The 72,089-nt window shown below is 44.5% G+C and overlaps 1 protein-coding gene and 1 long non-coding RNA gene across 3 annotated transcripts in view; both read right to left on the minus strand.

Annotated features, from left to right (window-relative positions):
- Nucleotides 1–9,719, minus strand: part of MCM3 (minichromosome maintenance complex component 3) — a 19,778-nt gene extending 10,059 nt beyond the window's left edge. The window contains exons 1-9 of the mRNA XM_001924813.6: nt 9,515–9,719; nt 8,166–8,278; nt 7,275–7,483; nt 6,415–6,545; nt 3,726–3,964; nt 3,150–3,258; nt 1,858–2,011; nt 1,097–1,228; nt 289–497 (exon numbers count right to left, since the gene is read on the minus strand). Of these exons, the coding sequence (XP_001924848.1) occupies nt 289–497; nt 1,097–1,228; nt 1,858–2,011; nt 3,150–3,258; nt 3,726–3,964; nt 6,415–6,545; nt 7,275–7,483; nt 8,166–8,278; nt 9,515–9,592 (1,374 nt within the window). The 5' untranslated portion in view covers nt 9,593–9,719. The remainder of the gene's footprint in view (nt 1–288; nt 498–1,096; nt 1,229–1,857; nt 2,012–3,149; nt 3,259–3,725; nt 3,965–6,414; nt 6,546–7,274; nt 7,484–8,165; nt 8,279–9,514) is intronic.
- LOC106504432 lies at nt 43,806–58,982 on the minus strand. Of its 2 annotated transcripts, none has more exons than XR_002345758.1 (5): nt 58,633–58,982; nt 52,775–52,919; nt 49,640–49,773; nt 47,285–47,439; nt 43,806–44,034 (listed from the first exon to the last, which is right to left on the minus strand). It is a non-coding gene; the product is annotated as an uncharacterized LOC106504432 (long non-coding RNA). The 2 variants fall into 2 exon arrangements; XR_001297884.2 differs by having other exon boundaries at nt 49,640–49,778.

The raw sequence follows: 72,089 nt of genomic DNA on the forward strand, positions 1-72,089 counted from the left end.
CCAATTGGACCCCTAGCCTGGAAACCTCCATTATGCCATGGGTGTGGCCCTGAAAAGATAAAAAGACCAAAAAAAAAAAAAAAAAGTAAACAGCTTTCCAGAGGATTGTGATGTGGATGAATGGGTGAAGAACCATGGCCCTACAGCAGGGACGGGAACAAGATGAGGAGCTTGCTCTCGTCTTTGGCCGGTCACTCCCCTGGGGCACCTGGAATGTACTTCACAGGCCAGTGACTCGGCAAAACCACATAAAGGGGAGGACAACGGCCAAGTGGCAATCCCACTCACCCTGCCGTAGACGGGGTTGGCAGCTGCCAGAACACTGCAGCGGGCGTTGAGCCGGGCGTGGATGCCGGCCTTGGCGATGGTGACGCGGCCCTGCTCCATCACCTCGTGGATGGCCGTGCGGTCCATGTCGGACATCTTGTCGAACTCGTCGATGCACACCACGCCCCGGTCGGCCAGGACCATGGCCCCCGCCTCCAGACGGCGCTCCCCTGGGAGGTGGGGAGGGACAAACACACGCTGCCGTCCGGGTTGTTGGGGACGGAGGGGAGAGGTGCCGGGCTCCTTCCTGAGCACCTCCACCGTCACACGTGAGGACGAGTACACAGCGACGAGGCGTCAGCTTCTAGGTCCCGCGGAAACCCTGGGGTTGCCTTTGCAAGCTCCCATCAGGACACACACCTCGGCCCACGCTGACAGCTAAGCGGCTGGCCTGCAACACACTTCCTTTGTAGACGTTCTCTCTTTATCCTCATCTTCAAGCGATTTCCCAGCGGGACCTCGCTTCTCTTTTCACTGGCCTTCAAATCCCTTCCTCTAATGTATAAAGTGGTCTTCATTTTTATTTCCTGACCAATTTGAGAAGCTTTCTCCTTCAAAACTCTTTCCAACCACCTTCTAGGCGATGGGGTCATGAGGGGACCACCCAAAGATTTAAATAATTCATCACTGCTGCCACTCAATCCTCTAGAACCTGGCCTACGCCAACCTCTCCAGTTTATCTTCCCAACATAAGCTGGTGCCCAGAGGCAGCTCAGACTCTGTGCTCACCTCTCTGCTGGGCCTCCACCAGGAAGCCTTCCATCCTTACCTGTCTCCTGGTCTGTGGTGACGGCGGCCGTGAGACCCACTCCAGAGGAGCCCCGGCCCGTGGTAGGGATGGCCCTCGGTGCGGTGCACAGCACATACCGCAGAAGCTGGGACTTGGCGACGGACGGGTCTCCTGTAATTGGATGGGGGCAGTGGTGACTCTAGGGAACTCCCCCACTCCCCAGCAAGGGCTGCTCTTCTAGCACAGACACAATAGAAATAGAGAGTAACTGGTTGTTAATATTGTTTCTTTCCCTTTATCATTCCTGGAAGATTATATTTTAGACATTATAAGTCAGGAAACTCAGAAATCATAGTTTTTTAAAAATCACTTAAGGGAGTCTCCACTGTGGAGCAACAGGATCAGGGACCTCTCTGCAGGGCCAGAGTGAAAGTTCCATCCCCGGCCTGGTACAGTGGGTTAAAGGATCTAGCATTGCCACAACTGCGGTATATGTCGCAATGGTGGCCCAGATCTGATCCCTGGCCTGGGAACTCCATATGCCACAGGGAGGCCAATAAAGAAAAAATAGATGGAAATACTATAAAACTGGATTGTGATGATCACTGTACAACTATAAATGTAGTAAATTCACTGAGTAATAAAAAGAAAGAGAAATTTAAAAAATTCCACTTCAGACTTTTGCCCTTTTAATGAGACTGAAATACAGCCAGATACAAACACATAATCTGACAGCTGATTCCTGCAGCCACAGCCCACAAGAAAGACCAAGAGGCTACAGCAAGTCCCCGACACCATACCTATCAGAAGGATATTGATGTCCCCACGGATGTGGCTGCCATTCTCAAGGTCTCGTTCCACCCCTCCCAAGAGCAAGCAGAGGATGGCCTTCTTGACGTAGTCGTGGCCATGGATGCTGGGGGCCAGCGACCTGGCCAGCTGGTCAAAGATATCCTACAGGACAGACAACCACAGAGAGAAAAGCCTAAGGAGACCCAATGGAGCTTGAGGAACTCACTTCCTACTTCATCCCACAAAAGAGGTGTGAAGAAACACACTGTATTTAATGGTAAAAGCTTCTTCTCTTAGGACTTCTCGAAGAACTTCCACACTCCTCACACCATTACCAGAAGAGGTGCAAAGGAAGCCTGGATTCCAAAATCCGCTAGAGCTTCTTCAAGAAAAAAAGAGTTTCCAGGCTCAAAACATTTGAGGTTTAATAAGAATGTCTATTGTGCTTCAGCAGGAACCTTTGTCACACATGTACTTATCTTGCTCAATTCTAAATATGGACAGTCTCTCCTTAAAAAAAAAAAACAAAAAAAACAACTTTTTGGAGTTCTCATCGTGGCGAGGCGGAAACGGATCCAACTAGGAAGCATGAGGTTGCGGGTTCGATCCCTGGCCTTACTCGGTGGGTTAAGGATCCGGCGTTGCTGTGAGCTGTGGTGCAGGTGGCAAATGCGGCTCAGATCTGGCGTTGCTGTGGCTCTGTCGTAGGCTGGCAGCTACAGCTCTGATTTGACCCCTAGCCTGGGAACCTCCATATGCTGTGGGTGTGGCCTAAAAAGCAAAAAAAACCAAAAAACAAAAAAATAAAAATAAATAAATAAAATTTTTTTAAAAAATTTTTAAAGAAAAATAAATGGCGTGGGTGGCTTGAGGAGGTGCAGGTTCAATCTCAGTCCTGGTGCAGCAGGCCAAAGGATCCAGCGTTGCTACAGCTGCTGCTTGGATTCAGTCCCTGACCTGGGAACTTCCATATGCTGTGGGTGCAGCCATTAAAGAAAAAAAAAAATAGTATTTAATTAACAATGTGTCATTAATGTATTCAGTTATAGACCCATTGGCGTACTGACATTCCAACTCCTACTCTAATATTTGTATTAGGTTCATTTAGCAGGTAGCACAACAGAAACATTAAAGAAAAACAACAGAAACACTCTTTTGCTCACTGACTCAAAACCAGAAGCTAGGACCAATACTTCAGAGAAAAAACCATGACTTTCCTCCTGACCAGGAGGTGGCCAAGCCCAAATACAACCCAAAACAAAGTTGTCCCCTGCCTCAAAGCCCCAAGGGAAGCCCAGACCTTAGAACGGGTTTTACTGAACTTCTTGATCTTGGCTATATCCTCAGCAGAGAAGGAAGGCTGAGCATCCTTGCTCATCTGCTTCACGTTACAGGCAATCAGGACAGTCCTGGGACAGAGAGAAGAAGCGGCTATTTTCAATTCCTAACCCCAACCCAAAGCCACCTTAGACTACTAATCTAGAAATGGCAATTAGAAAAAAAAAAAGAAAAACAGAAAAGAAAAGCTGGTCTGAATTAAACCACTGATTCTCTCCATCTACAACACATACGTTGGTGGTGCCTCACCTGGGAAACCTCCCTCCCACTGACCCACAGAGCTTGGGACAGTGTGCAGGAGGGAGGGAGGGATACGGGAGAAATTTCGAGGTAAGCCAGGAGGCTGGGACCCCATGACCAGCAGTTCCCACTTGCAGCATAAGCCAGTATCACGCCTTTTCCCTGACAGAAAGGAGGGCTCACATCTCCCAGGCAGGGGAGGGCTCCCCCGTCCAGTGTCACTCTCAGGAAGAAGGCGCACTGGGCACAGACTGCACCCAGCTGGCAGCATTCCAACACCTCAGGACTGGTCCTCTACCTGAAGGTCCCTGAGGTGTAGCCTCCCTTCTTTCCAGGAAGGCAGCGGTAGGTGCCCACCACCTGGACTCGGTCACCGGGCTTCACTTTGTCCACCAAGTCATCATCCAGGATGACGTCCACGGAGCGGGGCAGCTGGCCAGCGGGGGCCTTCTCTGGCATCTCCTGGATGGTGATGATCTGGTGGTCCTTGTAGACAGAAAGGCCATATTCTGTCTCAAGGGGATTGTTTTCCTCATCCTGGAAAAGGCACACAGAAAAGCAGTCAGCTCAGCCCTGCCTTAGAAATGCCAACCTCAGAGTTCCCCTTTGTGGCTCAGCAGAAATGAATCTGACTAGTATCCATGAGGATGCAGGTTCAGTCCCTGGCCTCATTCAGTGGGTCAGGGAATCTGGCATTGTCGTGAGCTGTGGTGTGGGTCGCAGTCGCAGCTGGGATCTGGCGTAGCTGTGGTGCAGGCCAGCGGCTGTAGCTCTGATTCAACCCCTAACCTAGGAACTTCCATACGCTGCAGGTGCAGCCCACAAGGACAAAAAAAAAAAAAAAAAAAAAAAAAAAAAGAAATGCCAACCTCATCTGTTGTCGGATGAAACAAATAGAACTTGGAGATAACCTCATGAGGTTGGTATCCACAAACAAAAGACTCCAAGTATCTTCTCGGGTTTTTTTCTCCATTCCTGTCTGTTCTAGTAATAAACCATCTCATGGAAGGGGTGACCTACGGTCTGGAGGGACCACGGCTATATTAAGATCTAAATTGAGATCCTACATCCCCTACACTAGGAGGCTGTATTTTCACTCCTAGGTTATTATCCAAGAGAAACGTTTACCCCAAGCCATGTACCACAATGTTCACAGCAACACTATTCCTAAGAGCCAAAAACTAGAAAATCTCCAAACGCCTTCAACAGAATGGTGAGATAAACGTGCTATATTTACACAAGTGAATACCACACAGGAATGAAAATGTATGGAGTACACCTATAACACAGACGAATCTCAAAAACATGGTGAACAAGAGAAGAGCATTTAGGCAAAATACAAAAACAGGGAAAAGTTCTCAAAGCTGCCAGATGCCAGGATCGCGGGGGGTACTTTTGAGTGCTAGTAAGGTGCTGTTTTCTGGTCTGGATGCTGATTTTATAAGTATATTCAGCTGGGAAAATTCCACTGAGCTATATACTTATGTAAGCTTTTCTGTATATTCAATTTCAATAAAAACATTTTAAAGTTTTACTTCCTGGCCATTTGAGTTTTCTACAAACACAGCAGCTACCACTTATGGAGTGCCTACTGTGTGCAGGGCATTGTGTAGTAATTTCATAAAATGATCTCATGTAATCATCACAATATCTCAGTCCAAAAAGCAGGTATTTTTCACATTTTACAAATAAGGAAACTGAGGCTGACATAGGTTAAATAAGTTTCCGATGGTCGCACAGTAAACACCAAAGCCCGTGCTCTTAAGAACCACACTTGGAGTTCCTGCTATGGAGCACTGGGATGCAGGTTCTATCCCTAGTCCAGCATAGTGGGTTAAGGATCCGGCATTGCTGCAGCTCCAGCTTAGGTTGCCACTGTGGCTTGGATCTGATCCTTAGCCTAGAACTCCATATGCCACAGGGTGGCCAAAAATGACAAGACAAAAAAAAAAAAAAAAAGAACCACAGTCTTGATGGCCCCCAGCGGACCTGATCTGGTATATTTTAGCTGTATGGCAAAGCAGAAGAGTAACCCCTCAGCAGTTCCCAGGGAAAAATTTCTAGAAAGTAGGGATCGTTATAAAGAGAACAGGGTGACTTAGAAAATACAACTGGCCTGAGGAAAAGACAGGGTCCTAATTCTTAGGCCATCACCAACTAGAACATAAGCCATTCAACACCGTCAAGCCTCAGAGTTCATCTGGAGATAGTCTTGTTTACATGTTAAGAGTCCTCCACTGGTTGATAAAACTGAAGACAAGGACTGGGTCTTCTTTATATCTATACCCCACTTGGTGCCCAACAGTCCTTTGGAGACCATTGCTCTCAAAGTCTAACAACAGGGACAGAATGAATTCAGACATCGAGTAATCACTATTAATCATCTTTTGTTTCATTAGGAAGGCCTCATAATACAGATCAGTCTGAACACCGAGACTAAAGCCATGCTCCATACCAACCTTTTCTCAAACCCAAATTAAATATCTGCAAACTTCACAGTAATATTACAGCATAAGTACTTTTCCATATTACTCAAAGTAGATTCTAAGATTATATATGATATTACAATTTTGCTAAAAGATCAATGTGGACTAGGTGGCTTTTTTCCTTCTTTCAACTCTTCCACAATTTCCCAATTTTTCTAAAATGAATATTCTTTTTTTAAAAATAGGAATTGTGGGAGTTCCTTTGTGGTACAGCAGGTTGAGGATCTGGTGTTGTCACTACAGTGGCTCCAGTCACTGCTGTGGCATGGGTTCAATCCCTGGTCCAGAAACTCACATGCCTCAGGGCATGGCCAAAAATAAATATGAACTGTGGACTTTCCATACTAAACTCTAGCTAGCAACCAATCTTTCCTTTAAATGAATCCTTACTTTTCATCCCATTTACATCTAGAAGACTTCAAATATTACCCAATTACTTGCATTAAATAGCTATGTCTGAGCCTAACCTCTAAAGAAGCCCCACCAATTTATTTCTCTTACCTTGGTGGGATAGACAGAGCTGGATGGAAAGGCCTCCAGAGTGGTGAGGTCAGTATAACGTCGCTCTATGGTCTTCTTGGTAGCAGGACAGTAGTGGACACTGCGGACAACTTTGGGGCGAACTAGAGAGCCTAGGAATGGAAAATCACCCCACTGGACAGTGAGAAGGGGATCTAAAGCGAAGCACATGATGACTCCAGAAACTGTTCTTCCAACTAGTTGAACTGTTTCAATACTGTCATTCATTCACTTTTATGTTTATACACAAAACACCCTATCCATGTACACATTTTTTTTTTTTTTTTTTGTCTTTTTGCCTTTTTCTAGGGCCACTCCCTCAGCACATGGAGGTTCCCAGGCTAGGGGTCTAATCGGAGCTGTAGCCACTGGCCTACGCCAGAGCCACAGCAACACGGGATCCGAGTTGCGTCTGCAACCTACACCACAGCTCATGGCAATGCTGGATCCTTAACCCACTGAGTGAGGCCAGGGATCGAACCCACAACCTCATGGTTCCTAGTCAGATTTGTTAACCACTGCGCCATGACAGGAACTCCGATGTACACTTTTAAGCACAGTTCATCCAGAGGGAGAAGTAGCAAAAGTTCAGGGTCAGAATGAGGAGACTGCCAAGAGCGAAGAATCCTCTGCTCTCAGCAGACTTCCTCCTTCTGCTGGCACAGGTCCTCCATCACTGTGCACGGCTGGGCTCCTCCAAGCTTCACCCTGAAATTTCAGTGCTTCACCCTTCTGAAGCCATAAGCTCCCCAACCCTACTGCACCTTTCCTGCCTTCCAGCCTGCCCCACCCCACGTCTATCCCACCTCCATTCAATTAGCCCTCCACTCCAGCCCACTCACATTTAGTGACAATGCCCTCGACACACACGACACAGCTAAGGAAGCAGGAGGTGAGAGTCCGGGGAGAGACGTGCTTGGAGCCAAAGCTGCCCTCCAAACCTATGTAGAACTCCTCATACTGCTTGGCATATGTAGCATCAATGGAGGCCACAAAATCCTTTAAGGCCCGCTGGAAGGCAACCAGCTCCTCAAAAGCATTGTTCAGGAGGCTGCGGATAGGCAAGAAGAAGAATCATTAGGCAGAGAGGGCAGAACTTGACAAACTCAACCTACTGGAGTTCCCGTCATGGCTCAGCAGTGAGCGAACCTGACTAGCATCCTTGAGGATGCGGGTTTGATCCCTGGCCTTGCTCAGTGGGTTAAGGATCTGGTGTTGCTGTGAACTGTGGTGTAGCTCACAGACTTGGCTCGGATCCAGTGTTGCTGTGGCGTAGGACAGCGGCTACAGCTCCAATTGGATCCCTAGCCTGGGAACCTCCATAGGTCACAGATGCGGCACTTAAAAAAAAAAAAAACTCAACCTACAAAACAGCAGTAGACATTTTTAGATAATCAAAGCTTAGGAGTGAAAATCTGGCTTCTACTTTCTCCTGCCATCCTACAAGACCCAGTAAAATACACCAGAACTGAGGGCCAACCTTAATTCAACTTATCAAAGACAGAGACATGATATATAATTAAACACGGTAGGAAGGGCTCTTGAGAGGAAAATGCCTACCACCTACTTTGGAAAGAAGTAAAAAACATAAGAGCAGGTGAGGTACTAAGGGCTTCTAGGTCAGAAACATTTCATCCAGATCCTCTGCTGGGAAGTCTACTCCAATCCAATGAAGAGAAGGGAGCCATTCTGACTCAGGGCCAGGATGTGGCGGTGGACACCTAGCCACTCACCGGTTAGCCCTCTTCTCATTCTTCCTGCGAAGGTCATTCACATTGACAATCAAGCGGTACTGGTTGTCACTGATCAGCTCCCGAACTTTGCTCTGATAAATTCCCTGATCTTCCTGCAAAAGAACCACCACATGTCACAACGGCCACAAATTCAAATATATGATGCTTTTAAACAGAGGCAGCTCTCACAGCAAGATAAATATATCAATCTCTGCAGCAGAGGTGAATCCCAGTTCCTCCCACATTTTCACTCACTAGTCTCACATTCCAAAGACACCTAAGAGACCAGTGTATGAATTATGACTTCCTCAAGACCCATGCTGTAATTCCTATTATCACCAATAGCTCTTCTGTGTGCAGTCATTTCACAACCTTTACTGGGGAATTAAGGACAAGTTAAGGGGAAGGAATAAAGTAGGTGTCTGGGATTAACAGATACATACTAATATATCTAAAATAAACAAGGACCTACTGTATAGCCCAGGAACCATACTCAATCTTATAATAATGTCTAATGAAGAGGAATCTGAGAAAGAATATATATATATGTGTATATATACACACACACACTCATATATAAAACAGAATCACTTTGCTATACACCTGAAACACAACACTAAGTCAACTAGCCTTCAATGTAAAAAATATTTAAAAACTAAAAAAAAAATTTAAAAAGAACAAGTAAAATCCTTGTTAAAATGCAAATTAAACAGACTTTTAATACTCAAAGTGACTTTTCGTTGCAGAATTTTGTCTGGAATTACTTTATTTCCCCAATCATCTGCATAATATAGAGTTCCCATATCCGGACATTCGCAAACAGAGCACTATCAACCCTTCAAGACGCTTTAAACAACATTCTGTGGCTGTCAATCTTAAACTGCATACAAACCCCCCTTATTTGCACGCCAACACTATTTCTCTCCGTCCCAAAAGGTAGGGAAAAAGGAACGCGGCCAAATAAGGGAGTCGTTTCCTCCGGCAGGAAAGTCAGCCACTAAAACCTGGGGACCCTATAAGTCTGCAGGTCACTACCATCACCGTTCTCCAGCGGTCCTTCCCCGACCCTCCCTCCAAATTAAGAGAGCAGGGAGTGAAAAAAGTCAGCGTGGCCTTTGCACTTGGTTTGCGCTTGGAGGAAACCTGCGCCTTTCGCGAGACCCGGCCATCATTTGTACTCTGCAAAGCCACAGGATTGCTCTCAACCACAGACTCCGCTGCCAGAAAGGCTACAAGATCAGGGCGGAAGGTCCCTAACCTCCGTCCCGCCGCCGCAGCCTGGAGCTCCGCGGTCTCCCTCGGCCTCAGTGCGGCCCCCGGGGCTCCTGGACCACCCAGCCCTCCCTTACCTCGTCGTCCAGGAAATCCAGGTAGTCTCTCTGCGCCTCTCGCAGCTCCACATCTTCCAACACCACGGTCCCGGCCATGCTCGCTGCTAAGGAACTCCTGCCAGCGGAGCCGCGCGAAAGAGCCTAGCGTAGCCCCGCCCCGGCGCGAAAACCTCTCTACTTTTCCCGCCAACAAAAGTAACCCCAAGGAAGGGGTGGGGTATTTGGGAGGATATATACACTCTGATTGGCTGGTTATTCCTACGCGAGAACAGCGAGTATCCAATCGAGGACGGCTTCTTCTCTAGGTTTTCTCTGCGGCTCCTCCGAGTGGCGGGAACTGTGCTAGCCGGGCCCCTCCTTACTCCACCTTTACTGACAGGAAAGCTGACCAATGAGATGAGAGGAGGCTCGCAGAGCCTGCTCCTTGGGCAGCCGGAGAGCCAGCGAGACCTGAAGCGCTGCCTTCTGGGAGTCGTAGTCGTCCCTCTTTTTCCTCAATGTTTTACCGGGTGTTTTCTGGTTGCGGTTCCCCGACCTGCCACTGAGTGAAACTCGGCCCGGCGATTGGACTGAAACTAGACTAGACGTCAGAGAATGTGAGTTTAGCATGCAGGGAGAAAAAAACACAAAGGCAAACCGTTTTTAAAATATATCCAATATATATCAGTTGTGCTATAGATAGGTTTTTCAAACGCCCTCTAGTGGCATTCGGGGAAAAAGTGAATTTCGAGAATCTAGGGTGGAGAATAGAATCACAGCATCTTTGGGAGAGGTTCTTTAGTTCAGCAACTCATTTGCTATCTGAATACCGTGGCCTGAAATACCCCACAAAAATATTAGGCCGCGGAAGAGAGGAACGTGAAAGAAAAATTTTCGCGACGTTTCCCCACCCCCACCCCAGATGACCTCGTGTTTTGTAAGAAATTATGGACGTAATTACTACACCATCCTACTCGCAAATGGGTAAGTTAAAGTCTTTCTCGCCTTATGAGAAGTTCACAAAATCTTTTTTAAAAACTTAGCTTATGGAAAGGTAATTAAATAGAAGGAGAAACAAAAGGTGTTTCACGCCACTCTTAAGTTTCAGTCATTAATTAAAACAGCAAATCTGAAATTATAAACAATTAAAAGACCGATTGCATATCGCAGGAGGTTTTTTTGGTTTGTTTTCTTTTTAGTCTTTTGCAGTTTGTTTATATTTTGGGGGTTTTTTTGAGGTAAAATGCACAAATCTTACATCCATTTCAATGAATTTTTTGATGTGTACACCCTTGTAACCACTGAATGCACAAGGAGCAGTCCCATTGCCCTTAATTTCAGTGCACAGGACTAAACACCTGATAATTCTATATCTGAAATTTCAGTTAACTAATCATGTTTTAAGGTTTCCAGGATTCACTATGCCCTGCTAAGTATTTTAAGTATAATCTGCCTAAACAAAATTTCTATGCCATCTATTTGTATGTATGTATTATTTAGTTGTTATAGTTTATACTTTAGTTATCATGTTTATAGTTACCGTATGTTTTGTGTCATCCTAGGGAGCAGATATATAGATCCTTACTCAAAGGGAAAAGGCCTTTATCTGGCTGCTTGCTTTTGTTTATATTAATAGGCAAAAAAAAAGAAAGAGGAATTCTAGATAAGGCACCTACTTGTAATTATATATTACTTATTAACTTGAAAATGCCTTTATCACTTGATCATAACTGTATTTTATGAATATAATGAAGGCAATGTTGACAATATTATCTGCTCTGGAAACAGCTTGAAATAAACACTAAAAGAACCAGGAAGTTTCGTTCACACAAGTAAAGAAATCAAGTCATTTGCAATAGAAAGTCCAGAGAGATAAAAATATGAAAACCAAACCTTTGATTCAAACATACTTTTCTATGAGCTTTAATTTCCTCATATAAAGATGAAAATCCATTCTGACAGTGCATGAACTTATGGCAAATTTGAAAACTGTAAAAAAAGAAAAAAATCCATTTAGAATTAATCCTGGATAAATTCTAGATGAAGACTTGATTTGCCTTAATGTCATTATCTTCAGCCATAAGGGACATTCAGTTATTTATTTGTTAGAACATGAGATCTTTGAGCAGAGAAGTGTGTTTCCTTTGCTATCCCCTGCTCCTCCAAACTGTAAGAAAGGACAATCAATCAGGTTGTTGCTAAAAAATTAAAACAATAAAAGTTGGGGGCGTTTGTACGTATCTCATACAGAGTCAAGCTGAGTCATGGCCCTCCTCTACTCTTTATTCAGGATGAAGTAGCATATGTAACCTGATCAAGCAATGCATCTGGTTTCCATTTTTGCGTACATTCTTGCCTTCTGTCTGTATCCCATTTCTCTCCACCCTAGGCCTTGGTCAGACCTACACCAGTTTCCAAAGCTAAAGAAACCCTAGGGAGTTAGTTCCTTGTAGGACAAAACTATGCAGGAAGCCAGTGAAAAACAGATTGAAAATGTAATATTTACATTTGTCCATGGCCTCAAAGACCAAAAAGTACCCAAAGACACGGTACAAACCCATAATAAATAATTTTTTTTTTGCCTTTTTTTTAGGGCCGCACCCTTGGCCTGTGGAAGTTCCCAGGCTAGGGGTCAAATTGGAGCTGTAGCCCCCGGCCTATACCACAGCCACAGCAACTCAGGATCTGAGTCTGCGACCTACACCACAGCTCACAGCAATGCCAGATCAATGCCAGACCCACTGAGCAAGGCCAGGGATCAAACCTGTGTCCTCATGGATACTAGTGGGATTCGTTTCTGCTAAGCCGTGACGGGAACTCCCAATAACTATTTATACTTAGATGATATATTTGTTCAAACCAGTGGACAATATTACAAGGTGCAAAACTTTTCAAACAACACCTATGATTAATAACTAGCCTCAACAGCTTAAGGATATACTATAATACTGTAATAATTGTGTATGGTGACCCAAGTAACTAGACTTATTGTTGTTCATTTTGTAGTGTATAAAAATATCAGACCACTATGTTGTACACCTAAACTAGTATAAATTTGTAAGTCAATTTTAGTTCTGTTTTTAAAATAAAGAAATAAAAGTAAAGATAAAAGGAATTTTTGGAACTTATGCCTGTAAAACCCCTTAGTAGTTTACAGCACTCAGGAGAATGCCGTCATCTATTATAACCCTTTGACGTTAACTCAAAAGCCATGAAATTTTGAAGGTCAAAAACTCTACGCCTCTAGGTGTCAGAGCAGTTTAAGGAACAATGTACAGGTCCAGGGTTTCCCTGACCAAGCGGATCTATGCTCTTCAGTGATTTGGACAAGTCAGAAGCTTTTCCCAGTGCTCTAGTCGGGGGTCCCAAACACCAAGACAAAGCAGGCTCATTTCTTTTTCTGGCTGCTCTGCTTACTAGCTGTGTGACTGTGGCAACTTCCTTAACCACTCTGTACCTCGGTTTTCTCACGTTCAAAATTAGGATGGAAGTAGTATATAGGTCTGTAGAATAGTTTGAATAGTCAGTAAGATAATAGGAGATGTAAAATACCAAGAAAAGTGCCTGGCATATAGTAAGCACTAAATAAAATTCACCATCGGTGGTAGTAGCAGTGGTGGTAATGATGGTACTAGTGTTTGGAGAGGGGTCAAGAGATGTTGGGAGAAAGGGGAGGAAGCCCTCTGGTGCATTCTGAAACAATTCAGACAAATTCAAGCTCCCTTCCCACTCCCACCCAAAGCATACAATGAAACCAATCTAGACGATGCTTTGCATGAGACTTGTTTGCTGCAAACTGGTTAAAGGAGTATTCATAAGAACTTGTATTGTTTGGCTCAAGTTCTGCCAGTGTTGAAAGCCTTCAGAAGCATTTGCTTCATGTTTAAGGAACATCATAGAAAAAGACCAGGAGTTTCCGTCGTGGTGCAGTGGTTAACGAATCCGCCTAGGAACCATGAAGTTTTGGGTTCGATCCCTGGCCCCCTCTCAGTGAGTTAAGGATCCAGCGTTGCTGTGAGCTGTGGTGTAGGTCGCAGATGTGGCTTGGATCTGGCATGGCTGTGGCTCTGGTGTAGGCCAGCAGCTACAGCTCCTATTAGACCCCAAGCCTGGGAACCTCCATATGCCACAGTTGTGGCCCTAGAAAAGACAAAAAAAAGAAATATAATGCAAGACATAGATAATTTAAAATTTTCTAGTACCTACATTTCAAAACATAAAAAGAAACAGGGGAAATTAATTTGACAACATATATTTAACTCAGTATATCTAAAATATCATTTTAACATGTAATCAATACAAAAAAAGTATTAATGAGCTATTTTACATTTCTTGTTCTGGGTCCTTGAAATCCTCTGTGATTTTTATACTTAGTCACATCCCAACTCAGACCAACCACACTTCCAGTGTTCCATCACCACATGTGGCTAGTGGCCTCTGTATCAGACAGCACAGCCTCAGAGTATAAAAATCTGTCTTTTGAATTAGCTCGACTTAGCTCGAAATAATAGTAACCATTTATAGAACATATACTATATAACAGACTAATCTGTATATATGCTAAACACTTTACCATATAATCTCATTTCATCTTTACAGTACCTTGTAGTGTGGTTATTTTTAATCCTCATTTTACAGCTCAGTTCCCAGAATTCCATACCAGTAAAGGATAGAGGCAGGATTTGGCCCTAGTCTTTATGACTTTATCAAATAGCATTTAAGAACATATGAGTGGCATTCCTGCTAAGGCACAGTGGGTTAAAAATCCACCTGTAGCAGCTCAGGTCACTGCAGAGGCGCAGGTTTGATCCCCGGCCTGGCGCAGTGGGTTAAAGCATCCTGCATTGCCTTAGCTTGGGCGTGTGTCACAGCTGCAGCTCGTAGTCAGTCCCTGGCCTAGGAACTTCCATGTGCCATGGGTACAACCATTAAAAAAAGAAAACAAATGAGGATGTTAAGATCCAAAGGCAGAATCTGACCCATAAGACTATATAGTCTTAGAATTTATTTAAATATTAAGTGAATGGATATTTACATTTTAAAATACTTGAATTAAATAAACAGCTATGGTATTTTTACCTTAGTACATTATAGTTTTTCCTATTCATTTTACTGTTTAAAGTAATAAAGGGACCTTTCTCTGGACATGATGGATAGTTTAAGATGGGCTAGCATCTGTGTGTATCCTGTAACATCTGTTATTCATTCATTTAATCAAGTATGTGTGAGCTATGTATGAGATAGTAAATTAGATACTATTTATAATCAGTTTTTATGCTGTCTTATCCTTCATGTAAACTGAACATAGTAATTTTGAAGTTTCAAATATTTAAAATGCCTGCCTTTATTTAGCCAACAGAGCTTTGGGATGTTGGTATTTATTCATATTACAAATAATACTACTGGTGTTTTATTATATTATGTGTAAGATACTTAGCAGGATACAAAGATGAATAAGAAGAAAAGTTTACAATCCAATATGGAAAATCAGGCACAAACATAAATAACCATGAGAAAAGGCGTATGTGTTCTAGGCATGGTACAGGTGCCTATATGTATTAAAAATGGCAGATTTTTATGCATATGTTTGTGAAGCACTTTGGGATACAAGCTGCATGTATAAATTTCCACAGAAGTGCTGAGGGGAAGCTCAAGAGAAGGGATAGTATTTGATTTAAGGATCAAAAAGTAGGCAGTATTTCCTCTAGGGAGATATGACAGCAGTGCCATTCTAAGCAAAATGTAAAAGCAGCAATGACCAGCTCCTGGAGAGAGACTGAGGTGGCTGGAGTGCAGGGTAGGACTGGAAGCAGTCATGTGCGTAGGGGACACTGACCAACAGAAGCAGAAGATTGTGCTTGAATTAGTAGGCAGAAGGGAGCCATGGGCGGCTTTTGAGCAAAGGAGAGATAGTACTGAAGTTGTGCATCAGGAAGATTAATCTAGACAGAGGATGTGTGGAATGGATTATTTTAATCAGATAACAAGAAATGAGGTGCAGAGAAAATGAAATCCAACCAGCATCCATGAGGATGCAGCTTTGATGCTTGGCTTTGCTCAGTGGGTTAAGGATCTGGTATTGCTGTGGCTGTGGTGTAGGCCAGCAAATACAGCTCTGATTCAACCCCTAGCCTGGGAACCTCCATATGCTGCAAATGCGGCCCTAAAGAAGCTAAAAAAAAAAAAAAAAAGAAAAAAGAAAAAAAAGAAATGAGGCTTGGAAAGGGTGTTCAAAGAAGGGTCAAAAGAAGAGGGTGATAGACATTCCAGAGTGAAAATGGATAGACCTAAAAGCTATTTGGATGGAAGTAGAAATAAAAGAGAGAGAGATAAAAATTATGAAGGATAAATACATGGGCCTCACACATAGTGCAGTAAGTGCGTACAAAAAGCATATAGTTGCTGGAGTTCCCAACATGGCTCAGTGGAAATGAATCCAACTAGGAACCATGGGGTTTCGGGTTTGATCCCTGGCCTTGCTCAGTGGGTTAAGGATCTGGCGTTGATGTGAGCTGTGGTGTAGGTTGCAGACGAGGCTCAGATCTGGTGTTGCTGTGGCTGTGGCACAGGCTGGCAGCTATAGCTCTGATTAGACCCCAAGCCTGGGAACCTCCATATGCCTCCATAAGCCCTAAAAAAGACAAAAAGACCAAAAAAAAGGCAAAAGCATTATAGTTGCTAATCATCTCTATTTAGATCTTTATTTAATAATTATTTTTCAGTTAAGACACAGAAAAGAAATTTAAGAAACAAGCAAGTCTCAAAACACCAGTAGTCAGGAGAGGAATATAATTCAGACATTTAGTTCCAAAACTTCGCAAGAACAGTGGAAAAGGAAGGAAATTTATATTTTGTTGAATGTTAAAACCAGGTATATATAAACTACACCTCGGTAATGTGAAGCATATTTAAATTGTGCCTCAAGCAAGTTTACTTTAAAAATCTAAGCAAAGAAAATAAATCCTAAGAGCACCATGACTGCATGTGGTTAGCCAGTAGGAGGGTTGGGGGGGAGGAAGGGCTGCTGTTCTTTGAAATAAGCTGAATATTAATTTTAACTGGCTCCATGCCATTTGCCTAAAAACCTGCAGTTCCAGTCCACAGCATTTATACTTACTGAACATTTGACAACATAGAAGCAGAATTTGAAAGATGTTTGTGACGTACCTCAGGATACAAGCTGCAAAAGTGGTTGTGCTGATCACGCTCCCACCCTTTATAGAAATATGCTAAGATCACTTCCTCCATGCCTCACCTCCCAGCTCATGCCCATGGTTCACTTCCAATACCTTCCTAAATTCTTATAGCTCAATTGTGGGAATCTTTAGATTAAAAAAAAAAAAAAAAAACACAAGCCTTTGTTATCCTTCCTCCAGCCCTCCACTAATCTGTTAGTTTTTGAGAGTGTAGAAAACACTCTAATTTAAATGTTAAGTGCTACAGTGATCAAAACAAAAATCTCTGAGAAGCTGAGTTTAGTGTTTACCCCTTTCCCCAGCCTTTCACTGGATTCTTTGATGAGCCTCCAAAAAATATCTCTGCTCTTAAACCAAACCCAGATGGATATTTTTCCTGGCCTGCATTCATCTGGTTAGCCACCTGTTCCTCTCTGTGCTAATACAGTAGGGGGATATGAGAAAATGGAAGGTGTTGCCTCAGAGCCCTGGAGGTCTGAGAAGGTGGCTTTTAAAATAATTTTCCTTTATTTGCTGTCATGTTCCAACGCCATCTTCAGTAATGGAAATGCCAAGTATGCCAACAGTGTTTATCAAAAATAAATGAATATCAAGGTGTATGCTAAAATTTCAGAGTAGGAGGTCACCTTAGAGACCACTTAGTGTGAAGCCTCATTTCATAATCTAGACAACTGAGGTCTAGAGAAGCTCAGTTTCTAAAATCACTATACTTAAAATAAATAGAGGGTGGAGTTCCCGTCGTGGCACAGTGGTTAATGAATCCGACTAGGAACCATGAGGTTGTGGGTTCGATCCCAGGACTTGCTCAGTGGGTTAAGGATCCGGCGTTGCCGTGAGCTGTGGTGTAGGTCGCAGATGCGGCTCGGATCCTGCGTTGCTGTGGCTCTGGCGTAGGCCGGGGGCTATGGCTCCAATTCGACCCCTAGCCTGGGAACCTCCATATGCCGTGGGAGCGGCCCAAGAAATGGCAAAAAAACAAAAAAATAAAATAAAATAAAAATAAATAGAGGGTATTTTTTAAAGTAAAGTTATACTCAAGAGACAACAAGTCCCTGAAGGAAAAGTAGATTTGAGCAAATTGAACTTTTAGAATTGGCAAATATTGTTATTTAAAGAATAAATTAAGACTGGTAAAAAGCAGAATAGGCACATTTGCAAAAAAAAAAAATTAGTAAGCTAGAAGATGGAGCTGAGGAAATTACCATAATACAATAGAATGGGGAAATGAAACACACAAAGAGACGTTAAGGGAGATGAATGAAAGAATGAAAAGTTTCAATTATATCTAATGGGAATTTTAGATGGAGAAAAATAAAGGAAATAAAAGAAATAACTAAATATTTTTTTCCAAAATTGATCAAAGACGAACCCTCAGATTAAAGAAACACAATGAATCCTAAGCAAGGAATATAAAATTAAACCTTCACTTAGACACACTGTAATGAACCCCAGAAGTATGAGGAAACTATTAAAAGCAATCCAAAAGAAAATAGGAACATTTTAGACACAGATTTTTCAACTATAATGAAAGAAGAAAAAGATGGAATAATATTTTCAACGGCCCAAAGAAAAAACTAACAATCTAGAATTCTACACTTTCTTTAACTATTATTAGAGACAACATACTTTAAGATGAACACTCTGGACTTATGTTGAATGGACTCTGTATTTGTCTGCTGAGGCTGCCTATAGCAAAATACCACAGGCTGGATGGGTCAAACAACAGAAATTTATTTCTCACAGTTCTGGAGGCTGGAAGTCCCAGATCAAGATCTGGAAGGGTTTGGTTTCTGGTGAGAGCGCTCTCCCTGGCTTGCACATGTCCACCTTGCTGAAATAATGGACATAGCCTTTCCTCTGAGCGCGTGCAGAGAGGAAAAGAACAATCATACACCCCATGACCTCATTTAACCGTAATTATCTCCCAAAGACCCTGTCTCCAAATACAGTCAAATTGGGTTAAGGCTTCAATGTATAAATTTTGGAGGGACACCTTTCAGCCCACAGCCAACTCCCAAAGGATACATTTCAGGAAGAAGGAAATTGAATACAGAAGTAAGCAATGGAATGCAAAAAGCAATGGTGAGCAAAGAAAACCGGTAAACAGTAAAAGTCAATGTAAAGAAACGTTGACTGTAAAGAGCAATCCTGGTAGTTCCTTTGTGCCACAGTGGGTTAAGGGTCTGGCATTGTCACTGCAGTGGCTCGGGTTGCTGCTATGGCATGGGTTCCATCCCTGGCCCAGGAACTTCCACATTAGGAAGAAACATGTTAGGCCAAATCACCTAGATACTTTGCTCTTTTCTCTGTGTTGGAGTATTTCTGAGTGGTTTAGATCTTGGGAATTAAACTTGATTTCTTGTCCCTTGGGAAAATTCTGTCCAAAAAATAATCTAACATAATGAGTCCTCCTCACAGCAGAGGCCTAAGGAGCTGGACGTCCCCATCCCATTGGAGCGTTCTTTTTCCTTAGGACAAAGGTCGGCAACTCAGTCAACCCTGTGTTCTATCAGTAGGACTCGCACATGCTCTGGGGTGCCACTGGATGGCTGTTGGGGTGGAAGAAAGAGGAGGGAAAAGAAAAGAAAAAGAGGGAGGAGAGAGAAGGAGAAAGTTAAGGTAGAGGGCTACTAATTGCCTTTGCTCACATGAGACCCATTCCCAACACATCCCTGTAAAAGAAAGTGGGATGGAAGGACGTGATCTCGTGGGTCATTATTGGTGCTCCGTGTATTGTACTGCAGTTACTGTTTGCATATCTGTCTCCCCCACAGGACCATGTCTTATTCTGCTTCTTACCCTGAATGGTTAGCACAGTGCCTGATATAAAGAGTCATGGACGTTGAACACACAACTTCAGATCATAAATGATTTCCTGGCCTCCCATTTAAGCCCTCCAAGCCTTTCTTTTTCATTTTATTTTTGAATCAAATGAATATGTTTATTTTAATTTATTTTATTGAAGTGTGGTTGTTTTATAATGTGTTAATTTCTGCTATTCAAGAAAGTGATTCAGTTGTATACATGGATACATTATTTTTCATATGCTTTTCCATTATGGTTTAACACAGGATATTGAATATAGTTCCATGTGCTATACAGTAGGACCTCATTGTTTATCCAGCCTATATATAATAGTTGCATTTGCTAATCCCATATTCCTAATCCATCCCTCCCCCAGCTTCCTTGCCATTGGCAACCACAAGTCTTTTCTGTGCCTGTGCATTTGTATCTGTTTCATAGATAAGTTCATTTGTATCATATTTTAGATTCCACATACAAGTGATATCATATGGTATTTGTCTTTCTCTATCTGATTTCTTCACTTAATATGATAATCTCTGGGGCCATCCATGTTGCTGCAAATGCTATTATTTCTTTTTTATGCTCCAAGCTTCTTGTGCTTCACTGCCTTTGTGGATCCTCTTTAAGACATTCAGAATTTGAAATCTTGAAGCCTTTTCTCCTTCCAGCTCTGAGCTGGGACATTCAAGCCAGCATCTAGGGGCTCTCACAGTGCTTTGTCAGGAAGATAAGGGACACAGATGGGGCAGGGGGAAGTGTCTGGAAATGGGAACTTTCTGGGAGGCCCCAGAAGTGCCACAGAATCCTGAACCTCTGAATTGCTTTACTTTGTGGGCACCATGGCAGGGAGCTGTGGTCAGAAGGCTAGGAGAGAGGGAATGTGGCAGTTCCTGACACGTGGTGGTCACACCCTTCCTCCCATGTCCCGAGGGCCCCTGACCACCTTCTCACACCCAGCCCTGGCCTTCCTAACAGGCCTCTCTTTTCAAGAGGAATCAGCTGGCGCTTACAGCTGTGGGTGGTATCTTAACAGACTGCAGCCTGGCCTGGCAAGATATTTCTGTCCACTGTGCTGTGGGAACCGGTCTGTTTGGTTTCCACTGAAGGGATTTTCCAACAAAGATGATTGTGAAAATAGTCTGTTGGAGGGTGACTGGCCTCACCTTGAGCCTCTGACCTCATTGGCCAGTCAGCCTGGAAGATCCACTCACCTTTAGCACTGAGCAGCGCAGGGGCCACGGTGAAGGGGAGGCAGGTAAACGGGCTGAATGAGGCTGGATATTTGCACACTGCACGAAGCAGATTTGTGTGGGCAGAGCCAGCTGTGGCTTATTTAGAGGATGCCTGTTGTTTGCTTCAAGAGGGGGACTTCCCTCTCCTGGCCAACCGATTGGGGTGGCTGTGCCCGCCAAGGAAGCCTCTCACCTGACAGCCAGTGTTGCTGGATCCTGAGCGGGTTAGGATCTCTGAGTGGATGAAAACCAGGAGAACACTGATTCTGTCCCTCCCCACCACACGCTCCAGCTGGACCCAGGCAGAGGCGGAGCACATGGGCCTCAGATGGCCGTTAAGAAGCTCTGTTATCTTGGACGCTCCACATTGTCATCTGTTGTACCAGGTACATCCCTGATGGTCTCCAGCAGCTCAAGAGCCCCGAAAGCAGCAGCCACAGCAAATTTTGCAGCAGTGGGGGCTTCTCTGGGAGTCCTTCCCTCAACAAGACTTCCCCCACTTATTGCTGTTCCAGCCACTCTCTGAAATAGAGGTGGAAACAGGTGCAGGGCCTTTTGTGTCAAGCTGGCCTAGGTGTGGTCCACGCTGACCCTCCTCCCAGCACCCACTGGAGGTTGTGAAGAAAGAGGACTCACTGCCCCATAGCCTCCAACTGCTCTACTGAGGAGACGATGCTCCAGGAAGGGGCTGTGGACTGTGAACCCCCCCATGCTGCACAATGGAGTTGCCCGAAGAGACGGAGACTTCAGCCTGGCTTCTGCTACACTAGACATGGAAGCAGAGTGGTGCCAGAGCTTGGCGACTGCTGTGGGGCTGGAAGAGCGTGGTGGAGCCCTGGAGACCTTGGGGTCTGCCCAAAGCTTGCCTTCATCTGGACAGAGCCCTGTCTTCCCAGCAGCTTTCTCTTGACAGAGTGCACGTGCAAGTAAAAGCTTGGCCTGAGGCGTGTTTTTACTGTCCCGATCCACGATCCAGGGTTTGCATGCCAGCCCCTCTGAGGGTCCCTGATTCCAGCTGCTTAGACTTCTTCGGGCCCCAAGACCAGCCTTCCTCTTGCCTCAGGCCTGAAACAGCTCAGGAGTAGGCTTATTCCTCCTTCTTCCAACCCTCAAACTAGCAAATAACTGCCCCATCTCAGCTGTGTCCACTAAGCAAGATAAAGATTTTCTTCTCTGCCTTATTATCATCAACATGAACCCAGCATCCCCCCCGCCCCGACCCCACCGCCAGCCCATAAACCTTAAAGGAGGTAAAAAGAGTCACGAAAACTTTTTTTTTTAAATCATGCTCATTAACTGCTAGAGCTTTCTCATTGTGGTATAGGCTTCACCCCTAAAATCTTTCCCATTCCCCCTACCCTCTGTCCACACACACACGTGCATATGCACGCACACACACACACCTCTTGAGGATTTTCACTTCCAGGACATTGAGAGAAGGAGGAAACTGGAAAAGGGAAGAGGCACAAGGTAAACACAGTAAAATCCAACTACAGCTAGGTCTGGGGATTACCGGCTCTGTTTCTAAAGGTGGACAAGCCAAGGCTCCCGTCCAGCCCTGCAGAACCCAGTCTAAGGCTTGCCTCTTGATTTTGTAGCTCAGCCTCAGCTGGGTGGGTCAGGGTGGGTGGGAAGAGGGGCTGAGAGGGGCTGAGGAAAGGTACTTGGCTGAGGAAAACTGCTGGAAAGGGCAGGGGCAGCTGCAGAAACTCTCCCAGTTCCCTCTCCTTCTTCCAGTTCATCCCTCTTTATTTCTTAGGGTTATCTTTTTTTAAAAGCCAAACAGATCATGTCATCCCCTGATTATTCCATCAGTGATTCCCTTTGGCTTTTAGGAAGACGTTCCACCTCCTTAGCTTGGCATACAGCCCCTGTCTGCCTCTGCAGTCCCACGCTTCCTCACCCTGGCCTCCAGCCTGCAAAACTACCTGCTGTTCTCCCAAAGCACCACACCGTGTCACCCCTGTGCCTTCTGCAAGTCCCACTTCCTGGAGCTCCTGCCACCATGCTGTCCTTTACCATTCAACTCACCTCTTACAAGTCTACTCAATTGGAGGCTTCTCTTCTGGTCAGCCATATGCCCTGCTCTCAATCATCACAGTGACTCTTTACATTTGCTGGACTTTTTCCTCTGTTGGCATTCTTGACGGTAAGGAACACCTCTTTCACCTTTGCATACCTACCTAGTGCCAAAGCACAGAGCAGGCACACAAAACATTCAGTGAATGAGTGATCTCAAGAGTACATGCACTGCTCAGGAAGAAGTTGGGAAGTGACCTCATGCCTTGAAGGATTCTAGATGGCATACCTGTATCCTCTCCCAGTTAAGGCCTTTACCTGAGCTTGGGAACATGGAATTATTGAAGGTCTAGGATGGGAGGGACTTCACAGCAGGATGGAGAAGGGATGGGACAACAGAAGCAGAGGTCAGAAAGAGAAAAGATGCTACACAGCTAGTTTTGAAGATGGAGAAATGGGCCATGGGCCAGGAAATGTAGGTGGTGTACAGAAGTTGGAAAAGGCTCGGAACCAATTTCCCACTAGAGCCTTCAGAGGGAACGTGAGCCCTACCTACATCTTGATGTTAGCACACTGAGACTGGTTTTGGACTTCTGACTTCCAGAACTGTAAGATAATGAATGTGTTTTTAAGTTGCTAAGTTTGTGGCAGTTTGATATAGCAACAGAAGGAAACTAATACAGATTATCTAGCAACAGAAGGAAACTAATACAGATTATCTTCTTTTTTTTTTTTAACTTTTTAGGGCCACACCCATGGCATGTGGAGGTCCCCAGGCTAGCAGTCCAATTGGAGCTACAGCTTCAGCCTATACCACAGCCACAGCAACATCAGATCCGAGCCATGTCTGCGACCTACACCACAGCTCACAGCACCGCCAGATCCTTAACCCACTGAATGAGGCCAGGGATCGAACCCACAATCTCATGGTTCCTGTCAGATTTGTTTCCAGTGTGCCATGAAGGCAACTCCCAGATTATCATTTGAACAAAATTGGTTCAGAGAAGGTAGACTGTGTACAAGTATAAATATATGAATATATAAATATATATATATGTTTGTGCCTTTAATGGGTGATAAAAGCAGGGCACAGGAAATTTGAAATGGGGCCGGCAAATGAGTAGATCAGGCTGTAAAGCAGCCAGGCACCTGTAACCAGTTGCTTTCAGGCTCCTTTGACAGTGCAGACAATTTGTTCCCCTTTGGCTGGGAATAACCAGCCTGCATGCCCTCTCCAGGCACTTTATAAAAAGATACATCGGAGTTCCCATTGTGGCATAGCGGAAATGAATCCGACTAGGAACCATGAGGTTGCAGGTTCGATCCCTGGCCTCGCTCAGTGGGGTAAGGATCCAGCATTGCCGTGAGCTGTGGTGTAGGTTGCAGACACAAGCTCGGATCTGGTATTGCTGTGGCTCTGGCGTAGGCCAGCGGCTACAGCTCCAGTTGGACCCCTAACCCGGGAACCTCCATATGCTGCAGGTGCAGCCCTAAAAGGACAAAAAGACCAAAAACTAAAAATAAAAAGATACAGCACCTTGAAGTGTTACAGACATCAACGAATGTGCTTTATTCTCAGGAATGGAAAAAGGGTTAACAAGGAAAGAAGATCTGAAGGAGAAATTCAAGTGAAAAAGCAGGATGGATGCTCACCAGGCTTGATGGTCTGATGATCTGATGCATGAGGAACCCCAGCGGCCCTTGTGCTTCATCCTTGGCCGCTGTGCAGGCTGGTTCTGCACCCACTGTGCCATAGCGAGGGTGGAGGCTCTGGTCCAAATCTAGGTAGAAGGCCTTGCGTCAGTGCACAGATTGTGACCACCTCCCAGGTGCACGCTGGCTTCCCAGTGCCTTAGCCTGGACACTGCCACTGGCCTCTCAGTGCCTGAAGGCCTGCCCCACAGTGTCCCAGACGGCCAAGGGCGCCTGTTGAAACAACTCCTCAGGGATGAGGGGTTGGCTGTACACTCCGCCACCCCCACCAGGACAGGCCCTATGCCTCCCCCCCCATTTCTTTCTGGAGAGTGTCTGCATCTGCCCTGTGGCAAAGCTGACGTGCTGCCTTCACAGGTGAATTAAGGCTGGATCCCAGGCAGCTGACAAGCACTTGGCTGAGATGAAAGTCAGGGTCAGCATGACCTGAAGAATTAGGGAAGGACACTGACAGCAGTTTAGAGAGTTCTTTTGTGTGTGCCTCCAGAAGCCCCAGCGCACATCATAACCTCGCCACCACATCCTCTAGGTCAGGCCACCTTTTCTGGAGGTCCCGAAAGGTAGCACAGATGGCCTCCCCCTGTCATGGAAGGCACACCCAGCCGTAGATCCTCAGAGGCATGGGGAGAAGCCTCAGGCTGCTTTCTGAGGCCCGAGAGAGGCAGTTTCTTGTGGGCGGCATCCCTTTGAAGATATGGGGCCAGCTTTTTGCAGATATAGTAAAATGTCTCCTGAACATCTGGAAGGCCTGCCTTCATCTCTGGGAGCTTAGTCTACCCACTCAGATGTCCTACCAAAGATGAGGCCGCCTGAGGAGAGCCTGTCGGAAAGGCTCTTTCTTCCAAAGGGGTGGAATGCAGTGGCTCTATAAGCAGGGCATGGGTGACCGCTTGGGTCCTCCTGGGATGGAGGATGGCTGATGGAGGTGGCCCTGCATGGCCTGGGCTGGGGCATCCACTGCAGCCTCCTCACTCTCAGCCACAGTGTGGCAGCCTTGCAGCCCCCTCTGAGCAGAGTGTGTTTGGGAGTTGGGGACGTCACTGAGCTGAGTTGGGCAGAGTGGTTTGTGGGTATGTATGCCTTTCCTCATGATGGTCTGTGAAATCCTTCTCCCTCAGATAGGCGTAAGTATCAGGAAGTTCAGTGTTGAGTTAACTGATGAACATCAGGCCTGCCATTATGAACCCACGGAGGACAGGAATGTAATTACATCTGTGTAAACCACACATCGGCATATCTTCTGCCTATTTTCTTACAGACTCAGCAGTATAAGAGCCAGGATAAAATGCCTTTGAGTGTGGAGTTCCCTGGTGGTCTAGCAGTTAAGGACGTGGCATTGTCACTGCTATGACTCAGGTCACTGCTGTCATGAGAGTTTGATCCCTGGGAACGTTCACATGCTGCAAGTGTGGCCAAGAAAAAAGAGTGCCCCGAAAAACTAAACTCCTTCAGTTTTAGTTGGCCCTGATCATCCAGTACCCCCGCAAGGAAACATGGGAAGAGATGGGTGTGTGGGGGGAAGACAAAAGATTCTTTTCAATCTCTTCCTGGCTTTTAGTTAAAATTTTTACTCTGGATCTCAACTTCATTGTCATGAAGAAGGGCCTGTTTTTCAGGAGTGCTGAGAAAGGACAGATGAATTATTCCATAGAGATTTCAGAATGAACAACCACAAGGAAGAATAGACCTTAACATCAGTGCTGGCTATTTCTAGATCTGAGAGTTCTGGCATTGCCAAGTCAATCAGAATGCTCTTGTGAGCTGCCTAGCACAGGAACTAAGAGGCTGCAAAGGACTTCTACGTACACCACTTCAGTGCCTTTCCTGATGCTTTTCCCCTAATGAAAATTCACTTCCATAGTATTATGTGTTCTTTAGGCTGTTCTTCCTCTAAAAGCAGGTGTCCATTTTTAGACAGGACTAGGAATCAATGATGTGTTTGTATCCTAGCTCTATAGGCTGTGTGACCTTAGGAAAGTTACCATCCCACTCTGTTTTTCAAGTGTTCTCCTTGTGAAACAAATAGGTTAACTCAACCTAACCCTAAAGTCCCTTGCTGTGCTAACATCTTCAGGTTAATTTAAAAGGCCAGATCCCACAAGATGTCAGCTGAGAAGATAGCTGAAACTCTACCATCTCAGATCTCATCTCCAAGATAATAAATATAATATGGAAATATTATGAACCCAACAGTGCATTCCACGCATATTTACAGAGACTCATTATGTTCTAGGAATTACAGTAGACACGGGGGATAAGGTGAAATAGACATCATAGATGGAAATTTTCATGTTGGTTATTGATTAGATCAGCACTTGGGGGAAGGTTGTTAACTGGAAAGTCAGCTTGCTATGCATGGCTGATTCTTGATTTGGGTAGGACTGAATATTTTGGCACTTAAACCTTTAATGATTTACATAATTCCTTTCATAGAGTAATTAAACATACTTCCTAAAACTCTGTCTGGGAAAGAATTTATAGGTCACTGTCACAACCTTGGGGCTGACAGTAATACCATATTCCCTGCCTACCAGTCCAGAAAATTACTCTCACTAAACTTTGGCATCTTCTGCTTAGAAATGACAGGTAGGAGCTCCTGTCGTGGTGCAGCAGGAATGAATCCGACTAGTATCCATGAGGACTCAGGTTCGATCCCTGGCCTTGCTCAGTGGGTTAAAGATCCAGCGTTGCCATGAGCTGTGGTGTAGGTCAAAGACGAGGCTCCTATCTGGTGTTACTGTGGCTGAGGCATGGGCCAGCAGCTGTAGCTCTGATTGGACCCCTAGTCTGGGAACCTGCATATGCTGTGGGTAAGGCCCTAAAAAGCAGGAAAAAAAAGAAATGACAAGGTAGCCAACCCCCACTGATCAAGAGGAAACATGTTTCTCTTCTGCTTTCTTAGCCTTAAGATTTCCTTTGATGTAAGACATCATGACCGGTTGTCTGCAGCAATATCTCTTTGTAAGGTGTTCACATCTCCCAGCTTCCTTCTGAGCTCCTGCTAACTCCCTACCATCTTAGATGTCAGGGCTTTTCACAAATCATTTGAAGTTCTTCTGAGCAGTCCTAGACTGGTCTCACTGGACCCCACGAGACGTGTAGGAGGTGAAGATGGAGTTTCCCTTTGATTTTCTCCCCATCTCATTACCTACTTTGGAAGGAAGTGCTTCTACTCTAGTAAGTTGCTTTCTGTCTATTAATAGGTCGGTGAAAAGAGAAAAATGAAAGCTCTTACCCGCCCTTCCCCCCACCCCACCTTAGAAGAAAGAGAAGAGAAATGGAGGAAGACGGTTTAAGAACTTTATTTTCCCTGCTTAGGCTTAAAGCTTCTCTTACAGAAACTGGCCCCCCCGGATCCCCTTTACTAACTGCCATAATCCCTCGGTTCTCCCAAAGTTTTTCTCTCCCTACCTCCCCCCATGGCCTCCCACGGTTTCTAAAGGAAAAGGTGTTTTGTTAGACTTGAAAACCTGCACTACATCCTTGCAGCGCAGATGCCACCGCTGAACCGAAGACGGACCTAAAATGCCTAGCTTTCCTGCCTCCCTGATTCATTTGGACGCGGGCTTCAGTTCATCGAATTTGACCTTCAGGATCCGCCCTCCAAGCCCGCCTGCAGACACTCACCCGCTTCCCCAGAGCACTGGAAGCCGGTGGTCCCCGACGTGTCCACCCGCAGCCCGCACCCATCCTGTCTCCCAAGACCTGGCGGACCACACACCCACCCGAACCCGCGTCTGAGTGCCACTCCTCCTCCCCGCATTTCTCCCATTCCTCCTCTTCCTAACCCCCCCCACGCCTCCGCCCACCCTCCCCCCGCCGCTCCTCTGGTCCTGCCCCCCTCCTGCTCCTCCTCCTGCCCCCGCTCCTCACTGTTTCTGCTCCCCGCGCCCTCTTCTTCCTTTCCCGGCTCCTCGCTTCCTCCAAGCCTACCTTAGTTACTTTTTTAAAGTACATTTTCTATTTAAAATATCCACCTTACAAAAATGTTTCAAAACGAGTCGGAGTTACCCGCGCCTGTTTACCTAAATTCGCCGAAGGTCTCGTTTGACCCCCTTTGCCGGCCCTTACCCTCAGTGGGAAGGACGGTGTCTCCCTCCCCAGACCACCCGGGGAGATCTCTCCCCGCCACCTGCTGAGGGGCCTGCACTTCCTAGGCTGGGAAGTTGACTGACTTTAAAAATTTTAAAGAACTGCAAATACTTTCCCCAGGAGGGAGCACGTGATGATAGGTACCCTTCCTAGACCTGGGATACCTGGGCCACTGATCTTGCTGCTATTAACACTTGAAGTGGGTGAGTTTATCACCCTTATTCCAAGCTGGCTCTTAGTTGAGAGCAGATCCTTGCACAAAAGAGAGTTGGTCTTCAGAGGCTGGTCCAGAGCAAGGGTGTCACCTGGCAGGGACCACCTGAGTTGGATTCTGCAGAATTCTGGGAACTTGGTGCTCACAAGGGAAAGCCAGAATGAAAAAGAGAAAAGGGAGAGAAGAGAGAAATTTAAAAGAACTTTAAGTGGAGTTCCCGTCGTGGCGCAGTGGTTAACGAATCTGACTAGGAACCATGAGGTTGCGGGTTCGGTCCCTGCCCCTGCTCAGTGGGTTAACGATCCGGCGTTGCCGTGGGCTGTGGTGTAGGTTGCAGACGCGGCTCGGATCCCGCGTTGCTGTGGCTCTGGCGTAGGCCGGTGGCAACAGCTCCGATTCAACCCCTAGCCTGGGAACCTCCATATGCCGCGGGAGTGGCCCAAGAAATAACAACAACAAAAGACAAATAAATAAATAAATAAATAAATAAAAAATAAAAGAACTTTAAGTAAAGAACAAACAAAAACCCCTACAAAACAAAACCTAGAGGTTCTGGCTTCTCACTTCCTCTCTTTGCATTAAAGGTTTCCCCGAGTGATTGATTACAAAACAAAGTTCACAGAAGTGATAGTCTTGGTGCAAGAAGTTGGTCACTACAGGATTTAGACTGTTAGAGAAATAAGTGCTTAAATTCATCCTGTAACAGGGAAAATACTCAGGCTTTGTCAGAGCGATTCTAGTTATGTTGCATCTACACCCAGCTGTGTGGCTTCCAGGGTCCAGTGTAGATGATTGGGAGGCTCCTTGCCCCTGGGCCATTGAACACTCTCAAAGGCCAGGCTCATGGCCTGGTAAACTCAGCCTGTTGGTAGACTTATTTTCTTTTAGTTTTTTTAAAAGTAGTTGCTAACATTAAAATACTTGGAGCTGTCTGACAACAATCTGGACTTCCAACTTCAAGGGGATCGAAAGTTTCATTCTTTCCATCAGTGCTGGCCCTTTACTCCCCACACATTAGCAAAACACAGTTAATGGATACCTTAGATGGAGTCCTTACCAAACCAGATTTACAAGCTCCTGTCCGGTCCATGCGGGCATTTGAGAGTGGACCTCTGCTCCACTCCTCTGCTTCTTGGGAGCACTCCTCCCCATATGGCTGACCCTCCTCTTCTCCGCCTCTCTCGTACTTCATACTTCACAGGGACGCTTTGGGACCTTGACCTGCCCTCTTCCAAGTCATGAGAAAATATTTGGGGAAAACAAGTGGAAGCCCTCAATTGGTATAAAACCTATGGAAACGGACTGACCAGAAAAGGAAGTGAATTTGGCCATAGACAGTTAAATTTTACTTCATCAGCATAAATAAAAAGGAGTCTGTAAAAGAATATCAGAAGACCTGTGAAAGGATATGCTTGTGATTGCCACTGGTATCCTGTGTTTTGTTCTTTCCCTCTTCTAGTCCCATGACTTTTAATCATTCATTGAAAGTAATATAATAACATCTCTGTACTGAGTATTTACAGTACACAAGGAACTGTGAGGTTAGTACTGTCGATACCCCCATCTTGTGGAAGAGGAAGCTGATGGATGCTTAGAGAGGTCAAGTTCCTTTCACAGTTCACAAAGCTAGTGAGCTGCTTGAGCTGGGATTTGAACCCAGAATGTGATTCTAGAGTGGGAATTCAGGTGTCTGTTCCTTGAAACACCTTGAAGCTAGGGAATGGAATCTGCCTTTTTGTATCTTTCCAGAAAGACAGATGTTCAGAAATTACTGTATGATAGGAAGGAAGAAGGGAGTTTCAGCTGTGATGCAACAGGATTGGCTGCTACAGGATGCAGGATCGATTCCCGGTCCTGCACAGTGGGTTAAAGGATCTGGCATTGCCACACAATCTGGCATTGTGGTGTAGGTCACAGCTGCAGCTCAGATCTGATACCTGGCCTGGGAGCTCCGTATGCCACAGGGTGGCAAAAAGGAAGAAAAAAAAAAGAAGAAGAAGAAGAAACACCAGAGAAAAAGGGAGGGAAAAAACAAAAGAAAACTGTTAGGGGGAGGGGTAGAGTTATCTTCCTGAGTATGTAAAGTTGCCCTCATTCTGATTGATTCCCCAGGAAATACTCTTGTTTCCAGTCCCAATCTCAGTGCTTCCTCCTCTGCATCCTTTCCTGACTCAGATGTTAAGTGGCTGCAGTGTGCCCCTAGTTCTTTCCTCCATTGTTGTGCTTTTCATTGCCTGTGTCAACTGAGGAAAAATGGATAACCTGGGAGGTTGAATTTAAGTTTTATTCAGGGAACTTACTGAGGACTATAGCCCGGGACACAACCTCTGAGATACCCTAAGGAGATGCTCCAAGGAGCTAAGTGAGGAGCCAGGACATATAAGAGTTTTTGCTAGGAGAAAAAAAAATGTAGTCAAACACCAAAAGATTACTGTTAGTCACAGAAACAGACACCTCAAGTTAATGATTTTAGTGCTTTTGTGTATATAGGAAGATGCAACAAGAGCCTGAGCTCATTGAAAATACTCCTTTGATATGCACCTTAACTATCTAGGGCCAGTACCCTGCTTTTCTATATCCTGAGTTCCCCAAAGGATGCCCCGTCGCTGGGGGCTGCAGTGGCTGGTGGCTTGCTGATGGGCAGCGTTGGTTGTTTTCTAGAACAGTAGGTGACATTCCCTTTCCACACCTGCCTCCCACACTGGACCCTGAGCTCTTTGAAGCTACGGTCTCTCTGGCTCCTGCCTAGTACCTAGTGTGGGTACAAAATCTGTGAATCAGTGAATGGCTTTTTTGGCCTGGTCACACATGAATACATAATACCCTTCTATCCTCTCAGTACTCAACACATACTTTCTGTATGGTTCGAAAGGAGATTTGGGAAGCCTGCAGAGGAGTAATGACAGTCTTCTCCATTTATTTGTGTGTTCTGGTCCCACAAAGTCAGAAAGACTAGGAAGGAAAAATAGGAGGAGGGATGCAAGACCAAGGATGCCACAACTTCTACAGGCATTCTGTTTATTCCTTCCACAACTATGAAGCACTACTGTGTGCTGGTGCTGTGCTCCACAGTGGGATACAGCTATAACCAAAATGGTAAAGATTTCTTTTCTCATAAAGCATACACGCTTTATGAATATAATAAGCTTCAAAACATGTATGTAAGATTTTTTTAAAAAAATAAGGAATAATAAGCAATGAAACGTAAGACTTAAAAAAAATAAATGCTATGAAAAAAATAAAGCAGGGAGGTGGAGCAGAGTGAGAAAATTGGGCACTCTAGGATGAGTAATCAGGGAAGGCTTCCCTGTGGAGGTGACGTATAAACAGATCTGAATAATGAGGTGGAGCCAGACCTGAGTATCTGGAGAAGAATGTTTTGTGCACAAGGAATAGCAAGTGCAATAACATGGATATCTCTTTGTGCCATTGGCCACAGGGATGACTCTGAATGCTGTCTGAGAGTTAGGTGGTGTACTATTTTTAAATACAAGTGAGAGATCCCTGGTGGCTCAGCAGGTTAAGGATCCAGCATTGTCACTGCTGCAGTTCTGGTTCCTGCTGTGGCACAAGTTCTATCTCTGCTTGTGGAACTTCCTCATTTCTGCCAGAAATAAATGAATAAAGTGATGTGGGCCCTGATGTTGAGGCCATTTATAATGCGTCTGTGCCTCTTATCTGACTTAACTTCATTACCTCTTGTGTAATTAGCAGTCCTTCCCTTTGAGAAAGCTGGTGCCTCTCCTCTCCTCCCATACTCATCCATGCCTCTGATTTTCTTTTTTGCTCTTTTTTCTTCTGAAATATTCTTTCCCTGCCTTTGTCCTCTAAGGCTTAATTAAAATTCCCTCTCCTCCATTAAAAGTGATTTTTCAGTCGAAGCTATTCAGTACCTTGATTGCAGTGGTGAATAGGCAATAAAGTTGTATAGAATTTAATACATACACACAAATGAATACAAGTAAAACTGGGGAAATCAGAATGAGGTTGTAAATTTAATGGATTATATCAGTGTCAATAACCTGATCGTACTATAGTACTATAGTTTTTCAAAATATAACCGCTGGAGAAAGCTGGGTAGTGTACAGAGAATCTGTTTTATTTCTTACATGTAAATCTGCATTTGTCTCCATTTTTTAAAATAAATAACCAAAAAATCACTTTTTTTTTCCTGGAAATGATGAAATTTTAAATTCCTTATTAATTTGAGAAAAATGGATTTTCAACTTGTTATGAATCCATATCCTCTAATCTGCACATCCTTGCTCATTATAATAAGCAAAAGGCATTGTCTCAATAAAGACATTTGTCTCTGAACCTATCAAAAAAGAAAAAAAAGTCACGGTGAAATTCATCTGAAATTTCTCCTCCTTTCTCACAGAAAACTTCCTGGTGCCTACTAGTTATTTGCCTCCTCCTTTTTATGTGTACAATTTGCCCTTCAAGAACTTTGCCCAGGACTGGCACTTAGAGTTTACAGAATCAACTGTCTTCCCTTCTTCCCAAATTGGAACAGTGTGTACCTATCTACAGTCCTCTGGCACCCCTCCCTGGCTCCACAGTCCCTGGAAACCTGCCAACAATCTTCTCATGTATAAATTCTACTAGTACCCCAGCTGGCACTGGTCCAAGCTTGGACACATAGCTCATTCAAAGACAGGCATGCATTCTCTTACAATACCCCCACTCATTCTGTGCTTCAGTATCTTACTACTGTTTCCGTATGATGTGTATTCAGTATCATAAAAGTTGGAGCAGGGAAGCTGGTGTTCTGATATGGGAGCCAGAAAGTCCTGGATACAAATCCAGATCCCATCATTTTCCAGCAGTACAATTTCAGGCTAAGTGATCCAATTCTCTGAGCTTCAGTTTGCCCGTTTGTAAAGTAGAAATAATAATAGCTACTTTTATTATTAGATTGTCAGATAATAGTGAAGAATGAATGAGATAGTGTTTCTGAGTACTGAGCATGAATTGATATATTTCCACATCTTGTCTAGGTCTTTAAACGTTTCTCTTTGAAACAGCTCTGGTGAGATGAGAAAAATGCTTACAAAAAGCTGATACTAAAATGACCTTGAGGAGTTCCCTTCACGGCGCAGTGGAAATGAATCCAGCTAGAATCCATGAGGATGCAGGTTTGATCCCTGCATCCTCCTTGCTCAGTGGGTCGTAGATCCAGCATTGCCACGAGCTGTGGTGTAGGTCTCAGACATGGCTCAAATCCCGAGTTGCGTGGCTGTGGTGTAGGCCAGCAGCTGTAGCTCCGATTCGACCTCTAGCCTGGGAATTTCCATATGCCACGAGTGTGGCCCTAAAAAGCAAAAAAAAAAAAAAAAAAAAAAAAAAAAGATAATGTTAGGAGTTCCTACTGTGGCTCAGCGGGTTAAGAACCTGATGTAGTGTCTGTGAGGATTCAAGTTCGATCCCTGGCCTAGCTCAGTGGGTTAAGGATCCAGCGTTGCCATGAGCTGTGGTAGGTTGCACACACGGCTCGGATCTGGCATTGCTGTCTGTGGTTGTGGTGTAGGCCAGCAGCCGTAGCTTCGATTCGACCCCTAGCCTGGGAATCTCCATATGCTGCAGGTGCAGCCCTAAAAAGACAAAAATAAATAAATAAATAAAATTACAGTCTTGTTTGTATTTTTGACATGGAAGAAACCCATGGGGCGAAGATCTATATGTCCATTTTCTCCTTTATTCTTAGAGCAGACCTCGGTGATTGCTGGACACATGGCTCCTTGGGACAAAACCTACGTCTCATGCTGTCTCTTGCAGCTGGGTATGGACATGTGTCTAAGTCTCTTACATGTCTATAGTAACATCTTTCTTTCTTTGGCCATGCTCGTGGCATGCGAAAGTTCCTTGGCCAGTGATCGAACCCTCGCCACAGCAATAACAGAGCCACAGCAGTGACAATACCAGATCCTTATACCACTGAGCCACCAGGGAACTCCAATAGTAACATCTTCAAATAAGAACAGCATATATTTTTATCATCTTTCTTCCTAGAAGATCAAAGTTTCTCAAAATTTTTAAAAATAATTCCTCTTTTATTAAGATTTCAATATCCATAGCATTCAAGTTATAATGTTTTTACTACCAAAATACTTCACAGCTGTTTTTTTTTTTTAAAAAAAAGATGGCTTTCCAACTCACTCAAAGACATTATTTTTTCCTATTTTAAGACATGCAGATTTCTTGGAAAGAAAATAGAAGAAGCAGAGTGGCCTAATTTCATTAAATGTGCAGTAATTTTCTTGGTAATTATTTGCAAGAAAGACAATTAGACTACTTACTTAACATTTTAGTACCCAATTTAGGGTTAGTAATGTTTAACACTATTCGATTTTTACATGAAAAAACTGATGGATAAAAAGTATATATCAGTCAGGATTCTCTATAGTAAGCCATAGAAGCCAACACTGGCTAAGGGATTTATTTATTTATTTATTTTGTCTTTTGTCTTTTTGTTGTTGTTGTTATTGTTGTTGTTGTTGTTGTTGCTATTTCTTGGGCCGCTCCAGCGGCATATGGAGGTTCCCAGGGTAGGGGTTGAATCGGAGCTGTAGCCACCGGCCTAAGCCAGAGCCACAGCAACGCGGGATTTATTTTTTAAATATTGGCAAAGTCATAGAATTTTCCAGAGTGCGGAAGATAGGCTAAGAGATAACATTGCATAACAGACATGACTGGAATTCCCTGGTGGCTCAGTGGGTTAAGGATCTGGCATTGTCACTGCTGTGGTTTGCATTGTTGCTGTGACAAGGGTTCGACCCCTGGTCCAGGAACTTTTCTGTGCTGCAGGCACAGCCAAAAAAAAAAAAAAAAGCACTGACATCCCTGATGAAATTTAGGTTCAGTGGCCTTCCTTGTGGACCACCTACTAGAAAGAAAATGTCCTGGCTAAGCCAGGACACAGTTTGGTGACCTTGGCATGATTTTGAGAGATAAAGGCATTACTTGGCTATAAAAATGGGAAAGCATGGCCTTGAGGTTTATATTAAGTTTACATGATAGATGATGACCACCGTTTATAATTTAACTCAAGTACAAACACATCCACCATCTCATAAATCTTAGGAAATTGAATCCCCAGGACACTGTAAATAATGCATGTATCCTATCTGTTGTATGACAAATACAGACGAACAGGCCCAATATTAAATAAACACCTAATTTATTTGTGCACATTTAAGGTTCAAAAGTTGCCTCCCAAACTCTCACAGTCATTGAGGCCACTTTTAAGAATTTAAGAGGGATTAAATTTAATGGATTAAATCCATTAAAATGGGTTATTGGCAGCAGTTCAGGAGCAAGGCAAGGAGCCAATCCTGACATTCTGACTGAGAAGGTTGCAACACAAAACAGCTCATTAATTCTTCCTCCCACCAGAGCAGAAGGCACCTTTGTCCCCTCTGCTGGTGGTTGACAGAAGTCACCAAAATGCCTTTACTTTGGCTGGCTTCAGGATTAGAGAGACAGGGTGAAAAATGATGGTCTTAGGACACCCAAGTCTTGGTTGGCTCATGCCCTTGAGGTCTAACTTACCATTTTCTCTTGGAAATGTGGTTTCACTGTCATTTGCTGCTTGTGAAAGAGGATGTCCCCCCTTGCACCATCTCGCTACTTTTCAGACAAGAAGAGAGAGCAGTAATAGCACAGAATCTCAGCACTTACTGAGCAGACACTATGTGCCTGGGATTGGGCCAAACACTTAGATGCTGTATATCTTTTCATCCACATGAGAACTGTGTGCAGAAGGTACTGCTGTCTCTCTGTTTTACAAATGAGAAAGCTGAAGATCTGAAAGGTTGTGTGGCTTCTTCAAGGACAAATACATAAATAGAGAGAGGTAGCCTGGGATTAGAATTCAGTCTGTGATGGAGCCACCATGCCTTGCCTTGTTCCTGTTCTGTGGCATCCTGGCCTTCTTTCCTTCTTAGTGTTTTTACTCACAAGGACTGCAGTCTCTCAATGCTCTCCAGTCCCCTTCATACCTCTCTCTTACCTGTTGGTCCCTCAGCAATGCCCTTGGAGTGTGAGTATCAGTATGGCTCGCTGGCCAACCTCTCTGTCTTACTAGAACATCACAGAACCAGCCACAGAATACAGTTGACCCTTGAACAACGTGGGTTTGAACTGTGTGGGTCCACATATACATGAATTCCTTTCACTGGTAAATGTTAGAGTCCTACATGATCTGAGGTTGGTGGAATCCATTGATGTGAAGAGCCAACTATATGGGAGTTCCCATCGTGGCTCAGCGGTTAACGTATCTGACTGGCATGCATGAGGACGCAGGTTTGATCCCTGGCCTTGTTCAGTGGGTTAAGGTTCTGGCGTTGCCATGGGCTGCGGTGTAGATCCCAGATGCGGCTCAGATCCTGCATTGCTGTGGCTGTGGCATAGGCCGGCAGCTACAGCTCCAATTCGACCCCTAGCCTGGGAGCCTAGGAATCTCCATATGCCATGAGTACAGCCCTAAAAAGCAAAAAAAAAAAAAAAAAAAGATCCAACTATAAATTATATGTGGATTTTTGACTGCAGGAGGGTAGGTGCCCAAGTTGTTCAAGAATCAACTGTAACGAAATTAACGGACTGAGCACCATCTTAGGGACCTCTAAGCATCTCCTGCTCCATCCATTCTGAGTTTGTCTCTCAAGGGCACATGTCAGTAGTAGTCTTGTCTCTGTAGCATCATGTCTCCAGGTTTGGGACCTGAGTGGCTCCCTCCATCACACCTGGCCACCAGGAAGAAGACCATCCAGGCTGGAGACTTCACCAACTCTCAGGCATACTTGGAATCCATTTCCTTGTCTGTCTGGCAGAATGTGCTCCCTTCTGACCTCAGCTTGGGTTTATCCTTCACTGCTCCAGCCCTGAGTCCTGTCAGGGGAAGGGTCTTCGTTCTCAAGCTCCCCGGGGTTCCCCAGCAGGGCTCGGGCCATCCTGCATTAACCCAGCCCTTTCCTATTTTCTTTCTCCTTCTGCAGCAGGATACTCTCTGACATCTCAGGTTCCTCAACCCTACTGTCTTCCCAACCCTTTCAGGGACCCACCATTCCTTGTGAGGAATGCTGATTCTTGCTGGCAGCAAACAAAGTATGAGGAGTTCCCTCATGGCTCAGTGAGTTAAGGGTTTGGCATTGTTGCTGCTATGGCTGGTGGGGTGACTGCTGTGGTGCTAGTTCGACTTCTGGCCCAGGAACTTCAACAGACCCTGAGTGCCACCAAAAAACCAAAAATATGAGCTGGAAGAAGAAGAAAAAGGCCTCAACTGAGCCTCTTCACTCTAAAGGTTTACCCCAAACACCAAAGTAGACACCATCCTCTGCTGGAATTTTTTAAAAATAATTTTACTGAGGCATTTTTGCCTATCAAGAGCACAAATTGATGATTTTTTTTTTTTTTTTTTGGCCATGCTCTTGTCATGTGGAAGTTCTCAGGCCAGGGACTGAACCTGTACCACAGCAGAGACCCAAGCTGCTAGCAGTGACAATGCTAGATCCCTAACCCTCTGTACCACAAGTGAACTGCCACAATTCAATGATTTTTAAGTAGATTTATCATATCGTGCAGCCATCAGCATAAACTAGCTTTAGAACATGTCATCACCCCAGTAAGATCCCTGGTGCAGCCTTGCCACGAATCACTGTCATCTCTCCTCTGCCACGAATCTGATTTCTATTTCCATAGTTTGCTTTCTGTGGATGTTTCATATCAATGGGATCACACACTGTTTGGTCTCTTGTGGCTGGCTTCACTGAGCCTAAGTTTTTTCGAGATTCATCTATAGTTGTTTCATTTTTAATGCGGAATTGTTTTCCAGTGTATGGATGTCACACAGTTTGTCTATCCATTCACAAATTTTTTTTTTTTTTTGGCTTTTGTCTTTTTTTAGGGCCACACCCAGCACATATGAAGCTTCCCAGGTGAGGGGGGGAATCAGAGCTGTAGCTTCCAGCCTACGCCAGAGCCACAGCAACTCGGGATCCGAGCCATGTCTGCAACCTACACCACAGCTCACGGCAACGCCAGATCCTTAATCCACTGAGCAAGGCCGGGGATCAAACCCGAGTCCTCGTGGGTACTAGTCGGGTTCGTTAACCACTGAGCCACAATGGGAACTCCTATCCATTCACGACCTTTAACAAGCATTTAGGTTGCTTCCAGTTAGGAGCCACTGTGAGTAATACTGCTATGAACATTCGTGTGCCAGTCCTTGTGTGGATCGATGAAACTCTTCAGAATTAATTGGCCTATCTTTTCAGTTTTCCTAGTCCTAACCATCAAGTTCTTATAGTTCTTTCAGAAAGACCCTTCTAGCCCTTGGCTCATTTAGACAGGACTCAACTCCCCGAGCCAAGGAGTGGTCATTCCAATCATGGTTCCGGTCACTAGCTTCATCTATTTACCCAACTACTCTCGAAACTTCTCAGACACTCGGGTTCCCCCTCGAGAAGGTGAAATTCATTACAAATCCCCAGACACATATCTTCTGGGTTCCAGATTATTTTCTTCTTTTAAAAAGTTTTAACATAGTCTCTGTTGATGAGTTTTCAGATTTTTTCCAAATTTTTATCTACTTATACTTTTAAAATTTTTTAATTGAGATAGAACATTGTATCCATTTCAGGTATCAAACTTTTATTATTACAGAAACACTGCAATGAATAACTGCAATATATCATTAAGTACAGTAAGTCTGTAGAATAAATTCTTGGCAGCAGAATTTCCAGGTCAAAGACATGCTGGGTTTTGGCGGGGGGGCGTTCATGTTTTTTTAAGGCCACACCTGCAGCATATGGAAGGCTAGGGGTCTATTCTCCAAGTCCATGAGTTTCTTTTCTGTGGAAAGTTTCATTTGTGCTGTATATTAGATTCCAGATATAAGTGATATCATATGATATTTGTCTTTCTGACTCACTTCACTTAGTATGAGAGTCTCTGATTCCATCCATGTTGCCGCAAATGGCATTATTTTGTTCTTTTTTATGGCTGAGTAGTATCCACCTTTTTTTTTTAATGGATTCTAATACTTAAACCAACCAAGGATATAAATTTTTTTTCCTCTAGTGTCTTCTAGTTTAATTTTTAAAAATTTTACAGTTGAAGCCTTGATTCAGCTGAAATTTATTCTAGTTAAATATGTGAGGTTTGCATCCAACAAGAGTGCAAGAAGTTTGCTGGGCAGTGCACCCAGGAATCACACTGTAAGGGAGTGAAGAGGCAAAATTGGGCAGAGGAGAAATTGAATTGAGATGCAACATCAACGAAGCTTCAGCCAATTAATTCCACAAGCTCTGGACCAGGAATAGCCTTTCAAAGCTCTCTTAAATGAAGAGGGCCAGGCATTGTACCCTCGCATCAGCCAGCCAGTCCTTGGATATGAATGATCTGGGGGTATAGTTTGGGGTGAAACTGCTCCCTTTGGCTGAGAGCAATTCCTGGGGAAGAGCTCAGCCAGGAGCTTTCAGCAAACAACACTCCCAGCATCTGGGAGCAGCAGTGCCTTGTCCTGAAGGGGACATGTGGCTGGTCCACCAGGCATCTACCACACTGCCTTCCCAACTCCACATATTGACATATGCATCTCTTTGCCACCTATATTATATATACAATTCCATAGGTATTTGAATCCATTCCTGGACCTCTCTATTCTGCTCCATTGATCCATTTCTTCATATACTAGTAGTATACTGTTTTTAAAATTATAATTTTATAATACATTTCAATATATGCTAGGGCTGGTCCCTTCTCCCTAACTTCAAAATTTTCCTCATTCCTCTCGTTTGCTTCTCTTTCTATATAAATTCTAGATCAGCTTGCTAAATAAATCAGGGTGGAGGCGACTGGATTAAATTCATACATTAATTTAGAGAGAACAGACATATTGGTGTTCCCTCATGGCTCAGAGGGTTAAGGATCCAGGGTTGTCACTGCTATGGCTCTGTTTCTGCTATGTCACGGGTTCGATTCCTGGCCCAGGAACTTCTGCAATACATGGACCAGGACAAAAACAAACAAACAAATAGAAATATTTTTGACACCAAGTCATCATCTTCTCCCAGAATGTGCTTTGGCTTTCCTCTTGTTCAAATTATCTTTTGTGTTCCTCCCTGGTGTTCCAAAGTTTTATTTATGTAGGTATTATTTAGCTATAGTTAAATTTGTACCTAGCTGTTTTATCTTTAAAAAATTTTTTTGTAAGTGGGGTCTTTTCTGTGTATTTCTGACTAGTTGTTTACGTTATGAAGGTTAATTATTTCTATGTTAATTTTGAATGCAACCACCTTACTATATTCTCTTATTGTTTATAGTAGTTTTTTAGTAGATTCTCTTGGGTTTTTCAGATATGTGGTTTTATCACTTTCCGATCGTGATATTTTGGCCTCCTCTTTTCCAAGTTTTCAGCCTCTAATTTCTCTATTTTGATTTATAATCAGAAGTACAAGATGTTTTTAGAAGAACACTAAAATTATAAAACACACAATTCACAACAAGAAAACATCATTGCGTATACTTTGACAGCTGTGGTTACCACACTGTCTTCTAGTTATGATTACATGTTGTAGTTATAATCCTTTAAGTGGTGGTCTCCATTGTTAAGTTATGATCTCCCTTGATGGCAGGAGCTGTTTCATTCCTTTCTGTATTTCCAGCACTTAGCTTAGTGCCTCAATAAATGTTTGTTGAAAAAAGTAAAGAAAAACTAATAACCCTAATCCTAAATAGGCTACAATAACTATCATTTGCAAAGTGTCTGTTAATGTCATCTGGCATTAACGTCAGCCAGCTCTCTTTCTCGTAAATGTTTTGAGACCACTGAACATGAAGTAATGTTTTTAGGTCAGAACACCTTCCCACCTTGGCCTAGTTCTCTGTTCTGCCAGCAAAGTGTCCACTTCAGATGCCCACCAACCTTTGTATCACCAAACACCCACTGCCCAAGACTAAGTGAAGTGTGTTGGCCAGCCCCAGCGCCCTGGATGATGCAGAGAGTTGAAGAGCCCACCTTCCAAGTGGAGGGCAGAAGTAATGTGGGTATTTCTGGGTATTGCTCGATATAGCATCTTGTTGAGCCTCAGGGGAGACTGAAAGCCTTCTGAACAGTTTCCATTTTTGTTTTCTGTCATTTTCAACTTTCTTTGGGAAGAAAAAATGGGAGGGAATCAGAATAGGTAGGATCTGGCCTACTTTGAGGTCTTTCCATTGATAGTCTAAAACCTTTTCAAAACAACACAAATAGTAACTGACTCAGCCAGAACTCAAGGCTACATTCAGTGACTCCGAGTCGCATGCTCTTTCCAACAGATTAGGAAGTTGCTTCTACTTGAATTTTACTCATCAGAAATCCTTTCACTTCTCTTCTAAATTGGTGATGGAGGTGAGAGTGTGCCTTCCAATTTATAAAAATGTGGTCAATATTCCCACGAACGTTAACACACAAGAGGAAATTCCAATAACAATAAACATGACAATCTCAGCCACAATTTGCAGAAAAGGTACCAAATACAAAGTAGTACAATAATGAGGTACTTTTTTTGTCTTTTTTTTTGTCTTTTTAGGGCCACACCCACAGCACATAGAGGTTCCCAGGCTAGGGGTCCAATCAGCTGTAGCCGCCAGCCTAGGCCAGAGCCATAGCAACACAGGACCCAAGCCACATCTGAGACCTACGCCACAGCTCATGGCCACACCAGATTCTTAACCCACTGAGCAAGGCCAGGGATCAAACCTGCGTCCTCATGGATACCAGTTGGGTTTGCTAACCGCTGAGCCATGATGGGAACTCCCAGTAGTGAGGTACTAGTTTACATTTATGAAACTCCCAGCAAATTTTATAGTGATAATTTCTAATGATGGGGAGATTATGCCGAAATTTCCTCGATGCAGCAGGATAAATTGCTATCATTTTTTTTTGTAAAGCACTTTGGTAACAGATACCATGGGGCCTCAGGATAGATATTCCCATCCTTTTCCTGACTATGCAAGATTTATAAAATCAGCTAATTCCATTGAAGAAGATAGCCATCCGAAGGAAGACAGTACATTTTATGTAAGATGTACTCTGTAATAAAAATAAACATGGAGTTCCCATTGTGGCCCAGCAGAAACGAATCCGACTAGGAACCATGAGGGGGGAAGGAACCTGTGCCATGGCAGTGACAACACCAGATCCTTAACCCACTGTGCCACAAGAGAACTTCCTCCAATCATTTTTGAAACCTTCTATTGTTGGACATTTAGGTTTGTTTATTTGGGCATGGCTGAAAAAAAAAAAAAAAGAGAGAGAGAAAGATCCAACAGCAAATGAAGAGAATGTAATACTAACGTTAAAAATGGAATACTGTGTAATAATATGTGAAAAGAGTGCTTTGTGATATAATGTTAAATTTAAAAGTAGGAAAGAGGAGTTCCCGTTGTGGCTCAGTGGTAACAAACCTGACTGGTATCCATGAGGATTCAGGTTTGATCCCTGGCCTCACTTAGTGGGTTAAGGACCCGGTGTTGCTGTGGCTGTGATGAGCTTTGGTGTAGGTCACAGAGGTGGCTTTGATCTGGTGTTGCTGTGTCTGTGGTGTAGGCTGGCAGCTGCAGCACTGATTCAACCCCTAGCCTGGGAACTTCCATATGCCTCAGGTGCAGCCCTAAAAAGACAAAAAATACATGAAATAAAATAAAAATAACAAATAAACACAAAAGTATATGTACACAGGAGTTCCCGTCATGGCGCAGTGGTTAACGAATCTGACTAGGAACCATGAGGTTGCGGGTTCGATCCCTGGCTTTGCTCAGTGGGGTAAGCATTGCCGTGAGCTGTGGTGTAGGTCACAGATGCGGCTCAGATCCCCCGTTGCTGTGGCTCTGACATAGGCCGGTGGCTACAGCTCCGATTGGACTGCTAGCCTGGGAACCTCCATATGCCACGGAAGTGGCCCTAGAAAAGGCAAAAAGCAAAAAAAAAAATATATATATATATATGTATATATATATATATATACATATATATATGTACACAAAAGTAACAACAATAACCATACACACACAATGGAGAGAGAGTGAAAGAGATGGAAATTTGAATTCAGTAGGTTTTTCTACCGCTTGATACCTCAGGATCAGCATCTGAGGGGGACCAATGGCAGCAGGAGGGGGTGCAGGGGAGGTTGGACTGCATGGAATCCAGGAGGAGCTCTGAAGCTGGGCCGGCCCAGGGAAGCAGGAATGGCTTTGGGTAAGGCAGCTCCCTCCAGCCTGGTGGGCATCAGTCTTTGGAGCCAACTTCTAAAAGAAAAGTTAATGGGAAAAACCAGTCTTTTTAGCGCTGCCACTAGTCTTGAGACCCCACCTAGGAGTCAGTTATCTCTGTCTTCTACTACCCGTGGTGGAGTCCCCTCCCCCTCGGCTAGCACTTCTGCTGGTCTTCAGTGGCTTTCCTAAGTGGGATGACGAGCCCCTAGTCACCTTGCCCTTCTCAGGCTAAGGCTGCTACAGGGAGAACCAAGGTGATTGGGGTCAAATATAGTCTCCCATGCCTCCCTTATATAACAACAGGCCAACCTCCTGCAGACAATTAGGCTAAATTATCCGTTCAAGCAGGTGACTCTTTCCAAGCCTTCTGATTTCTTGGCATGAGGAAGCTGAAGTGACTGGACAGCAGACAAAACTTGAATGGGATTCCTGCTGTGCACCCTAGTGGAACATCCTCTTCCTGGGAGCCAAGATCTCTAATACTGAGCCCAGCGTTGCAGGAACAGGAGCAAAAATTCTCCCAGTGGGTCTCTGGGAGTGGGAGGAGGCAGAGCCACTCCTTGGTTCTCAGATCTGTGTGTTCTAACTGATAGGGACATGGCACCATATCACGGTGGGTGATTTTGGGAATATACTGTAAGGTACAGCCTCTCAGCTAGCCTCTCAGTTGCGTCTCAACAAGCCATCCCATTGCTCTGTGTGGCACAGTTCAGGACAGGGCCATGGATCCATCATGTACCCACTACCATGCCCTGTTTGCTACAAAGTGTGTCTCTTATTCGAATGTGATCTTTTGTAGGATCTCCTCTTTGTAGATCAAACACTCCATAAGCCCTTGGATGATGGTTACTGAGGCCTATAAAAAAATTAATAAGCAGAAACTTCCATGAAGTAGAGTTAGGAGACCAGAAGGGGGAGCTCCTATGCTCTGCCATGATAGCAGAGCCCAATAGGAAGAAGAAAGACTCCTTTTCTCAGCCAATGAAAAGCCTCGGACTCTGTTCAGTACAGCCCTTCTGATGTCCTTTCCCCTTTATAAAAGCAGTCTCCTTCCCTTTCTGTGCTTGCACCTGGCTCACCATGCCCGCGGACCCCAAACTGCAGTTCTCTGCTGATCCTGAATCAACACACCTTTGCTAGAGAAATATCAGCATTCTATTTGTTTCAGGCCAACAGACCCTATAAATAGGAAAGACTAACTGAGAGCTGGAATATTTGTTGATTCCAGTCAAGATGAATTGTCCCTTCTAGAGTAGAAGTTTAGTGAAGTTAATTTCCCACTAAATGGCTGATGGGTCTTCTCCAAGAGATGTATTAGAGACATAGAGCTGGTCCCTCTCCTGGCAGGTTAGAAAATGTTGGTAGCAGCTGAATCTAGAACAGGCTTGCCAAGTGGGAGCTGGTGCTGTTGAGCCCATGTATACCTTCCATCCCTGCCACCATGGCGCTTTTGTTGTGCCAACAGTGAGGCCCAACACAGAGGTTTGCTGATGTCACCTGGGTGAGTCATTCTGTCTACTTAATGCTTAGTGTCTTCTGTAGTTTAGTCAAGAGTTCTGGGTGTGAAACTGACTCAGATATGGAAACAACGCGAGTGATCTTGAGGGTTTTTTTTGTCTTTTGTCTTTTTAGCGCCGCACCTGCGGCATATGGAGGTTTCCAGGCTAGGGGTCCAGTTGGAGCTGTAGCTGCTGTCTACACCACAGCCACAGTGAAACAAGATCTGAGCCCCGTCTGCGACCTACACCACAGCTCACAGCAAAGCCGGATCCTTAACCCACTGAGCGAGGCCAGGGAGTGAACCTGCAACCTCATGGTTCCTAGTCGGATTTGTTTCGGCTACACTACGACAGGAACTCCGTCCTTGATTATTTTGATGGAGTAGATTGAACAGTGCTTTTGTTGCTGCCCATCTGTCTTGCCCATAAGGAGGCTCTGTTTTATTAACTATCTCCACAGCTTTCTGTGGGTCATACCCTTTTTTGCTGCCTCTCCAGCCTTCCCTCTCACTGCAACAACTGAACCCACTTTGCTTCTAATGGTCAAAGCACTGCCATGACCTCTAATTTACTGTCATTCCCATCAAGGAGCCCAGTTCTGTAATGACATCTCTTACCATGAGCTATAAAGGAGAGCCACCAGTACTTTTCTGACTGAATCTGAGATCCCTCTTACCAGATCCTGCCTTGCTGCTTTGGCAAAAGGAGTTTCATATGGAAAACAGGCATCTGGTTCAGTATCCAGCCTCGTCTAATAAATCCACTGAAGCATGCCCCTTTTTATGAGACATTTGGTTCCTTTTTTCCAATGTCTGAGAGAGAAGTTCCAGCATTTATTACTCACTGAGTGTGGGCATTAGTTCCTCTAAGTGTCAGAGAGCCATCTTAGCAGTGTGTGCTGGGATCCTTGCCAGGGTCTAATAATCCTATTGGCCAAGAGATGCTCCGGTATCTATTAACACTCTGTTGGCCAACTTGATGGTCTGCTCCCCCTTGGTTCCTCTTAGCTCTGCTGGTAAGAACTCTACTGGTCCCTCAGCTGCTCCTTCAAGGAACAATGACTTTCCTCCTTAGCAGACCCAGTATATCCCTGACAGCATTTGTTTTGACTTTATGGGTTATGTTATTGGCTATAATAGGTTCATATAGGTCTAGTGTCAGCAAAGAAAATGGTAGCAGATCCTGATCAGGGGCAACAGCATGAGTCCTGTAAGACAGAGACCTCCAAACATCATTCCTGAGTGAGTGATGAGCATGAGCCTTTGACAGGGAGGAGTGGACCCCTTCTGAAGGCCGAGAGGCTTCAGGGAATATGCAAATTGAAGACTTTCATTGCATCAACCCCAATACCCACACCCCAAGTATCAGTGTTTTAGTCTTTCCCAACTAGAGTTTGAATTTAGGTATAGTAGACCTGCCAAGGGGAATTCAGTCTTTTCTGACACCTACTACTTTTAAGCCTGATCTTCAGCTCTGTCTGCCCTTCAGCCACAGGAAATGTGAGTCCCATTGTACCCCACCAAGGAGGACCTCTGCCTTTTATGTTTAGCCTTTAATCACTGATTCATTACCCTCAGCCTTTCCTTGTCTTTCTTCAGAATTTCCTTTGCCCCCAGCAACAGCCATCCAATACCATTATCCTTATAATTATTAATTCCCTCATGCTTCTCAAATGCTGGTTCCATTGTCCCAGCCAAAGCATGCCCTTTTAAAGGCATGCCCTCCCGGAAACTGTCATCAGTGTCTGCGTGCCTGGCTTTATCCCCACTCTGCCATCCACTCACCATATGCTCCTTATTTCCAGCCAGCTGGTGGGTGACCCAGCTTTAGCATCTGCTTTCTCGTGCCACTCTTGCCACCAACCATCACATGCTAGGTTTCCTAGGAGGCAGACCGCAGTGGAGGTCAGGTTTCTTGGAGGGTGCTCTTGAATCAACATCTGTAGGGGTGTGAAGGAGCAAGCTTGAGCAGAGAAGGAAGTCTGACTGTGAGGCTGTCATTGCAGAGGCCACAGCAGATTCCATGGGGGTCCTGACAGCGTTGTCCTCAAATTGGGAATGTGGACCAGGCTTTGGACATGGACTGACCCTGGGGAGAAAACAGGATGAAGCTGCTCCCTTCAACAGGGAATAATCACTGGGAGGGGGGGCTTTGATATGATCTACCAGCCCACCCCCCAATCCCCTCCAGCAGCTGAGGAAAGGCAGGCCTGAAAGGAGGGGCTGGATTTGGACACCACACGGCAGTATCCACTACAACAAAATTTTAATTTGTCATAATTGTTTTCTTACTTTTTTTTTAAATGAAAGTATAGGTGATTTATAATGATTACAATTTCTGCTATACAGCACAGTGATTTACTTATACATATATACATTCCTTTTAATATTTTTTCCATTATGATTTATCTCAGGATATTGAATATAGTTCCCTGTGCTTTACAGTAGGACCTGGTTGTTATAATTGCGTTTTAGTAGTAAAAGAAATTGGAGTTCCCGTCGTGGTGCGGAAGAAACGAATCCAACTAGGAACCATGCGGTTTCAGGTTTGATCCCTGGCCTTGCTCAGTGGGTTAAGGATCTGGCATTGCCGTGAGCTGTGGTATAGGTTGCAGATGTGGCTTGGATCTGGTGTTGCTGTGGTCTGGTGCAGGCCAGCAGTAACAGCTCCAATTAGACCCCTAGCCTGGGAACCTCAATATGCCACGGGTGCAGCCCTAGAAAAGACAAAAAGGCAAAAAAAAGAAATAAACTCATTAAAATAAAAAAATGTTGGAGTTCCCGTCGTGGCGCAGTGGTTAACGAATCCGACTAGGAACCATGAGGTTGCGGGTTCGGTCCCTGCCCTTGCTCAGTGGGTTAATGATCCGGCGTTGCCGTGAGCTGTGGTGTAGGTTGCAGACGCGGCTCGGGTCCCGCGTTGCTGTGGCTCTGGCGTAGGCCGGTGGCTACAGCTCCGATTGGACCCCTAGCCTGGGAACCTCCATATGCCGCGGGAGCAGCCCAAGAGATAGCAACAACAACAACAACAACAACAAACAACAACAACAAAAGACAAAAAAAAAAAAAAATGTTGGAGTTATTGTTGTGGTGCCGTGGAAACAAATCCAACTAGTATCCATGAGGATGCAGGTTTGATCCCTGGCCTTGCCCATTGGGTCCAGGATTTGGTGTTGCCATGAGCCGTGGTGTAGGTCACAGATGAAGCTTGGATCCTGTGGCTATGGTGTAGGCCAGAAGCTGTAGCTCTGATTCCACCCCAAGGCTGGGAACCTACACATGCCGCAGGTACGGTCCTACAAAGACAAAAAAAAAAAAAAAAAAAAAAAAAAAAATTGCTTAGGAAAAAATGGTGACATCTTTTGTCCAGATAATTCATGGTTTGTCCTGGGAAAATTTCCAACCTGAAGACTGGTCCAAGCCTCCCACAAAACAAATAGAAACTTGGGTGTGTCTTGGCCAGTGAAACCGAGATGGGGATCAATTAGCCTGGCATGACTCACCTGCCCTCAGCCTACCCAAGGCAGACCCAAAGCAGGTACATTGGGTGTGGACGCTGGTCTGCTCCATAGCCGGACAAGCAGGCAAACCTGTGTGACCTGAGCAAACACATGGAGGCCTGAGAGTTTCTGCTTAGAGGCCTTGTGGCACCCACACTAAAAAGAAGCATAAATCTGATGCCCTAAGCCTTAAAAAGTTATTTATGTCTTTATTGAAGCCTGGTGAAAATGTGCAAGAACATTTGATCACACTTCCTTAAACAATCACACTTCCGGAGTTCCCGTCATGGCTCAGTGGTTAACGAATCCGACTAGGAACCATGAGGTTGGGGGTTCGATCCCTGGCCCTGCTCAGTGGGTTAGCGATCCGGCATTGCCATGAGGTTTGGTGTAGGTCACAGACGCAGCTCGGATCCCGAGTTGCTGTGGCTCTGGCGTAGGCCAGCAGCTGCAGCTCCAGTTGGACCCCTAGCCTGGGAACCTCCATATGCCGCGAGAGCGGCCCTAGAAAAAGGCAAAACGACCAAAAAAGAAAAAAAAAAAAAATTACTGTTCCTAAAAATCCTATTTCAACAGCTCTGTCAACAAAAAAATTAATTCATAGTCAATCTAAGAAATGGAAAACTTTATTTGAGCTCACCTGAGGATTTAACCTTAAAGACCATCTCTCAGAGCGCTCTGGGGACTGTCCCAAAGAGGTACAGGGAGGCCAGGGTAGCTGTGATTGTGGAGAAGGGGATATATGCAGCGGGCATACATCTTTGTAGAAGGTTACTGCTCTTGGAGAAGAACAAATATCTTAGTTAATGGTTTCAGTGCTTTTCCAAGACAGGAAAATGCAAGACACTGGATTCATAAAATTTTCTCCTGGAAAATATCTAACTACCCAAGGGCTCAGTTCTGTCAGTTTTCCCCCAACACAAAATGCCTCGTCCTGATCTTTGTCCTGAATTCCTTGCAGGGTGGCCTGCTTAGGTCAGCAACTACAGTGCATACATCCTTGTAGAAGTGGATGGTGGGCCGTCTTTAAAAAAAATAATAATAACTATTCTTTGTTTTACAATCCCCTCCTTTTCAGTCTTAATTTCAACAAAGTTTGGGAGGCATTTTTTGGCCACTTTGTCCCATAGTGCTAGGAATGCTCATTCCCAGGTCAGGTGAGGGTTTCTTTGACAGGTCAATCAGTGTGCTATAGCTGGACTAGGCCCTGTTAACAGTAGCCTAGGGAGTTCCCGTCGTGGCGCAGTGGTTAACGAATCTGACTAGGAACCATGAGGTTGCGGGTTCGGTCCCTGGCCTTGCTCAGTGGGTTAACGATCCGGCGTTGCCATGAACTGTGGTGTAGGTTGCAGACGCGGCTCGGATCTCGCGTTGCTGTGGCTCTGGCGTTGGCCGGTGGCTACAGCTCCGATTGGACCCCTAGCCTGGGAAGCTCCATATGCCGCGGGAGCGGCCCAAGAAATAGCTAAAAAGACAAAAAAAAAACAAAAACAGTAGCCTAAAACCTCTGGATCGCCCGTCTCACTAGTCTGTTATGGGCTAGGACATATGATTCCCTCTTGTTGCTTCTTCCCATTATCTATAGTTATACTCTTATAATCATTGATCTTATGGAATTGTATCTTTGATCAATCAATTCAAGTCATCTAACCATCATTAATTTTATCAGAGGGTTACTCACACATATGGAAATACAAGAAATGATAATCTTGCAAAATAGGCAGAATACAAATAATATAGCTAGTAACACCAATAAGGTCACAAGTAAGAATTTAAGGGAAGAGCTTCCATTAGGTGTGGCCCAGTATCTCCCCAGGTCATCTGAACTGTCTGTTCTTCATCCATCGCTATCTTTAAGGGTAATGATATATCAGCATTGTACACACAGCTCAACAAAGATGTCTGTAGGTACCAGGTGAGTGCTGGGTCATTGTGACCCCTTAGGGACTGATGAAGGAATGTTATCTTCTAAGGAGGTATGGGGCTGTCAGAAGAACAATTGAACTTTATGGCTGAGCAGATATTTCTGCCACTGGGGAGTCTGGCTAAATGCATAATGCAGTTACAGAATGCACAGTAGAGGGGAGGGAGGAGGCCAAAGGGCAGAGAAAAAGGTTTTATTTATTTATTTATTGTTTTTTTGTTAGGGCCGCACTGGTCGCATGTGGAAGTTCCCAGGCTAGGGGTTGAATTGGAGCTGCAGCTGCCAGCCTACACACCACAGCCATAGCACCACAGGATCCGAGCCATGTCTGTGACGTACACCAAAGCTCACAGCAATGCCAGATCATTAACCCACTGAGTGAGGCCAGGGATGGAACCTGCATCCTCATGGACACTAGTCAGGTTTGTTACTGCTGAGCCATGACGGGAACTCCAAAAGGTTGTATTTAAATTTTCCTATCTTGCCTTAAAATACAAATTTTCATTTCATCAGCTCATTCCTAGGTTTTGTTCATCCAAAGTGTTGCTTTCCAACTTATAAAACTCAACAGCAAAAAAGCCAAAAACACAGTGGAAAAATGGGCAAAAGGCCTGAATAGACATTTCTCCAAGGAAGACATACAGATGGCCAACAAGAATTTGAAACAATGCTCAACATCACTGATTATTAGAGAAATGCAAATCAAAACTACCATGAGATACAACCTCACACCAGTCAGAATGGCCGTCATTAATAAGTCTGCAAATAGCAAGTGCTGGAGGGGTTGTGGAGAAAAGGGAACCCTCCTGCACTGTTGGTGGGAATGTAAGCTGGTATAGCCACTACGGAGAACAGTATGGAGGTACCTTAGAAACTATACATAGAACTACCATATGATCCAGCAATCCCACTCCTGGACAAAACTTTCCTTAAAAAAGACACATGCACCCACATGTTCATTGCAGCACTATTCACAATAGCCAAAACATGGAAACAACCCAAATACCCATCAACAGATGATTGGATTAGGAAGATGTGGTATATACACAATAGAATACTACTCAGCCATAAAAAAGAACAAAATAATGCCATTTGCAGCAACATGGATGGAACTAGAGACTCTCATATTGAGTGAAATAAGTCAGAAAGAGAAAGACAAATACCATATGATATCATTCATATCTGGAATCTAATATACAGCACAAAAGAACCTTTCCACAGAAAAGAAAATCATGGACTTGGAGAACAGACTTGTGGTTGCCCTAGGGAGGGGGAGTGAGTGGGAGAGATTGGGAGCTTGGGGTTTACGTGTGGCAAACTATTGCTCTTGGAATGGATATACAATGAGAGCCTTCTCTGTAGCACTGAGAACTGTGTCTAGATACTTACTTCACACCATGACAATGGGAGAAAAAATTATGTATACATGTATGTATAACTGGGTCCCTATGCTGTACAGTGGGAAAAAAATAATAAAAAAAAAGATGGAAACGTCAAAACAAAACAAAGTGTTGCTTTCCAGATTTCTCTTTTCTACTGCTGGCAAACTTCAAAGACCCTTTTCTCCCCCTGTGGACTTAGTCCTTTCTTCCACAAGTATATATGCAAGTCAGTTTTATGTATGTAAATCAATTTAGTCTTTCTCCGCACTTTGTTTGTCTCCTGTCCTCATCACCCTCAACAACACGCAAAGGGCAAACACAGACTGATTAACAAGAGAGGATGGGGTGGCAACTTGGACCATGTCACCCTTGAATTGGCAAATAGGTTGTATTTTTTAACGCCATATTTGATAAGGCACACTTCGCCAGATGTGAAGAACTCAACAATAAATTAAAATGTATGAATCACCCCATCTTTGGCTCTGCCATCTCATTATCCTCATGACTTTGCATCCCCTCCTCAGTCTCTTCATCCTCCATCAAAGTGCTTCCCAGTGTTTTGTCTGCCATCAATCTGGCTGTTCCACGTGTCCTTCCAAAGATGGCTTGTCAACCTGCCCAATGAGAACACACAAATGTGAGGCGCAAGCTTGTGTGTATACACACAAACACAATTTTTAGTCTAATTTCAGTGAGTTCATGGACCCCTGAATAAATCCCAGTTAATAACGATTTAATTACTTTCTTTGCTGAATTTTCAGTTCCTAAAATTCTGACCCCCAAATTTTAGCTAAATTAATAATACACTTAGGGCCCACAACCAAATACGAAATCCATTTTCTTTTGTATATTGGCAAATGAATCACCTTTATAAATTACACAGAGCAATATGAATTGTGTACCAGAGAAGCCAACATTTTTATTCATTCATTCCTTCCTCTTTCAGTTGATTCTTCGACAAACATCTACTTGCTAAGTACTATTTTGGAGTAATACCTTTATATAAGATTAGTCCCCAACTTCAAGAATCAAACCAACAATGGGAAGAAATGATATATAAATTGTGCCAATGAAAAAATTAATCAATAGTCAATCTTTTTTTTTTTTTTTTTTGTCTTTTGTTGTTGTTGCTATTTCTTGGGCCGCTCCCATGGCATATGGAGGTTCCCAGGCTAGGGGTTGAATTGGAGCTGTAGCCACCGGCCTACGCCAGAGCCACAGCAATGCGGGATCCGAGCCGCGTCTGCAACCTACACCACAGCTCACGGCAATGCCGGATCGTTAACCCACTGAGCAAGGGCAGGGACCGAACCCGCAACCTCATGGTTCCTAGTCGGATTCGTTAACCACTGCGCCACGACGGGAACTCCTTTTTTTTTTTTTTTGTCTTTTGTTGTTGTTGTTGTTGTTGAATAGTCAATCTTAAATGAAAAATTATATTCAAAACAACCCGAGGATTGTAACTTGAGAGACGGTCTTTCAGAGAGCTCTGGGGACTCTGCCCCATAGAAGAAAAAGGGAGGCCAGTGTAGCTGGGATTGTGGAGAAGGGGGCATGGGCAATTAGGCACACATCTTGGTGGAAGGTTGCTGCTATTTGCGAGGAACAGATATCTTAGTTAATGATTTTAGTGCTTTTCTAAGTATGGGAAAATGCAAGACACTGGATTCATAACATTTTCTCCTGAAAATGTATAACTACCTGAGGGCCAGTTCTGTCAGATTTCCCACAACATGAAATGCCACATCCTGATCTTTGTCCTAAATTCCTTTCAGCATTGCCTGCATAGGTCAGTGACTACGATGCCAATGACTCGATCCTTGTACAAATGGATGGTGGGCACATTCTTATTTTACAATCCCCTCCTTTTCAGTCTTTTCTCTTTTTCTTTTTTTTTTTTTTCTTTTTTTTTTTTTTTTTTTTTTTTTGCCACACTCACAGCATGGAGAAGTTCCTGGGCCAGGGATCAAACCCAAGGCACAGTTGTAACCTGCACTGCAGTTGTAACCTGCACCCCAACTGCAGCAATGCCGGATTTTTAACCCACTGACCCTCCTTTTCAGTCTTAATTTCAACAAGGTTTGAGAAGCATTTTGTAGCTACCTTTTCTGATGGTAATAGGAATGCACATTCCCAGGTCAGGCGAGGATTTCTTTGATAAGCCACTCAGTGTGCTACTGCTGGACTAGGCCTGTCAAAGGTAGCCACGAGGCTCTGGACCGCCTGTCTCACTAGTCTGTTATGATCCAGGAAATGGTTCCCTCTTGTTGCTTCTTCCCATACCTAGAGTTACATTGTGACAGTCATTGATCTTAAAGAATTGTATCTATTATTATTAATTTTTTTTTTTTGTATTTTTAGGGCTGCACCCGCAATACATGGAGGTTCCCAGGCTAGGGGTCCAATCCTACACCACAGCTCACAGCAACACGGGATCCTTAACCCAGTGATCGAGGCCAGGGATTGAACCCACATCCTCATGGATGCTGGTCGGTTTCAGTTAACTGCAGAGCCACAACAGGAACTCCAAAGAATTGTATCTTTGATCAATCATTTCGAGTCACCTAATCATCATTAATTTTATCACAGGCTCAGCCGCACATATGGTAATTCAAGAAATAATGAGTTTATAAAAATAAGCAGAATACAAGTAATATAACTAGTAACACCAATAAGGTCATAAGTATTTAAAGGAAGAGCTTCCATTAGGTGTGGCCCAGTATCTCCCCAGGTTGTCTGACCTGTCGGTTCTGCATTAATTGCTGTGTTTAAGGGAAAAGATAAACTGCTATTGTAGGTAAAGCTCAGCAAAGATGTCTGTAGGTACAAAGTGAGTGCTGGGTCATTGTGACCCCTTAGGGACTGATGAAGGAATGTTATCTTCTAAGGAGGTACAGGGCTGTCGGAAGAACAATTGAACTTTATGGTTGAGCAGATATTTCTGCCCCTGGGGAGTCTGGCTAATGCACAACGTGGGTACAGAATGCACGGTAGAGGGGAGGGAGGAGGCCAAAGGGCAGAGAAAAAGGTTATGTTTAAATTTTCCTTGTCTTGCCTTAAAATATAAATGTTTATTTCATAATGCATGTACACAGAAACACAATTTCTCATACAATTTCAGTGAGTTTATAAAATAAACTGAATAAACACCCTGAATAAATTGCAGTTAAAGATGACCTGATTACTTTCCTTTTTTTTCTTTTTTCTTTCTTTTTTTTTTAGGGCCATACCCGAGGCATATGGAGGTTCCCAGGCTAATCCCCCCTGATTCCAGGGGTCTAATCGAAGCTGTAACTGCCAGTCTTCACCACAGTCATATCAACATGGGATCCATGCCACGTCTGCAACCTACACCACAGCTCATGGCAACACCGGATCCTTAACCCACTGAGCAAGGCCAGGGATGGAACCCACGTCCTCACAGATACTGCTTGGGTTCATTAACCACTGAGCCTCAATGGGAACTCCTTAATTACTTTCTCTGCCAAACTCTCTGTTCCTAAAATTTTGGTCCCTAAATTTTAGCTAAACTAAAACACACTTGGGTGTCCTCGGTAAAATGCAAGATCTACTCTTTTTGGGTATTGGCAAATGAATCATCCTCATAAACTACATAAAGCATATACGAATTGTGTACCAGAGAAGCCAACATTTTTATTCATTCCTTCCTTCCTCTGTTTGTTAGTCACTCATTCATTTAAAATACATTTGTTTGCTGAGCACTTGCTATTTTAGAGTAACACTTTTATGTAAAATCAATTTCCAACTTCAAGAGTCAAAGCAATTGCAGTTCCTGCTGTGGTACAGCAGGTTAAGGATCGGGGTTGTCCGTGTTGTCTCTGTGACCAAGCTGGCTCGATCCCCAGCCTGGTGCAGTGGGTTAATAAGGATCTGGCATTGCCACAGCTCTGATGTGGGTCACAGCTGCAGCTCAGATTTGATCCCTAGCCTGAGAACTTCCATGTGCTGATGGTGCAGCAAAAAAAAAGGCAGTTAATGGCTATAATTGATATTTACTTGCTTTTTAGGGCCACCCCCATAGCATATGGAGGTTCCTGGGCTAGGGGTCGAATCAGAGCTGTAGCCTCTGGCCTAGCCACAGTGACAGCAACACAGGATCTGAGCCTTATCTTTGACCTATACCACAGCTCCCAGCAATGCCGGATCCTTAACCCACTGAGCAAGGCCAGCAATGGAAACTGCCTCCTCATGGATGCTAGTCACATTCGTTTCCGCTGAACCACAACAGGAACTCTTTTATTTATTTACTTAATCTTTTTTTTTTTTTTTTTTTGCACAAGCCACTACAATGACAGTGCCAGATCCTTAACCCACTGAGCCACAAGGGAACTCCTCTCTTGAGTTTTCAGATGACCAGAGTGGGAGAAAGATGGTCCCTCCAGAAGGAATAGCATTTGCAAAGATCCAGAGTTGGGGAGAAGTAAGGTGTGTGGAAGAGCTTATCACTATTGTGTCTGGGCTGGTGTGGATCATGACTATGGAGGCCATCACAGGAGGTGCAGCGAGGGTCAGTTCACAGAGGTCCTGCTATGCTGGTCTCAGGAAGTTACTCCTTAAGTTCAGTGGGATGTGGAGCCTCTGAAAGCTAGTTAGCAGGGCATGACATCATCAAATTTGCATGTGGTGTGGTGGGGCATGGCGCTATTCACACCTGTTCCTGGAGAGTGCGTCTCTATCACATGCATTTAAACCCAGAAAACAACAGTAATGAATGTAAACTATAAACGGTTTGCTTTTAATATGTTAAAATAGGTACTTGGCTGCACCTTTACACAACAGCAGTCTGTGCTGCTTGCTTTCGAGAGTGTTCTTTTGAATGGCGTTATCACCAGAGCTGTGGGCGAAGCATGCATACCCCACACCCCAGCTTATCAGAGTACCAGCCTGGCACCTGATGGAACCTCTAATACCAGTGGAGATTCAACTATTGTGATTGTTTATCATTTTATAATTTTCCCACTTCATGTTTGGTTTTTCCAGTGAGTATATTTTTAGTTTAAAAGGGATAGAAAATATAAACATGTCTAGAACATCAGTGTTATTAAATGGATACTTTATTTACTCACATATTTATAATATGCTTTTATGAAGATAATGCCCCTTCCTCAATTAGTGCATGGTGTCTTTGTTTTACTTTCCGGCTAAATATGCATCAGAATTTAGGGTAACTCAAGGGAGTAGGTAATGCATACAAATGTCACTTGTTATGGTATATAGCAACAGAAAAAAAAATTAAGTCCAAAAAACACTGGGGTAGTAAAAAGAAGACAAATTTTGACAACAGACAGATCTGGGTTCAAATCCTAATTCTGTTAGTTACCAGATATGTAACTTCAGGTAAGATATTTAACCTCTCTCAAACTTGTTCCCTTTTTGTAAAATGGAACTAACAATAATTTCCCTGCAAGGTTGTTGTGATCAGTGAAAGAACATGTATTCAAAGCCTTGTATAGGTGTTTTAAAAGTGGTGATAAAACCAAAAAAAAAAAAATTTAAAAACCCACAAAACTAAAAATATGTAAGTAGGGAGTTCCCATTGTGGCGCAGTGGTTAACGAACCTGACCAGGAGCCATGAGGTTTCAGGTTCTATCCCTGGCCTTGCTCAGTTGGTTAAGGATCCGGCATTGCTGTGAGCTGTAGTGTAGGTTGCAGACGTGGCTCGGATCCCGCGTTGCTCTGGCTGTGGCATAGGCCAGGGCTACAGCTCCAATTAGACCCCCAGCCTGGGAACCTCCATATGCCAAGGGAGCGGCCCTGGAAGAGGCAAAAAGACAAAAAAAAAAAAAAAAAAAAAAAAAAAAAAAAAGTAAGTAAGGAGTTCCCAGGTGGTGCATCAGGTTAAGGATCTGGCACTTTCATTCCTGTGGCTCAGGGTCACTGCTATGGTGCAGGTTCATCCCTGGCCTGGGACCTTCCACATGCCATGGGTGTGGCAAGGAGGAAAAAAAGGCAAAAGAAATAACTAAAAATAAATACCTAATGACTTTAAAACAACAAACAAAAGAAACAAAACAAATAAGCAAACAAACAAAAAAGCAGTGGTTAATAGTAGAAAGGTCACTGTGAAGGTGACGTGGATGTGGATTCTGAAGCTGGGTTGGTTACCAAGACTAGATGCAGAAGACTCACTAAATCAATACAAGCAGTTTGCACAGAAGGCCTAAACTAAGGCAGCTGAAAAAAGGAAAGAGAATTACTTTTAGAAATATTCAAAACGTGACAGTTACATTAGAGAAAACTTAACTACTCTAACATTCAACACCCAGATCTCTAAGGTATAATATAATGAAGGATGTATTTCTCACCCTGTGTTGGTTCATGTCTTCTGAGCACAGATGCCAGGATGAGATTAGACAAGCCAGAGATTTACAGGAGGAAACACGCCTGTGAAGGGTTAGCAGGAGGATGCCAGGGGAGGCAAGGAGAGCTTTCAGACCACAGTCCAGGTCCGACAGCTGCAGAGGAGAGGGGCAGGGAAGAGGAGTGGGTGGGAAGAGTGCTGGACTTCAATGTAGTTCCAAGAGTCAGCCAGGCCAGTGGAAGATCCATAAGTCAAAATCTGTTGGAGGAATCCTGGGTCTTGCAGCAGTGGCTGTGTCGCTGGCAGGGAGCAGCTCACAGGAAGTGTTGCCTCAGCACAAACACAGTGATAGAATCAGTGGGGCAGAACTGGGGCCATAGTACATCTTGTTCCCCCCTTCAGCAGGAAATCTGAACAGCACGCTTTTGTGACCCCACAGCCCCCACATCACAGTCCAATGCAGATCAGTTGTGGGAGTTTCAGAGCTCCATTGCTTCATTTGGGGACCCAGGCTTCTTACGGGGATGACTCTGCCCTCCTCCAGATTTTTAAAGGTCTCTCCATTCATTTGGTAGATACTGTATGAAAGGCTTCCATGGATTTCACCTGGACTTTGCTCACATTACCTACATTCAGACTACATTGGCCAGGACACAATCACGTGGCCCCACTTAACCTCAGGAAGACTGGAAAACAGACCAACTGCATATGGCCATAACCACTGGCACAAGGCAGATAGGAGACAGAGTGAAGTCCCCAGGCTCTGGCTTGGATTACAGGATAGAAGGTGGTGCCACTCACTGATATGGAAAACACGGGAGGAAGACGCCACCATCAGAGGAAGAGGAGCTCTCTGGTAGCCAGCTGGAGCTCAGGGTTGGAGATGGTGGTTGACGCTATGAATTGACAAGTCTTAGCACCAAAAAGTAAAAGGACAAGAACAGAAGTCTGAGGAACACCAAAATGTAAAGGACTATGTGACTCAAGGTCTATTTCAATCTCCTTTTAGTGTGCCTTCCTGTATTGCAAAGTTGGAAAGCTAAAAGCGTCACTTACCCAGACTCCTGGCAGCTAGTTTCCAAGGACGTGATTGAGGTTCTGCCAATTAGACACCCTCACAGAAGACTCCAACTTCCAAACAGGCTGAGTGGGGCTCAGGCAGGGCAGGAGGCATCCTTTCACTGATACATAGGGCATGGACCTGGGTCTCAAGTGCGTGGCCACCCCAGCGGTCTCTTGGTTCAGCAGACACGTGCCACTTGTGGCAGGAGCAGCAATTTTCTTGGCAACTTGGTCCTAAGAGTATCCTTGTTCCTAGTAACTCCACTTAGGGTCTTTAACTAGCCCATGGATTCTGTAAGCCAACTAATAGCTTGTAATGATCCCTTTCCACTTAAACTAGCCAGGATGTTTTGCTCTTTGCACCTAAGCCATCACCGATATAGTCAGAGAAACCACAGCCTTTGAAAGGGGCTGAGGAAGAAAGGCCAGAGAAATACCACTGCCCCTAAATCAAGGGAGGGAAGAGTTTCAAAACCTGATCAGCAGTTAGATGCTTCAGAGAGGCGAAGACACACACAGATGTAAAGTAGAATAACACAGTCAAGAAGTCACAGTTGGGCAGTTTTAGTGGAATGTAGAAAGGAAGGAAGCCAGTCACAGGAGGTTTAGGAAATTCTCGTATTTTGTTCAGACTCAGTTTATGAAGTAAGAGGGAGGTATGCTAGTCAGGTATCACTAAGTGGTTTGAGAGGTGCGAGGAAGACTATTCCATGCTTATTACTGTGAAACTCCAACATGGCAGTCCAGTCCCTCCAGATGGAGGAATTTGTTTTCTGGCGTCATTCATTTGAGGGCACTCTAGCCCCAGCTCTACCAGGTTCTATAAAACTTCTGTTTCTTTTTCTTTCTTTTTTTCTTTTGAACTTCGATTTTCAAAAAAGAAAAAGGTCGGAGTTCCCGTCGTGGCTCAGTGGTTAATGAACCCGACTAGCATCCATGAGGACGTGGGTTCGATCCCTGGCCTCCCTCAGTGGGTTAAGGATCTGGCATTGCCCGGAGCTGTGGTGTAGGTCGCAGATGCGGCTCATATTCCATGTTGCTGTGACTGTGGTGTAGGCTGGCAGCTACAGCTCCAAATAGACCCCTAGCCTGGGAACATCCATATGCCGCAGGTGCAGCCCTAAAAAGACACACACACACACACACACACAAAGACAAAAAAAAAAAGATCCCTTAAAAAATAATGTACTAGAGTTCGTACAGTACCTGTTGGGCTTGTCAGGTTAAGAACCTGACATAGTCTCCATGAGGATGCAGATTCGATTGATCCCTTGTTTTACTCAGTGGGTTAAGGATCCGTTGTTGCCACAAACTGTGGTGTAGGTCGAATATGTGGCTCAGCTCCAGGTTGCTGTGGCTGTGGTGTAGGCTGGCAGCTTTAGCTCCGATTTGACCCCTGTCCTCAGAACTTACCTATGCCACAGGTGTGGCCTTAAAAAGAAGAAAGGTGGGGAGGAGGTGCAAATATCTAGCCTGCCTTCTAGAATGCCTGCTAGCCTGCCTTCAGGGAGAATGGCATAGGAGAGAAAAGTACAAAATTTGGATTGGTGTGGCCACACCCAGGCCTTCATCCTGTTCTGGCTGGAATGGCCTTCGGCAAGTTGCCTATGCCTAGCTTTCTCCTCTGTAAAACAGGGTTAATATCCTCAAGCTCTGAGAGTGGTTATGATGATTAATGGAGGTAAGAAAGGCATTTGGCACAGGGCCTGACAAGCAAAAGGTACTGAGTAAATGACAGTTCATTTCATAAGTGGTCAGAAATACCTTTGGGGAAGGAATGACCATGACTGCCTTCCTCACAGACATGCTGCCAAATGAGATAAAGTACAGGCAAGCAAAACATAAAGTCTGTTTTTAATAGGAACACACACCATGAGAGAGGTCACCTCTTAATCCAGAAACTGACCAAGGTCCTTGACAACTAGACGGTGCCATGGGGTCAGTGGGGAGTGCAGGGCCAGGAGCAGAGGAACTGAGATGGACTTCAAATCGTTACACACTTTTTCCCAGAACTGGCCTCTGCTGTGATAATAGACCCTCCACCATAAAGGGGCATTCGATGAGCATAAACCTGTCTGTGTAAATGGAAACTCTGCCTAGTAGGACTGGGCGAAATGGAGGGTAAAGGCAGCAGATCTATTTGCTTGAAATTAGGGAAAAGACTCATACATCAAGAACCTCATTCTGGGAGTTCCTGTCCTGGCTCAGCCAGTATGAACCCAATTAGTATCCATGAGGTTGTGGGTTCGATCCCTGGCCTTGCTTAGTGGGTTAAGGATCTGTCATTGCTGTGAGCTGTGGTGTGGGTTGCAGGTGCAGCTTGGATCCGGCATTGCTGTGGCTGTGGTGTAGGCCATTGCCGCAGCTCCGATTCGACCCCTAGCCTGGGACCCTCCATATGCGGCTTCAAAAAGACAAGAAAGAGAGAGAGAAAGAAAGAACCTCATTCTTGCTGGTTTCAATCCCAGACTTCCCTCCCCTCCTCACCTCTTTCTGGGGGAGGGGAGGGAAAGCACAAAGCACACACCGATTCTGTACAAAGTAAGCCTCCAGAATAGCTGACATGGAAATAAACCACCTGCATGTACATACAGGAAGCGCAGAAATCCCGGGAGGTGGATGGGAGTTCTTGCTTCCCAGCCTGGGACCACCCGGTCTTGGTGCTCTAGGACCACAAAGGGCGGCATCAAGCTCCTTCTCCCCAGCCTCCCTCCCTTGTTTTTCCTCCCAGGAACATATCCATCAAGGAGCCCACGGTAGCCAAAGGGGGCCTCCTGATGCCACCACCCCATCCCCTCTCCATCCATTTATTTTTATCCTAGTACCAGTTAGAGACTAAACACCACCAAGGGAATGAGTTTTTCACTGTGGATTATTTTATTTGTTCAATTCACCATTGTTCTAAACAGCAATCATCCATCTCCCCTGCTACCTCATTCTACAGGATGAAACACTTAATGCTGTGTTAAGAGCTCAAGGTGAAATTGCCTCCCGCACCTGGAGGCACCCTGGCAGCCCCAGGTTTAACTCACTTGGCTGGTGTTGGGAACACTTAGGGGATGGGCAGGATGGGCGTGTGGACAGAGCCAGTGTGACCAGACCTGCTACCTGCTGAATAGGTGGCAGTGCTGGCTGAGTCAGTCTGTGAAAGGGGACAGCCCTGGCATTGTCCTCAGAGAGTTAAGTCCCTTCTGATTGCCATCCTCAGAGGCCTCGCATCCTGTAATTTCCTGAGAGAGACCTATGATTACAAAGCTCAACCTCCTAATCATGGCTGAAGCCTAGTCATTCTGAAGAAATGGGGTGTAAGCTTATATTTAAAAAGAATATGATAAGGAGCTATTTGCCCAGCAGAGACATTTTGGAGAGCAGATCACATGTGCACACTGTATTGCCTGCCTTTTTCTTCCCACATCTTTAAAGTCCCTACAAGCCACCAAATCAGGATTATATTGTGGCTGTTCTTTCTGCAGGCTCTGCTCAAATTTTTATAAAAGATACTTTTATTTAAGTCACCTTGCTGAGCTGATACATTTATTTTAGCATCTATTTTATGCCTGGTATGGCTGGCACTGTTGGGGTGAGACATGAATTAAAATATTAAGACGGGGGAGTTCCCATCGTGGTGCAGCGGAAACAAATCCGACTGGGAACCATGAGGTTGGGGGTTCGATCCCTGGCCTTCCTCAGTGGGTTAAGGATCTGGCCTTGCCATGAGCTATGGTGTAGGTCGCAGATGCAGCTCGGATCTGGCATTGTTGCAGCTCTGGCGTAGGCTGGCAGCTACAGCTCTGATTAGACCCCTAGCCTGGGCACCTCCACATGCCAAGGATGCGGCCCTAAAAGAAGAAAAAGACAAAAAAAAAAATAAGTGTATATGTATATATATATATAAAGACAGCTTTGAAAGTACTCTCAGGGTTTCCCTGGTGACTCAGTGGGTTAAGGATCTGGTATTATCATTGCTGTGGCTCAGGTCACTGCTGTGGCACAGGTCTGAGCTCTGGCCTGGGAAATCCTACAGGCCTCAGGCATAGCCAAAATAAATAAATAAATAAATAAATGTGTGTGTGTATATATATATATATATATATGTATTAGCTTCAATAGAGTTAGAGAAATAAGCACCTCAGTGAAGACTGAGAGCAGTAGATAAAAGTGCACTTGGTTTTCCTTCCCTCCACCCCAAACTCTGTGAAGATCAATCACAGCCTTCCCTCTTGCCTTGGGGAAAGAAAATGGAAATCTTTTCTGAGGTTGATTCTTCCATGGGATTCGAGCCTCTCAGGGAGTTTTGCCTCATTCATCCACTTTCTCTTTCATTGCCAACCTCTTTGCACTCGCCCTAGAAACATGTTTAAATCTAACCTATCTCTGTATTTCTTTCTCTGCCAGATTTTCCTCTTGGGAAAGAGTTTTTCTTCTTTCATTCATTCAGTTATTTACTCATTAATATAACAGATTAATTTGTCATCATACATAGCAGTGACACTGTGGGCAAGGCTGTCTCCTAGGCTGGAGTCATAGCAACAAATACGATCCTTTTTTTTTTTTTTTGGACTGTGCCATGGCAGATAGAAGTTCCCAGGCCAGGGATGGAACCCACATCACAGCAGTGACAATGCCTGATCCTTAGCCATTAGGCCACCATTGCACTCCAAGTCCATGCCTTTTAAGGTTGGGGAGACATTGATACAGATGTATGTTGGTGCCAACTTTATCCTTCTTTTCATTGTCAGACTCCCTGAGAGAGTAACCATGTGTTCATTACTCATTCTCTGTGGCCCTCCCAGCTCTCATCAGGACTGTTGTCTGGGACTTCCTGTTTCCAAATGGTCAGTCCTCATCTCTGCTCACTTGTCCGGGCCCTCTTGGTGGTTCTGTTTACCCTGATACTCTTTGTCAACTGGGAGTTTTAGAAGTTTCCATATAAGGGTTATTGTGAGGATTAAATAAAATGTGATGTGGTAGATGCTAAACAAATATTTGTTTCTTTTCCTTTGATGACACTCTTGTTAGCTTTTTTCCTATTTCTCTTACTTAGAATTTCTTTGCAGGATCTTTATCCTTATGAATTGCAAGCATTGCTTAATGGAAATTAGCTTTTGAGGGAGGAGCCCTCACCAAAGATCCAGGGCAAGTTCAAGATTCCTGCCTGGAGAGTCTCTCCCATCTCAACCTCCCCTCTCCCCAACCTCCTCCTACCCTCCCACCCTTGTCTGAGTGGTCTTGTTGGAGCAAGTCTGGATGTGGCATGTGACCCTAGTCTGGCCAACTAGAGTTATGCATCCTCCTGGACAAACAGTGATTGGTTCAGGAATGAGCTGGAGACTCCTCAGAATCACTGAGTCTCCATGAGAGTCTACTGGGGTTTCTGGGAGTGAGCCACTTTTTCCCACTGGGCTTGAAAATGTGTAGACTTAATACCAGATGCAAATGCAGCCATCCTGCTCCCAAGAGGGAGACTCAGCCCATGAATGGAGCTAAGCCAGAGGAAGCAGAGCCAAAGGATGGGAAAAGAAAACGTGGGCCCCTGTGGCATCATTTCAGCCTCTGCATCAGATCACACCACACATGGACCTGCTTGTTTGGGCCATTAAGTCCCCTCTCTGCTTAAGCATTAATCCCCTTTTGGAATGAGTTTTCTGATACTTATAAGCAAATGAATTTTAACTGAGAGAGAAGTATGTTAGCATTCACTCTCCATTCATTCCACACAAACTTATCAAGCATCTCCTTTGTGCTAAGGACTGTGCTAGGAACTGGAGACATTGTGAGCCAGACCTCATCCCTGGCTAGTAAGAGGCACATACATAGGTAATGACAAAAGGGTGTTGTTAGTACTCCCCAAGGGGGTTGTACTGCATGCCCTGGAAGCACAAAGCGGGCACATCTAAATTGTCTCAGGGAACCATGGAAGGCTTTCCGGAGGGTATATTCTACATGGAGACTTGAACGATACATATCCCAGTCATGATGAGAGGAGGACTGAAGAGTGTTTCCTGCAGTGGGAAAATGGTCAGAAGAGGCTCGGAGCAAATAGCACAGGACATTTTGGAGACTTGTAGAGAGTGCAGTGGAATTCTAGGAAGAGGGTCTATCAAGAGTGAGGAGGGGTACACAAGAACTAAACCTTGAAGGACCTTGCAAGCTTAAGGAGTGCGAGTGGAAATATGAAAGGCTGGAGTCGTGGCACAGTGGTTAATGAATCTGACTAGGAACCATGAGGTTGCAGGTTCAATCCCTGCCCTTGCTCAGTGGGCTAAGGATCCGGCGTTGCCGTGAGCTGTGGTGTAGGTCGAAGATGCGCCTCGGATCCTGCGTTGCTATGGCTCTAGCGTAGGCTGGCAGCTATAGCTGCGATTAGACCCCTAGCCTGGGAACCTCCATATGCCACGGGAACGGCCCAAGAAATGGCAAAAAGACAAAAAAGAAAGAAAGAAAGAAAGAAATATGAAAGGCTTTTGGTAGGGGAGTGCGTGGACATGGTCACCCACTGCGAGGTATGCATATGTCCCACCCATTCCCACAGCTATAAGTGTCACCATCTTGTAGGGCGATGATATCCAAACCTAAGTCTCTGTCAGGCCTCTGTCCTGAGCTCCAGATTCACAACTCCACGTGCACATCCTGTGGGAACTTCAGATGAATCTCTTCCTCTCCCTTCTCTCTCTCCTCCTTCCCACATTCAGTAATAGTGCATCCTCTTTCCAGTCACTGGCTCTAAACCCTGAGTCACCTCCTCTCTTTCGTTTTCTGCACCGTTGTGCCCTAGTCAATAGTTACCAAATCTCCGCAATTCCATTTGCAGAATATCGCTTTCACTTTCGTGTGAACCGTAGGAGCCATAGTTTTTATTTCCCATAAAACTTTCTCATTCCCCCTTCTTCTGGTAACTGAGCAGGTATATGACCCAGGCCTGGCTACACACGGTGTCTGTGACAGACCAGTGCTAGGGTGACCCCTCATGATCCCCACTTCCTCTTGCTCATTCCCCTCTCTTTGAGTGTGGGTGGAACCCATGACTTGCTTTTACCCAATAGACTGCGGTTATGGGATGTCATTCCTGTGATTACATTAGGTTATACAAGACCCATCTTACCAGAAAACTTGCTCTAGAGTCTCCTGGCTGGTTAGATGAATAAGTGGTCCTGTCAGGAAAGCCCATTTAGCAGGGCAACCTCTAGGAACTTGTGGCCGCCTCCAGCCAACAGCCAGCCAGAAACCAGGGACCTCAGTCCTATGGTAGCAAGATAGTTAATTCTGCCAACAACCTGAGTGAGCATAGAAGCAGACCCTGTCCCGGTTTAGCTCTAAATGACAAACTAGTACTGTCTGACTGCAACTTTGCAAAGAACTCTGTGATGTTGTGCCCAAACCCTTGACCTATAGAAACTGTGAGATACAACATAGAGCTCGTTTTAAGCCACTAAGATGGTAGTAAATTTTTTGCAGCCATAGAAAGCTAATAGAATGCCCCATTCTCCTTTGCATGGCAGATACCTTAGTTGCTTATCAGCTGTTTTCTCCTATGTTCTTTCAGTCAGGCATGAACTATGTTTTAGGTATTGAACACTTATATGATTTATGGGTACCTCTTCAACCCTTTGGGGTATAGGTTAATTGGTCTAAGCCAGTCATTTTTTTTCCATACACCTCACCAAGGACTGGCTGAACACAGGTACATGATACAAGCCCAAACAATAAACCTGCAGAGAGCATTTCCTGGGAAGCTTTCTTTATTCTAAATATAGGTACAGAAGTTCCCATTGTGGCTCAGCAGCAATAAACCCGACTAGTATCCATGAGGATGAGGGTTTGACCCCTGGCCTCACTCAGTGGGTCAGGGATCTTGCATTGCACTGAACTGTGGTGTAGGTCACAGACGCAGTTGGGATCCCATGTTGGTGTAGTTCTGGCCTAGGCCGGCAGCTGTAGCTCTCATTCAACCCCTAGCCTGGGAACTTCCATATGCAGCAGGTGCAGCCCTAAAAGAAAGCCAATATATATGTCAAGGTCTTGCTTCTTCCTGCCGTGGACCTTGCTATGCAAGGAGACGATTCTTGGAAGTGCAACAGCCATCTTGCCCTTGGAGGAAAGGCTAGAGAACAGCAGAGAAGCCCACCTGGGACCCTGACATCATAGAATTGATTATTTTAACCAACAGTAACCTGCCTCGAGATCTCTTTTACATAAAATATTATATTATCCTCAATATTTAAACCATTGTAAAGTAGATTTCTGTAGCCCAAAGCACTCTAACTGAAACCTTGTAAAAAGTTCAGAAAAAGGAAGAGCATGTGAGCAATGCCTCTCAGGGCCTCTCAGAGTCATTGCCTGGGGTTGATGTCCCATTCTGGTAACATCCCCGAGGCTTGCTAAACTGGGGGAGGGAACAAGTCCAGCCTGCTGGGAGCAGTCCTTACCAGCACATTCAGAAGGTCTCTGTGCAGGGAAGAACGAAGCCTGAGAGAGGGAGAGACATACAGCAAGGGGTCCCCACACTGTCACCAAAGCTCTGCTTTCCTGGAGCTCATGCCACTTGGCTCTTTGGACCCTTGCATTCGTCACAGCTGTGCCAGCAGTAAATAAACTCTTCCCTGAGTCTGAGTTGAATTTCTACCACCTTCACTGAAAGAAATGCCTCTAATACACTCTCTTTTCTGCCTTCTAGTATCTGCAATACCCTTGCCTAATTTACTGCCTCCCGGAGGGCCCCCTTCCCGCTCAATCTCTGGTTTCTCTGTATCTGGTTACACCATTTCCTTCCTGAAAAGCCCCCAGGGCACCTCTGAGAAGGCAGCTTGAACCCTTCAGATTGATATTCACAAACTATCCTCAGCCTAACTTTTCACCATCTTCTGTTACAGAATTTCTTTTTTATTTATTTATTTTTTAATCTTTCTAGGGCCACACCAACGGCATAAGGAGGTTCCCAGGCTAGGGGTCCAATCAGAGCTGTAGCCGCTGGCCTGCACCACAGCCATGCCAGATCCAAGCTGCATCTGCCACCTACACCACAGCTCACAACAATGCCAGATCCTTAACCCACTGGGCCAGGCCAGGTATGGGACCTATGTCCTCATCATGCTAGTGAGATTCATTTCTGCCGTGCCACGACAGAAACTCCCTGTTACAGAATTTCTTAAATTCTTCTTTTTATCATCAGCCACAAGAGATATTATAGCATAAAATATAATAATATGAATTATATATAGAATATAGAAAAGGTAGTGTATTATACATAATGAGGGTAAATATTGTTTTATAAAACATCTCTTAATTATATGTTTATATATATCATCAAAATGTAAAAAATACATGTTTATATATCATAATATATATAAATACATTATAGCTAATATTATATATACTATAAAGTTATACTCTTATATGTAATGTAATATATAATTTACAGTTATATAGTATATATGTAATGTATACAATTATAACCCTATATATATGTATTTACACATAACTAAAAGATACTTTTTATACAACAGTACTTACCCTTACCATGCACAATACACTATCTTTTCTTCTTTTATATCCCATTCATTCTTTTTAAAATGCTGGTTATAGTCAAAATGTTTCCCTCTTCACAAGAGTGAGAAATGAGATTGCTTTGCTGCCCTGAGCTGCATTTGCTGTAGATATAGGGGATTCAAGATATTCTGTGTTGGAGTTCCCGTCATGGCACAGTGGAAACGAATCTGACTGGAACCATGAGGTTGCAGGTTTGATCCCTGGCCTCACTCAGTGGGTTAAGGATCCAGCGTTGCCATGAGCTGTGGTGTAGGTCGCAGACATGGCTTGGATCCTATATTGCTGTGGCTGTGGTGTAGGCCAGCAGCTGTAGCTTCAATTGGACCCCTACCCTGGGGCCCTCCATATGCTGAAGGTGCAGCCCTAAAAAGCAAAAAAAAAGATATTCTGTGCTCTGTCCTATGAGGAGGGGCCCCGAGACAAAGGCTTGTCTTACAGCGAACAAATCTAGGGTCCAGGTTTCCTGCCACCAGATTCAGAAAGTGTGCCTCTGAGGATGAGGCTGGGTCTTTGTCAGGAATTCTGTGAGTCTGGATGCTTCAGAAATGGATGAAGATGAGTAGCTTCTCTGAGGTGGTCTCTTTGGGGCGCCCTGAGACACTCAGAAATGCTTTTCGGGAACCTCCTCACAAATCTGTATAAAAAGAATTCAGAGTGGGGGATCTCTAGGAGGCTAGCCCTGAAGGGCCACTTTCCAAAGCAAGAAAGGACCTGACTTTACCTCGGGTATGCATGTAGGCCACCGCCCCCTCCTCAATGACTCTTTACAGAGGTTCCAGTGGGACAGCTGTGCTTTCGACCTGGAAGGAGAAATTACTTGAAACAGGAAGCAAGTTGGGAAGGCAGAAAAATATACATCTACAGTGATCACAAGTGAAAGCGAACAAGCAATGCTGTGAACTATTGCTTGAAGATGAAGATGCAGAAACTTTGCAAAGCTTATAAAACAATATGTAGCCCATATCGTCAGTCAACAAAGATTTTTTTATGTATTGCTTGAATTCCTTTATTTTTAAGATAATCATGAAAACCACCTTTATATATAAACATTTATTCCCACTTTTTTTTTTTTTTTTTTTTTTTTTGCTTTTTAGGCCCACACCCACAGCACAGGGAAGTTCCCAGGCTAGGGGTCAAATCAGAGCTGCAGCTGCCGGCCTACACCACAGCCACAGCAACACTGGATCCAAGCCACGTCTTCGACCTACACCACAGCTCAAGGCAATGCCAGATTCTTAACCCACTGAGGGAAACTAGGGATCGAAACCCTGTCCTCATGGACACTAGTTACTAGTCCTCATGGACATTCATTACTGCTGAGCCACTGGGAACTCCCTCACTTGCTTAATAAGGACAATTTGAGCCCATGTTTGCCATCTCTTAACATCACGACTTTATAATTACTCATGGTCTAGAATAATGGGAAAATTTGGAAGTTCATAGGAAAACCATTACATAGACCACAAATAAGAAATATTTTCATTGTTTATTTATTTATTTATTGTCTTTTTAGGGCTGCACCCATGGCATATGGAGGTTCCCAGGCGAGGGGTCAAATCAGAGCTGTAGCTGCCGGCGTACACCACAGCCACAGTGGTGGCTCATTTTTGACCTACACCACAGCTCTCGGCAACGCTTTATCCTTAACCCACTGAGTGAGGCCAGGGATCGAACCTTCCTCCTCATGGATGCTAGTCAGATTCTTTTCTGCTGAGCCACAATGGGAACTCCAAGAAATATTTTCATCTTTAAAAATATCAGGGGAGTTCCCCTCGTGGCTCAGTGGTTAACTAGGAATCCAACTAGGAACCGTGAGGTTGCGGGTTCGATCCCTGGCCTTGCTCAGTGGGTTAAGGATCTGGCGTTGCTGTGAGCTGTGGTGCAGGTCGCAGACTCGGCTCGGATCTGGCGTTGCTGTGGCTGCAGTGTAGGCCAGCAGCTGTAGCTCTGACTAGACCCCTAGCCTGGGAACCTCCACACGCTGCGGGTGCAGCCCTAGAAAAGACAAAAACACCAAAAAATAAAATAAAATAAAATAAAATAAAATAAAATAAAATAAAATAAAAAATATATCAGTATTCCCAGGAGTTCCCATCATGGCTCAGTGGTGATGAACCAGACTAGTATCTGTATCCATGAGGACGAGCTTTCGATCCCTAGCCTTGCTCAGTGGGTTAAGGATCCAGAGTTGCCTTGAGCTATGGTATAGGTCACAGAAGTGGCTCCAATCTGGATGTTGTGTCTGTGGTTTATACCAGAGGCTATAGCTCCAATTCAACCCCTAGCCTGGGAACTTCCATACACCATGGCTACGGCCTTAAAAAAAAAAATCAGTATTCCCTGTGCAGGCAGTCTTTCAGATCACTAAGGGAGAAAAATGCAAAAACTTCAGCTTCTTCAAGTAAGAAAGGCCTTCTGACAGTGCTGCCTTTTTGTAATTGATTAGTACCAGCTTTTTGTTTTTTGTTTTTCATTTTAGGGCCACATCCGCGGCATATGGAATTTCCCAGGCTAGGGGTTGAATCAGAGCCGTAACCACTGGCCTACACAGCTCATGGCAACGCCGGATCCTTAACTCGCTGAGCAAGGCCAGGGATTGAACGTGCAACCTCTTGGTTCCTGGTCGGAATCGTTTCTGCTGTGCCACGACGGGAATGCCTCTCTTTTGTCTTTAATTCTCACAATCAATTGTTTGGTGATTTCTATTATACATTTTTAGAAAAGTTTCCTTTTTTTGTCCTTGCATAAATGAATAGGAAGTAAAATAAGTTAGTAGAGTCTACTTAAAGCAGTGTACTTGTAGGTTCAAAGTTTTCCCCAAGAAGAGCTCATTTTATCATTTAATTCAGGGGA

The sequence above is a fragment of the Sus scrofa genome, chromosome 7 (assembly GCF_000003025.6).
Source record: "Sus scrofa isolate TJ Tabasco breed Duroc chromosome 7, Sscrofa11.1, whole genome shotgun sequence".
Classification (NCBI taxonomy): Eukaryota; Metazoa; Chordata; class Mammalia; order Artiodactyla; family Suidae; genus Sus; species Sus scrofa.